The sequence below is a fragment of the Malania oleifera genome, chromosome 1 (genome assembly GCF_029873635.1).
Source record: "Malania oleifera isolate guangnan ecotype guangnan chromosome 1, ASM2987363v1, whole genome shotgun sequence".
In the NCBI taxonomy this organism is placed as follows: domain Eukaryota; kingdom Viridiplantae; phylum Streptophyta; class Magnoliopsida; order Santalales; family Ximeniaceae; genus Malania; species Malania oleifera.
In genome coordinates, this window is record NC_080417.1 from 82294256 (window position 1) to 82366344 (window position 72089).

Sequence of the window (72089 nt, forward strand, 5' to 3'; positions counted from 1 at the left end):
ATATGTTGGAAAACCATGATTTCAAATTACCAAATGGGTGTGGGTTGTTTGGCTATATGAGAATGCATGTATGTGTGATATGTTGAAATGCTAGTAGGAACGCGGTTCCAAATTATTCCACGTACTGAGAGTGTCCGGCTCTATATCCGAGAGCGTATGAAAATCCTGGCCATAGATTGGCAGAGGTCTGGCTCTATATCCGAGGGTGTGAGTCTATTCTGGCAGATTAGGCCGAAGGGTGTGGATCCACCAGTTAGCGTCGGTACGATACCATGGGAGTCGGGGACTAGCCATGTGCCGGTGGCGCCGTATTACGAGGGTTGGCTACGGACCAACGCCGCATGTCGCGGGCCGGCTTCAGGCCGATGGCTGTGACGACACTGAGATTGCTGATCATGTGTGTTGTGTGCGTGTATGCACTATGTAAAATTAGTATTGGAATTTAACTGCATGTATGTTGCATCATGATAACACTCAAATGTCACACACCAATATAACTTGTGTTCTTCCTTAGTGAGAGGTGTCTCACGCCTACTGTATGTACATTTTTACAAGTCCTTCGAGTAACCGGAACTAGCGTCCTGGTGTAGGGAGCGTAGTGGCCAGTGTACTACGGTTAGCGCTTGGGTAAGTGTTAGGACTGTATTTTGATGGGTTGTCATTTGGGATGTGTTGGGCACCCAGTTGTACGTTGTATAATAGAGCATGTTCTGCTCTTGTATAGACTCTGGTATGGTACTGCATATATATATATATATATATATAATGACATTTTTCGCCGCATATTTTCTATTGAGTTTGGATGTGTTTAGGGTGCCCGAGCATCCCATGGGGTCAGACTCTCATCTTTTGTACTCTATCTTTGGATGTTTTATTAAGATACAGGGACAGGTTAGATTACATTTTCACCCCTGAGTCTCATTTCTGAGTTCAGAGCGTGACGGTTTACAACAAAAATAAAACCCTTTTGATATGTGATTAATTAGAAAATAAGAACTTTGGCCACCCTCGTCAAAAAGACGAGTATCTTTTGTTTGAAAAGACAATCCCTCCAAAAACAAGTTAATAAGAGATAAAATGTATTGATTATGTTGATGGCTTAAGGCCTATATAATATTTTTACAAGACTGTTCGTAGCTTTAGTTATTCACTTGTGCCTTCTTATCCCTAAAATATGACAACTTAAGTTTAGCTCAAAGCCTTGACCCTTATCTTCATCATTCAGAATTCTCTTATTTGGATGGTCTTAGGATTCCTCCTTATCTCAAAATTACCTATTTGAATGTAAATTTGACTTTAAGCAAGATAGTGGCCCTTGCCCTAATTCGCTGGCTAACATTATTTGACTAGCCATTTTGCTATATAGCATGGGCAGTACGTGGATAGGTATTTGATACTTTTGACTGCATTGCACCCATAATATCCTTGAAACCCTAGTCTATCACTTTCTTTAGTGTGAGCACTTGTTACAATTGATCCTTGTCCATTATAAATACCATAATCAAACCATAAAATGACTAATACCCTTACTAAATAATATCGCTACGTCGTCACTTTCCTTTCTGTTCAATTTCTTTCTTAGGAGTGCATGAAGATGTCAAACAAATTTGTGAGATTGACTAAACTAACCAATATTGAAATGCCAAAACAGACATGTTATGTGTTACTCTCTGTTGCTAATACTCTCTACTCTTCATGATTTTATAGGGAGAAGAAGTAGAAGGTATTAAATACAATGGTATTTCAGCCCAATAATAGAATTTAGTGAATTATAATTCATCATAGCTGTAGAAATGAAATCAAATTTACTAAATTTGAGTTCACTTTGGTAACTATCTATAACGAGCAATTTTACGAAACTACCACATTTTGGTTAATAAGTTTGTTATGAACATAAAAATATTTTGTAATTAAATAATTTTATTAATAACTATACTATTAAATGTGCATTGTTTTGATAAACTCATACATTAAATTGAGAACAGGACCCACCCCAAGTAGGAATCATAAAGGTTAAAACATTAAAAGATTTCCACCTTGAAGATTGGACCTTGAGTTTAGATTTGCAGCATCAATTTGAATTGCCGAATTCATCTAAATCTATATTCCTATGTAATAAAAGAATTAACTTAGTCTTGGAAACATGGAGTATCTGCTGCCAATCCAACCACAAGACACCGTGCGAGGAAGCGCACATGATGTTCTGGTAGATCCAAGAGGGCATGACAGAATTATGGGAGGGGAGGGGAGGGGAGGGCGAGGAGGAGTAGGGGATGTCGACGACAGTCACTGTTGTGGTTGCTTTCAGTTTGGGTCGGAGATCACGAAGGATGCATGCGATGAATGATTCCTGGGCATGTGATTGTCAATATCATCATCCCGCCCCCACTCAAAATAATTTTAACACCGAAAAGTAAAAGGGGCGGGAGGGACGGAAGGCGCGGGATCCTCAAATTATGGAAGCGGTGGGGCGCATTCCTAAACTCACTTTGAGATTTTCCTTTCATCACATCTCCCACTTTAAGATTTGAGTTATTAATTCTCTCTCTCTCAGTCTCTCTCTCTCTATAAATGTCCTCGTAAAAAAAAAATAGTCAATTTACAATACGACAACCTTCTTTTCTTAACTGTGAAATATTCAAACTCAAACCTTCCCTATAACAAGTGCAAAATAAATAGTTGGGTATTGCATGAGACAAAAGCATTGATGATACCCTTTCCGATCATTTGAAATATGATCACACCTTATGAATCTTTCGCCCACATAAAGTAATGATTCATCGAGTGTGTTTTCAATTAAGTCTCCTTGAATGCTTGGATGGTGCTATGGCAATCTTTTCAAAGGAAGCAATGTGAAATACCAAAGCGATGCACGCATTTTCCTTCTCGTGTCCATCATTTTATTGCCTACTGTGCCCCTTCCCTCGACCCTCGAAAAGAAATTCTTAAATAGTTCTCTCACTGCATTGAAGATTATGAAGCTTTTTTATTGATTGGACCAAAATGGATTGTACTGGATTGGAAATAAATACAATCATGTGTCGTGTTTGAATTACAACACCCCTCGAGTAGACGTGATTTAAGAGACCAAAATACCCTTAATTTGGGCAGACCAAAGCATTCCCTCGTTGTCCCTCTCTCTGCTAGAGCTCTCTTTCTCCTCAACCAAAAGATGTACCATCCTCACTCTGCAATTGGCTCCCAAGGCTGATAAAAAAGTAGAAAACAAGTGGACAAGGTCAGCAACGCCTCCTCCAACAAGAAGGAAGCAAAGAGAAGTACATGACCTACAAAATCTAAATTTTCAAGGCGCTAAAGAAGGTAAATCCTAACATTGGGGTCTCCGACAAGGCCACGGGGATCATGATCAACTTCATCAACATCATCTTTGGGAAGCTCGCACAAGAGGCTTCTAGGCTAGCCAAGCATGATAAGAAGCCCACATCACCTCCTAGGAGATTCTAATTTCTGGGCGATACAATCCCAACAATGAGTAGCTCTTCAATTTTGATGCGGACATGCGATTCATGATTGGTAAAGAACAAGTTGAAGGCAGACACGTGAGTTTTCGGAAACGAGCATACGCAAAAATCAGCAAAGAAGCTAAAGGCAGATATACAACCATCTTTGCGAGGGGCTCTATTCAATTCTGATAAGATACGTGACTCAAGATCAACAGGGAAAAAGCGAAGGCAGATAAGTGCTCTCCTGAACAAGGGGCTCTTCAATTTTGATGCGGATTCAAGATTCAGCTCTCAACCTGCTCCAGCTCACTCACAGTTTAAAGGTTTCAAATTCCAGACGTAACAAAGACAATGGGCATCCTTATTTTTTTTATTAGTCGAGGTTGGTTGACGTAAGGGAACTGACTAGCCTAGCCCTATCCTGCATAAAATGGCTAAGATCCCCTTTTCTTGGCTTAGTCCAGTTCCACCAAACATAGGCCAAGGATCCTAGCCTAGCCTGGCCTAGTCTGGCCTAGCCTAGCCTAGCCCAGCCCAGCCCAGCCTAGCCACACCGCCAAACCAAACGCAATCTTATAGAATAGAATTCCTACTAAATGACATTTTCAACAATTTTATTCTTGAAAATGGGATGCCGATTTTTTAAGAATATTTTTGTTTGATTTATACTATAAAATTATCATAAAATGTACAAAGGATGCCCATATCAATGTGTTGTTGAACATGGAAATTGGCAATTTGACAAGAAAAACTATCATACCCTCAACATAGGCATATAAACAATATATAAATTAAAAAATCTAGGTCTGAACTCTGAAGGCGTTCAACAATCATAGATTAAATAAATCCAACACTAATCCAATTACTCGAAATAATTGGGAACAGTATGATCTCCATTTTTTATCCTCGCCAAATTCTCATAAAATGCATAAACGATGCCTATACTAGTGTGTTGTTAAACATGGAAATTGGCATTTTGACAAGACTATAGTACCCTCAACATATTTATATAAACAATATATGAAGAATAATTTTTTTTTAACCCAAAAATCTAATAAGAATTAAATCCAGGTCTTCAAACATTCAAAAACAATAAATTAAATAAATCCAACACTTGATCCAATGAAACAAAATATTTGGGAATAGTTTGATCTCCAATTTTTAGCCTCATAGCATATTATTATAATATAATAATACATTACCTTCTTTTTTATTGATAATTTATTATTTAAAACACAATAATAGCATGTAACAATACTATATCATATGGCATTGATGCCTACCAACCAAAACTGCGAGGGCAATTTGGTCCCATAAGTAGAACTTCCATAGGAATAAGATTCCCATGAAACACATAAAAGAGTGAAGAGCAAAAGATACTCACCTCCCCTGAAGTTTGACAAAAAGACAAATACCTCGCCCGAGGTTTGTCAAAAATGACACAGATTTCCCTTGAAATTTAAAAAAAGCCACAGATCTTCCCTGAAGTTTAACAAAAAGCCACAGACCTCCCTTAAAAAAATTTATCTTTTTGTAAAATACAAGGAGAGGTTTGTGTCTTTTTAGCAAACCTCAGGGAATGTCCTAAGATTTTTGAAATCTCAGAGGAGGTTCCTAAAATTTTTGAAACCTCGAGAGAGGTCATAGTCTTTTTGTCAAACCTCTAGGGGGTTGGTACCTTTTGCCCAAAAGTGAAAATAAAGTGTTCACATTTTCTAAAATCTTTCATTCCTTGAAATGTAAAGATTCCTAGCAAATTATATTTTCATGCCTAAAGATGTCATGAATATCACATTCTCAAAAATATTTAAAAATAACACTGTTGGGAATGGAAATCAGTAAAAATAAAGAACTTAAAAGAGTAAACCTTCCCTAGCAGCTTGTCCACGTATCACGTGGAAGAGCATACCAGCTTTGAGCAACTCGCCCATGTGCATGTCATGTGAAAGAACATACCTACCATATCAGCTCGTCTAGCAGCTCATCCACATGCATGTCATGTGGAAGAGAAAACCTAATCTAGGAAGCTTATCCACGTGAAAGTTATATGGAAGAGCATACTTGCTCTATGTAGCCGGTCCATGTGCATGTCACGTGGAGAGCAGGTCAATTCGGCCATATTCAAACCAAAACATGGGGGAACCACCTAGTACCATGACCAAGGTAGTTATGACCACGTATAAACCCACACACAGAATGCCTACATGCAAATCATAGGTACACCCTTCCCATGGGAACAAGCCATACGGGTAAATACACATAATCAAACATAGAACTTCTTTCTTTCAATTCATCAAACCTATTCATTGACTTAGGCATCAAATAGATCTATCAAAGCTATTAAGACCTCTCAAGAGCCTGTTTTCATCTTGCAAATCTCAAAAGTGACCATGAATCTTCATCAACTAACCATTGCACCAGCTTTTAAACCTACGAGTCCACAATTTATCATCAACATAATTGAATTTGAACTTGGACACCTGACTAGGAAGTCATATAGCCAAAGAGAGTATACGATACCTTATTATCCACGCAACCAAGTCCCTATCAAGTATACAAACCTCTCCACCTGCTTTATGTGAAGATGCAGAGAGCAAGTCACAAGAACTTGAACCACCTCGGCCCCTGGGCAAATCAGAGGAGTTTGGGCCACCTTGAGGTAGCTTTAGCAAAATTCAACTTCGAACGAACACTAGATGGTTCATTCATCTACTAGTTCCTCTTAGAATATTCTAATTGCCTAAGGAAATTCCCAAGAAAGATAAGCACGTGTATTTGTTGATAGTGGCAGATCAGTGATGGGAATTGCTCGAAAGGGAGAAAGCACTTGTGAATTTCTCCCAAGGAGGCAAGAGAAAGGATGGAAGCAAAGTGAGAAATGAAAAGTGGAGAAGGAATACATAGATGACCTAGATAGATTTGGCAAGAGAAATAGCACCAAAAGCTTCCAAGAAGAGAACGCGTGTAAGGAGAAGGAAGCCTAATAGATGTGCCTTGAGAACCCAAAAGACATCTCACTGATGTCCTTTCCTAGGGAAAATTAAATCCACCTAGAAAAACCATGTGTTGAAATTGGAAGATGTGAAGCTATGCTTAGAAAAACACATCAGTCCTCCCTCGATCTAGTTTACATCCCTAGGTGGAGGACAAAAGGCACAGGTTGGGAATGAAACTCATAAAAAATAAAGAGCTCAAAAGAGCATACCTACCCTAGCATCTCGTCCATGTGCATGTCATATGGGATGAGCAAACCAGCTCTTGGCAGCTCATCCAAGTGCAAACCACATAGAATAGAAAAACTACTCTTGGAAGCTCATCTAAGTGCAGATCAGATAGAAGAGCAGCATACTCTGGAAAGCTCATCCATGTGCAGGTCATGTGGAAGAGAAGACCTAGTCTGAGCGGCTTGTCCAAGAGCAGGACAAGTGGAAGAGTAGACCTGCCCTAGCAGCTTGTCCATGAGCATATCACATAAAAGAATAGACCTGCTTCAATAGCTCCTCCACGTGTGTAGGTGACGTGGAATAGCAAACTTGATCAAGGCATCTTGTCTATGTTTGGGTCACATGGAAGATCAGACTTGCTCTAGGAAACTTGTCCACGTGTAGATCACTAGAAGATCATACGTACTCTAGGAAGCCCATCCACATGTAAGTCATGTGGATAGTAAATCAGCTTGGCTATATTCAAACATAAAAGTGGGAGAACCACCTAACCTATGACAGTGTATAAACCTACACACAAAATAACTATACATGAGTTGTTATTAACCCATAAATAACCACCCACGTCAGGAGAGGAACGCCCACATGTAGATAAAAGGTACAACTTCCTATGAAAGCGAACCATGTAGGTAGGACAAGGCTATAAAAGCAGGAAGAATTCTCCCCTTTAGGGTAACTACACAATCAAACTCAAAACTCTCATTATCTCAAAAGTATTTTCCCTTTTTAATTCTTTAAACCTATTCACTTAGGCATCAGAAACATCTTCTGCAAGCCACTAAGATCTCCCATTAACCTATTTTCATCTTGTAGATCTTAGAAGTGACCATGAATCTTTATCAACCACCCATCTCACTAGAATTGTGACTCTAGTAGGGAGGACTTCAATGATGCTTTGGTAATTAATTTAATCCTTACGAATTATTGAGTGCAAAGAATCCTAGTAGGCAATGGGAGCCTAACTAATATTCTATTTCACATTGGTCTTAGAAGGAATGAAAATCCCACAAGAACAATTGAAACCAATAAAGGCACCTTTGGTCGGTTTTAGGGGAGGAGTTGTCCTACTGTGGGAACCATTCAAACTCCAATGACCATTAGGTTTAACCCTCAGTTAGTAACTAAGATGGTGGATTTCCTAGTCGTGAACAACTTCTTAGTATATAATTTGATTTTGGAACGCCAAGTTTAATGTGATCCAAGCAATCACCTCAACCTACCACCTACTTGTCAAGTTTGCAATAGATCAAGGGGTGGATCAAGTATGAGGACTAAGTATGAGGGATCAAATTGCTGCTCGACAATGTTATTTGATAGCTCTAAAGGAAAAATCAAAAGCAGAAGGGGCCCTAGTGGTGGAAGATTTAGATGTGTGAGATGAAGTGAATCTAAAAGGGATCCCCCATGGAAAAGCTAAAGTTAGTGTTCCCATGGGGAGAAGAATCATATAAGGAGGTGAAAATTGGAAAGGAATTATCGTCTAGGTTAAAGGAACTACCCATTTAGCTACTGAGAGATCTTCAAGATGTATTTGCTTGGACAACAAATGACATGCCAGGAATTGACTCTAGTGTGATCACTCATTGACTTAATGTTAAATAGACCTACCAATCAATTTGTCAAAAGACAATAATCTTTGCATCAAGCAGAGCTAACGCTAAACAAAAGGTGAGGAAATTGCTAGATGTGGGATTCATCCGTAAGGTCAAATACCTAGAGTGGATAGCCAATATGGTTAAGATGAAGAAGTCAACTGGCAAATGGAGCACATGTGTAGACTATACTGATCTAAACAAATCCTGCCCAAAAGATGGCTTCCTATTGCCACAAATATATCAACTAGTCAATTCAACAAGTAGAAACCAACTCATCAACTTCATGGATGCTATCTAATGTTATAATCAAATTATGATGCAGCTAGAATACAAGAAGAAGACTGCCTTAGTAATAGATTGAGGTTTGTATTGTTACCAAATGATGCCTTTTAGACATGAAAAAGCAGGTGCAAGATACCAAAGATTGGTTAACCGCATGTTTGAGGAGCAGCTTAATAAAATGATGGAAGCTTATGTTAATTATATGTTGGTGAAAAGCAAAGTAGTAGATAAGCATCTAGCCGACCTCGGAGCAGCTTTTGTAGTGCTAAGGAAGTAACATATGAAGTTAAACTCCACCAAGTGTGCCTTTGATGTAGACTTAAGAAACTTTTTAGTCATTATGATTACCCAAAGGAGAATAAGGCAAATTAGGAGAAAATCCAAGCATCGCTAAACATGAACTCCCTAAAGATGAAGAGGAACATGCAAAAGCTCATCCAAAAGAGTATCAACTCTTAGCCGATTTATAGCCAGATTAGCAAAAAAATACCCATCATTATTTGAAGCTTTGAGAAATGCAAAAAAAGTTTGGACAGAGAGACAAGTAACGGAAAATGTTGCATGATCTAAAAACATACCTAGGATCCACATCTCTACTAACCAAATCCCAACTAGGAGATGACCTCCTACTATACCTTGTAGCAACCAAATAGGTGGTGAGTTCAATTTTATTGAAAGAAGCAGATGCATGGAAGCCAATCAACTACATAAGAGGAGTCGTTCGAGGTTTCGAGATAAACTATCCCCCTATTGACAAGATAGTGTATGCTATGGTCACCACTACCAAGGAATTACATCCGTACTTCCAAGTGCATCGGCAGCACTGCTCACTGACCAGCCATTCAAGCAAATCCTACACTGACATGAAGCCTATGGAGTATTGAAGTGGTTTAGATAACCTAGTGAATTTGACATCCACTATCAATCATGTTTGGTTATGAAAGCCCAAATTTTACCGAAATTCATAGCGGAGTTCACATACAACAGAACCTACAATGGTGAGCATAACACATGGATCCTGCATATTGACAAATTGTCAAACTCCCAAGGTAGTAAAGCAAGGCTAGTCCTTACCTCTTCGAAAGGAGAAAAGATTTATTGCAATCTGAAGATAAAAATTTAAGTAGTCAACAACGATGAGAGTCAAAGCTTTAATAGTATGTATAAAGCTAGCTATGAAGATAGGGTGAAACACGTGAAAGCACTTAGTGACTTGCAGTTGGTAGTTGCTTAAGTGAAAGCAAATTATGAGGCTAAAGAGAGAAAAGAGCCTTATATGTAGCCAAAGCGAAAAAGAAATTGGCAATGCACTTTCAGAAGTTTGAGTTATGTTGAATAGACCATGAGAACAATCAAGAGGCAGCTGATGCATTGGCCAGGTTAGCATTAATGTAGCAAGAAAAAGGGGAATCCAAAACCCACATAGAGGATTTGCCCCCACCATCTTTCAACCCTGAGAGGTGAATCTTGTAAAAGAGGAACTCAATTGGCTAGACCCCATCATGAACATTCTAAAGGAAGGTCAGATCCCAACCAACTCAAAGGAAGCACAGAGGTTGAGGAAGAAAGTAGCTCAGTATGTATTGATAGATGGCATACTTTAGCATAGATCGTTTATGATTTTAAGGTGCCTCTGACCTACTAAAGTATATTATGTGCTCAAAGAAATTCATGAAGGAACATGCATAGATCATCAGGGAGGAAAGGTTCTCACCCACAAAACTCTGAGGTAGCATGATTATTGGCCAATCATGTAGAATAACACTAAACAATTTGTGTAAAGGTGTGACAGGTGTTAAAGGCGTTCAAACATACCCAAAAAGCCCATCAACGAACTAGTGCCACTCACCAACCTATGGTCATTTTCTCAATAGGAATTAAACCTACTTGGACCACTACTAGTAGCAACACAAGGTAGTATCTAATGGTCACCATTGATTACTTCGCCAAGTGGATAGAGGTAGAGGTGACGACATGAATCATTAAAAAGAACACCACCTTGTCCTTTGGAGAGTAGTTGTCTGTAGATATAGTGTTCCAAGGATTGTTATTGCGAATCATGGAAAGCAATTTAATTGCAAAAAATTCAAAGCATTCTATTTAAAAATGGGAATCAAATTGAGATTCTCATCGGTTGCACACCCACAAAGCAACGAACAGGTGGAGAACATGAAAAAGATCATGTTAAAGGGTTTGAGGACAAGCTTAGAGAAGGCGCAAGGCAAGTAGATCAAAGAGATACCTTTAGTATTATGGGCATATCACACGAGCTTTTGGGTTTGAGGCGGTTGTACCAATGGAGATTGGTATGCCAAGTCATCAGGTCAAAGCTTTCAATGAATAGAATAAAGAGTTGAGATGCACAGACCAAGACTTTTCAGAAAGAACAAGCTCAAATATGAGTAGCCACTTACAAACAACAGGTGGCTCGGAACTATAACTCTAGAGTCATGAAAAGAGGATTCAAGGTGAGGGATTTAGAGTTGCGAAGAACTGATTTTACCATTGGTAAACCAAGAAACAAGAAATTGAGAATGAAGTGATACGGACCATACAAGATCATCGAGGTGATAAAGCCTAGGATCTAAAAATTGTAGAACAATGAATGCTTAATACTTTGGAAGACCTAGAACTCCAACCTCCTCAAGTAGTACTATCCTTAAAGTTTGTGAATAGAAAGTGTGTAAATAACTTAGAATGTAAATATCCAGGTGTTGTGAATACCCATGTTTGTAAAATATTTGTGATTGTAAGATCCTGTGATCAGTTGGTCTTAAGTTTCTCCTTGTACAAGTCTCTTTAAGGCCGACAACAGCCTTCAATGAAAATCAAAAGCTTTTTAGGAAAAAAACTAATTGTATTAATGAGTTGATCAAGAGAACTAGGAAAGACCTTCCAAGTGGGGCCCAAGTTGACCAAGGCCACATGCTAAACCAATAAGGCACAAAGACCTCCTAACTAGGGGCAAGATGACCAAAGTCACCTCATCAAACCAATAAGACACAAAGACCTCCTAACTAGGGAAGTAGGATGACCACAATCACCTAGTCGAGCCAATAAGGCACAAACACCTCTCACGTGGAGATTAGGTTGGTCAAGACCACCATTAAGCCAATAAAGCACAAAGATCTCCTAAGTGGAGGTCAAGTCGACTAAGGCCACTTGTTGAGCCAATAAGGCATAGAGACCTCCCAAGTGGAGGCCAAGTCGACTAGGTCACTTGTTGAAATAAAGCATAAAGACCTTTCAAGTGGAGGCTAGGTCGATTAAAACTACCTATTGAGCCAATAAGGCACACAAACCTCTCAAGTGGAAGCTAGGTCGGCTAAGAACACCGCCTGAGCTAATAAGGCACAAAGACCTCCCAAGTGGAGGCCAAGTCAACCAAGGCAACCAATTGAACAATAAAGCCTTAACAACTCACAAGTAAAGATAGAGATGGAACAATATCTTTAAAGGAATAACAAAGTCAAGAAATCTAAATAAAAGATAAAACAAAGGTGAGCAAAACAAGGTTTAGCATCACATACTATATTTATGTTAAGTCATGAAAGGAAAAGTGAGGTTGATAGCTCTTTTCATTGATCCAATTCAAAATTGCAAAAATGGCCTTAAAAAAAAAAAGAAAGAAGAAAAAAGAAAGGCCTCATTTGTAAATAGGCATAAGGAGAGGAGGTGTTCCTTTTATTCATTCACCTCACTTCCATCTCCATCACCCTCCTCACCACTTTTGTCATAACCAGTCAAGCTCACACCTTCCAAGTTATAAAGAGAAACTTCCTAAGAACTTGTTCTTGGCAATCCCTAAAAGCAGCCTTGTAGGTATTGAAAGCAAACTTGTCATGCACTTCTGATAATCTTCAAAAGGATTCCATTGCCTGCTCATCCTTGGTCAATATCTCCTTTTTCTCCTTCTTAAGCCTCTCCACCTCATTTAAGGTAATAGCCAACTCTCCCTCCACTTTCCTAATGTGCTTGCATAGATCAATGTGCTTGCTAGTTAGATTGTAGTGACAACCTTGGAGGGTTCAAAGCTCTTCTTCTCCCCCCCCCCGGCGCTCGCGTTGACATCTCCCACTTTCCATAACACTCATCCACCTTGTGAAGAGCAATGCTCATTTTCCCCTCAAGAATAGTAGGGAGCATCATCATCTAAAAATAATAATAATAATAATAATAATAATAATAATAATAATAATAATAATAATAATAATAGGAATAGAAAAAAGGGGGAGAAAAGTGACTAGCTCTAAATTTGGAAGGAAATAAAATACAAAATTGCATCTTATAACCTTGATGCATAAACGAACCGACTAGCACCACAGGGAGATTGCCTCTAACTCCTGGCGATCCTTAAAAAGCACAAAGCACTTTAACAATGTGCATGCAAGCACCGGATCATGAAGCGTGAACCACCAAGAGGAACAAGGTAGGAAAGAGTCCTCCGTATACCAAAAGATCTGACTGAAGGTGGTTGGGAAGATGAGGGAGAGAAAAGATCGGCATAAAGATGCTGCCTACATTGGAGACATTTAGGCTCCTAGAGGACTTAGGGCAAACCAAGCTTCTAAAGGGATTGGAGCATACCAAGGAGACTCCTTAGCTCGGTCTAGAGTTGAATCAACAAGTTGACCTGTGGGACTCTTCCTCTTCTTAGATTTAGACCATGCCTTTCTCATCCTTTTGAATTTACTAGGCCAATGCTAGACGGCATCTCTGCATAGGTTTAGGATTAAGTGAAAAAAATAAAAAAAATCAAGTCTAATAGCAATAAAATCTAACTAGTAGGAGTCAACACATAAATACTTAGCTTGCATCAAGAAAGAATGACTTCTTGGAGTAGCTCCTTATGGTAAACAACACAGAGTTACTCTGACATATAAAAGAGAAGCTTAAATATCTTTGTCACGACAAATGAAAGACAAGGGACATCATTTCTAAATGAAACTAGGTACGGATTTTTCCACCTTGTATCTATTGAAAAATCCAAATTCCAAAACACATAGAAGAACTCAGCCTTCCAATCATGAATAGAAGACGAGCCTATGAATATCAAGCCCTTCTTAGGGTGGGGGAAAATAGCACCTCCCTGGTTCTTTATGAGCTTTTCATTATAAAAAAGCTTCGATTAGGTTCAATGTTGGCTCATAAGCTCCTTGCCTAAGGAGTGCAACAAAACCCATCAAGCTCATATCAGAGTTAGCGACAAGTTAACCTAGGGCAAGGCTATAAAAACTAAGTACCTCCACTAGAAAGGGATCCAAGGGGAGCCTTATCGATTCCCCTAACATGGTTTGCATCCCCAGATGGAGGAGAGAGGCCCCTATTGGGAATAGAACTTAATAAAAATAAAGAGCCCAAAAAAGTATACATGCCCTAGCTGCTTGTCTATGTGCAAGAGCACACCTACTTTGGGCAACTCATCCATATCCAAAGTCACATGGAAAAGCAAACCTGCTCTAGGCAACGTATTCACCTATAGGTCGCATGGAATAGAAGACCTACCCTAACAACTCATCCATGTTCATGCCACATGGAAGAGCAAGCCTACTTTAGGTAGCTTGTGTACAAGCAGTTCTAGCTCGTCCACATGTAGATCACATGGAGAGCAGGTTAGCTTAGCCATTTTCAAACAAAAAAGTGGGAGAACCACTTAGTACCCATGACCAAGATAGAAATGGCCACGTGAAAACCCACACACACACACACACACACATGAAATAACTATATACGAGCAATTATTAACTCAAGAATAACTACCCACATCAGCAGAGACCTAGTACCCATGACCAAGATAGTTATGGCCACATGAAAACCCACACACACACACACATGAAATAACTATATATGAGCAATTATTAACTCAAGAATAACTACCCACATCATCAAAGAAATGCCCACTTGCAAATGACAAGTACATCTTCCTATAGTGAGGAACGTGTAAAAGACCAGGCTACAAGAATAGCAATAATTCTCCCCTTCAAAAAAAAAAAAATGCACAATCAAAATGTCAAAATCAGAACTCTCACTAACTCAAAAGTTATTTCCGTTTCAATTCTCTTAACTTATTTATTGACTTAGGTATGTAAGAGATCCTTGAAGGCGACCAAAACCTCCCAAGAATTTATTTTCATATTGCAAATCTTAAAAGTCACCACAAATATTCATAAATCACCCACTCACTAGCTTTTGGAGTGGCAATCGATTATTTGACATCAACAACCACAAACCAAATGTCCTTAGAAATAAAAGAACACAAATTGAGTTACGTTTTCACATCTGTTTTTTAAAATATATATATATATATATACAGAATAAGTGAACAAAAGTTTGATTTAACACATCCTTAACACTTAATTTTCCTTAATTGTTAATCATATTAAAATAAAATTTTATTTTTAATAATATTTGATATCAAGAAAATGCAATGAAAGTAAATTTCTATATTTTTATTTCCTATTGTTTCCACAAATAAACCCTTCATTCAGACAGAACTAAAGCTGCACAAAGAGAAACTTGAATATCTTGATCCCTCTCATTCAACATCCCGTTTTCAGAACAGAATATTGACATAGCATGTTCATGCCAGAGCTACCCTTTCGGCGCAACATTGACCAATGCATTTACATAAATTTATCTCCCCAACTGATATCCTATTCACCTACTATAAATAGAGTAAACAACTGCACAATGTTTCAAACACACAATGCTTAACAAATAAATTAACTTGTCATAATTTGTTCCAAAATTTGAGGATCAACTCCAAAGAGATTATGACTCCGAATGATACAGCATTTTATTACATCCTACTGAAACTATTTCTCACACAACAGTAGGTAGCAGAAACCAAACAGCTAAGCTACAACTTTCCAGGGACTATCACACATAAGTTTGAATACCATATCAATCATTAGAAGCTAAACAATGGATGGCCTGACAGAATTTTGGAATATCAGCCAAACCAACACCATTGTGCAACACAATCATGAACACTGACTCGTACCTCCATACGTTTTGCTCGGATGGTGTGGTTCCCCAAATGAGAATAGAGAATTTCAAGGAAGCTCCACACAGCAGAAAATTTACGAGCCATCATCCAACGTCTCCACATTTGCAGCAGGTTTTGCCTTTCAGATAATGGAAGCAAGCTGAACAAAAGAGGTGACATGGTGGAAGACTTTCTTCAGGATCCAGCACTCCCAAGGCCAGGCACAAATAGGCCACATAATTTAATTACGTCTGAAAAGAAAAACATCTTGTTTAGTGAGACTAAAGAAAGTGAAGCATGATACGCAAACAAACAGAGAAAATAATCAAATCCATAAAACATGTAATGAGAAGTGCCGCAGAAATCATGCCATACAACTCAGCTATATCCTTTTTCATAGAAGCTATCCAGCAAGAGTTAAATAAAAATAGGAATATTTCCAAAATATTAAGATATAACATCTCACTACATTTAAAAAAAAAAATTTACATTTAAAAAAAATAAAATAACATTTTTATTGACTTTTTTACTCCACGGAAACCTTTATTTCTGTCTTGTTAATATCAGATTATGTACATCTTCTGTTCTCTGGTTTTCACAATCATGGAAACTTGAAACAAGATAACAAAGCACTGGTTTCGTTCTCTCAGATTTCTTCTTATTTACTGTCATCACCAATTTCTGCCAGAAAGTAGGTTCTTCATCTTCTAGAACTCAGAACTCCAAGTGACCATAACTTCCAGCACCATTAAGGGGTCAGATGCAAATCATTCCAGCCCAGTTCTTCTTTCTACCAACCCCACTTGCGAAGTTAGTTCAATGGTTTGAAGCTAAATGATAGGCAAAACCCTAGTTCCTGAGACATACTTAACTGGTTCTTTCCTCCTACTTTTACCCTTCAATGACTGCTGTTTAGAAAGATTCTTAAAGTGTTGATTTTTTTAGTGGACTGGTAGTAGATGCATCATGTAACAGGGCAATAAAAAGTGCTTTTGACCTGCTGTGTGAGGGCTCTTTAACTGTTTAACTGCTGGATTTGTGGTGCTGATCCATGCTTTGGAGTTGCCACTGTGCATTTAACTTTGTCGGGTGTTCTAGGTCTTACTTTCTGGGATCAGTTTCTGTTAGAGAAAGCTATACATGTTTTCTTGGAGTTCTTGTATTCCTGCTTCCTGATTTGTGGATTGCTAGTTGCAGGTTTCACATAGTGTAGTAGGCCTATCTCTTGGATTATAATTATTTATTCATGATCTGTTTTTCCATTTTTACACTGTTTTTGGGAAACAAGGATTGGAAATCCGAGTGACTGATTTAGTTGCTTATTTGCTTACTTTCTATGATTTGAATATTCCTATGGTGTATTATATTGGCTGTGTCGGTGATTTTATTTAGCTAAATTTTTGTCCAGGTTTGAGATATTTTGTACAGAAATGGGTTCATCCAGAGTGACCCTTGCATTACAAATTCTAATAATGTTGCAGAGCTCTTTATACAATTCCTTTAAATTAAACAAGCGGAATTATATGTTAAGGGTTGCAACTGTGGAAGTTTCTCCAACAGTGAGTCCCTCTTAATAACATACGAGAAATATGCAGAATGGCTACAAAAGGAATGCACAGGGAATAGTCACACGTCAGTTTTTCATGTAATGTTGCTAAATTCTGCAACACTAGGGAACATCTGAAGGAGTTGTATTCTGGGTAAATAACATGACTCAAATCTATCAAACTTCTCAATCGTACTTTAATAAGAATACCACAAGCTTGGTATAATACCATACTAACATGCAAGATTTTTTGAGTTACTAAGTTCCAGCCTATTTCTGTTGTAGTTACTTTCATGAAGATATTGTAGAAGGAGAACATGAATCAAAAGGTCTGTACTAGTTGGATGCTAGCTCTACTAGTACTGGTTTTCAAGTCTCAACCACATCCAATCCTTTCAAGTGGTATTGTCTATGATCATCCATTATTAGAAAGGTTGCCTGCTTGGTATCATTTATGTTCTTTATTTTCAGTCTGGACAAAAAAAGAAGTGACTTGGACAAAAAGAAACGAAGTGACTTCAACAAATTTTTTTGTCTATAACCCCAAACCAATCAATCGAATATTGATTAATACGTAATCGATTGAACACTGCTTGAAAGCGACCCTTCTGCTCAGAAATGAAATGTTCCTAGAAATTCTTGCTCCCATTGAACCATTTGTATCTATATGCATTAGGATCCTGATTCATGGATCTCTCGGTTCGAGAAATAAAAATAAGAGCATCAAACCATTTCTTCTAACTCTTTCAAATTCAAGAAATGTTGGTTGATCGTATATTTCATTATAGTTCTATGATTCTGAATATCATTTCCTGTTTGATCCCTTTGAATTCCGCATTCGAAGTTGCGTTTCCGTTTTACAATGAAGAAACAGATCATCAAAAATGCATTTGTTTACGTTGCCAATTTTCTATTTCTGTAGACAGTTTTTATCTATTTGCCAAAAAATTGAAAACCAAGTCATATGGTTTTCAATTGTTTAGGCAATCTATTGCCAGAATATTTATCCATAATTACCTTTTTCTGTATCATAAAATTTATTTTATCCATATGTTATTAATTAAAATTAAAATAAAATGATCATATGAATTTAAAATATAATTAAAATAAAAAAATGCCCATAAAATTTCAAAACAATAAAAAATAATAATAAAGTCATTTAAAAAATATTTTTACTATATTTCAATTGTCATATACAGTAAGATTGTTCTTGTAAAGTGAATTTTGAAATATAATAATTAAGTAAAATAACTTTAATAATTTTATTTTTATTATAGTATTTTAAATTTATATTACTTCATAGTTTTATTATTTTAATCATATTTTTGTAATTATTATTTGATTCAAGAACCAAAAAGGCCACTTGTTTAATCAGGTTTTTAATTTATTTTATTTCTAAAAATAACCAAACATGTCGCTGGTTTCGATTTCTAGTTTCTGTTTCTGGTGTTTAGATTTCGTTTTTGCTTTTCGTTTTTATAATTTGATAGTGGTACCAAATGGCCTCTTAAGTTGCTTGTTCTGTCATTAAAATTAGTGTTTCAATCCTAGAATATGATGCATCATGCATGTCAAGTGGGTAAGCACTGTAGCTAGCAAAAACAGTTAGGGAACTGTGTTTATCTGATCAGCATCCAACCACTTAAACTGAATCATATTTAATCGGCATAAATTCAAGGACTAAAATTTTGAGGGTCTCAATTTACAAAAATTTCAATAGAAACATTGATTTTCAAAGAAATTTCAACCTCATTCCAAATAAAAATCACAAATTTATGATAAATTATGGAAATTATGATTGAAACTTTTGGAAATATTAAAATGCAGGATTATGAAGAATTTCGAGGCAAAACCAAAAAAAAATTTAAAAATCTAAATTTTTCTTGTGTTTCTTCGTTTGTAATTTGATTTCTTGAAATTTTGACCAGTACATCCAAATTTTCATCCAAAATCATGCAAATTCCTGAATTTATACCCATGTTGCAAAAGAGGTTGTATGCTGATTTTATTATGAACCCTCCCAAATTTGGAATTTTGACCAAAATCTCATTAAAATTACCAAAATTTAAGAGCATACACACATTAAACAATTCAGGTATGGATTGTAATATTTATATCTGCTGTGTAAATGGATCAAATCAGTTAAAAGATATTTGTTAATCCATAAAACACATTTTTGTGTGTTAGTCATATATCATAACTGTAGTAGAGTAAAAACTATCATTTTGCCCTAAATTCTTAGATGGCTAGGATTATGATTATTGATTGAATATTCCCTCATCTTTCCCAACTTTGCTCTTCATCCAAGGGATCATCCACCCAAAGGCTCGAACACTACCATAGTTAGCAATGACGTTTATAACATTAACAGTAGCCTTACCCATACTCACATTAGCATGCCAATTATGATATCATTAAATTATTAGAAATGTCATCACTTTTCGGACTGATGAATATGAGTTCAATGGCTACCATATATAAATCTGACAACAACAACAACAACAAACCAAGCCTCAAGTCCCACTAGGTGAGGTCAGCTAAATGTTAATAAAATCCAAGCATGACTTTAATTACTATGCTGCTAAATAAATTATCAATCAGATCTATACTATTAGAGTGGAGACTCCCCTTATGGTTTTGCTTTTCTTAATTCTAACATGCTCCTATAACTTCTATTCTTTACTTAAAAAATAAAAAAACAAGAGTGCAACAGCAATAAAAAATGCAGCCAAGTTTTCAAAATAGGAAATAGCTATGGTAGGGGGTAGCAGACAGCGATCTGATGAGAACCAGTATTGACCACCAGGCACAGAGCTCAGGACAGAAGAACAGAATTTAAATTTACCACGAATCTAGGTCTGAACCCTGAAGTCTGCTTTAGGGCCAAAACTCAACACAATTAATCCCTTGGTTCCGATCACTTCAGTTTTTGCAACTGTCCCAAAGGCCCTGGGTTGTAATGGGGGTGATACAGGATGAAGGTGGTTCAGAACCGAATGTTGATGACACTGAGGACGACTTGGATAGTCTTTTTAAAGCTGAGAGTGCTTGCTTCTTGATCAGTCAAGGAAAAAGGATGAAAAAACAGAGAATCAGGTTGGCTTATCTGAACTGTTTGCAGTGGCAAAAGGCATTATTTCTAGACTTTTTCTCAGGAAAGGCAGATATCCTTGAGGGTGAAAGGGAAAGGGGTGATGATAAGAGAGGTCTACCTGGTTTTTCCACTCTTCACTTTTCTGCCCACTTTATGAAAAACACTGCAAGTCCAAACAATGTTTTGACTATGGGGAATGCTTTAAATTTTGGTTCCTGTTCAAATACTTTCTCCCACTACTTGTTTGCCTTCTTTATCTGGTAAAAGCAATTTACCTGTTAATGACCGTTCTATGAGCTCTTTTGATAATCTTACTCTAAACTAAAGTATCTTGGCTACTTCATTGCAAGTTGAATCTACTAATAAGCCTATTTTATGACAAATAGCTCTAATGGAAAATGGGGATGCTGTGTCCACATCCAGTTGGGAACTGGATGAACGTGACTCTCTTCTTGAGGGTATGGGGTTGAAATTTGTTAACCAAGAGATTAGGGTGACAATTTCAACACAAATACTATGTTAGAAAAAGAGAAAAAAAAAAAGTAGAAAAAGAGTAGCAAAAATCATCTTCATCTATCAATTATGGGGGGAAGAAGGGTAGGGGTAGGTAGTACTAAATAGGTTATATGAGGAATTTTTGCTGGAATTTGAGGGATTTAGGTGATACGAATAAGCATTGGGTAGTTAGATAAGTTGTCTTGAGGGTGCATCCTTGCATTGTTTTGTTGCAGGAAACTAAGTATCAACTTTCAACTGGTTGGTAGGAATCTGATTAGGAGTGTTTGGAATGTGTGGTTTAAGGAGTGGACATGGCTTCCCTCTTCTAAGGCTTTTGGAGGACAAATTGTAGAGTGGTATACTATACATGCCTCCTAGGCGACAGTCATGCTGGTTCTTTCACTCTCTGTTTACTGGAATTAGCGTCAGTTCTGGATTTCTTTAACCTTTATGGGCCTTTGATCCTTGTCATGGAAGGATCTTTTTATGCTTTTGGATTTTGTGCTCCTAGATGGATTTTAGGCGAAAATTTTAATGTTGTTAGATTTCCGATGAATTAGGGTGGGTCTAGGCCTCTAGGATATGTCTAGTATGCATATTTTTTATAGTTTTATCAATTTTTGTAAGTTGCCTGACTTCCCATTGTTCAATTGGTCTATTGGTGGAGAACACTCCCTGGCTAGTCTGTCTGTGGTGTGATAGATTCTTGTATAGTACAGAGTACAACAACAGGACTTAAGTACCACCAAGTGGGGTCAGCTTTATGAATTCTTTTTCTGCCAATTCACACGATCAAGGGCATTTTTTCTTGCCTAGCTTAAGAGCTATTAGATCATTTCTCACAACCTCATTCCAAGTTATTTTAAGCCTACGTCTACCCCTTCTACTACCATTAACAATAACCAACTCCCCTTTTCTGAAGCACTACTTTGCCTATTTTTCAAAGGCCAAAACCATCTAAGTCGCCCCCTCTCTTATCTTATCTTCTACCGGTCCTATGCCTGCCTTATTGTGGATATGTTTGTTCCTCAATCTATGCTTTAAAGTTATACCAACCATCCACCTTAGTATACGCATTTATGCAACTTTTACTTTTTGGATATGCGGTTTCTTAATTTTCCAAGATTTTGATCTACATAACATGGCTGGTCTTATAGCCGTCCCATAAAACTTTCCTTCAAATTTTTTGAGGGTATACTACAATCATACAACATGCCTAAAGCACTCCTATTACCTAACCTGCTTTAACTCTAGGTATTACATCTTCGATGTCTCCCTCCACTTGTATGATAGATCTAGGGTATCAAAATCTACTAGTACTAATAATTTCTTGATTATTAATTTTAATCTTATCTCCAATATTCCCTCTTACATGGCTAAAGTTCACATTTCATATATTATGTCTTATTTGTACTTATTGTAAAGCCTCTAGACTCTACAGTTTTTCTCTATGATTCTAACTTATATTCTACCCCACTCCTACTTTCATCAATTAGAACAATATCTTTGCAAACAACATACACCATAGGATCTCATTTTGGATATTCCCAGTAAGTTCATTGATCACTAAAGCAAAAAGGTACGAACTCAATGTAAAACCTTGACATACCCTATTGTGATTGGAAATTCTTTAGACACTCCTCCTTCAATCCTAACATTGGTCGTTACTCTATCATACATATCCTTAATGACATTAGTATATCTACTCCATACTCCCTTCATCTCCAAAACCCATAAAACGACTTCCCTAGGTACTCTTATCATATACCCTTTCTAAAGGTCAATTAAATCCATACACAAAACCCTCTTCTTTTCCCTAAATTTTTCCATTAACCTTCTTAGAAGATGATTTGCTTCTATTGTCGACCTCCCAGGCAAAAAATTGAATTGATTCTATAAGACCCTCGTTTCTAACCTTATTCTTTGTACGATTGTCCTTTCCTATAGTTTCATCGTATGGCTCATAGGTTTGATTCCATAGTAGCTATTCTAGTTTTGAATATCACTTTCGTTTTTGTATAAAGGTTTATTGTGCTTTGCCTCCACTCCTGTGGCATTCTCTTGGTTTTAAATAGTGTTGAAAATATTTGTTAACCAGATAGTTTCAATATCCCCTAAACATCTTCAAGCTTCAATTGGGAAGTTATCCAGTGCATATTTTTTCCTAATTCTCATGGGAGATTCTTGTTAGGCTGGTATCCAGCCATTTTCCTCTTATTCTGAACTCTTCCCAGGTTAGGTGGCATCATAATAATGTCAATCAAAAAATATGTGGATAACCCCATCTGCTTTCCATTCTTTTAGTGTGGGAAGAATTGTTTGGTTGATGGGTGGGAAGGGCTCAGCTTTATGAAGAGATTGAAATTGCTTAAATTAGCTTTGAAGAAATGGAATGTGGAGATTTTGGATGATATGAGGGTTAAGAAGACTAGAATTTTTAAAGAGATAGAGGCTATTGATCATTATAGAGAATTTGGACTTTGTAACTAATGAGTAGGTTTCTACTTTCAAGGACAGTAACTCTCCAAAATGAGTTAAGAGATACTCTTCAAGGGAATGAGTAGGTGACACACAATAAGAATTAAATGGGCTAAAGAGGGGGATTGTGGCACTAAGTTTTTTCTTAGGGTAGTCAATGGTGGATGGAAGAATGTGATTAAAGAATTGGACAGCATAGAGAATGTTATTAGAGATCAGGATGAAATTATGGAGATCACTGGGTTTTATAGGAACCTCTACATGGAGGAAGTTTTGCATGACCTATGATTAAGGGATTGGATTGCTGCCCCATCTCTGGCATCCTACAGGAGGGGTTTGAAGAGGCCTTTTGAGGAGGTGGTGGATAGGAGGCAGTTTTTTACATGGACACAGAAAAGGCTCCTGGACTGAACGGGTTCAATTTTGTTTTTTCCTCATTCCAGCAATGTTAGGACATAAACCTGATTTGATGAAGGTGATTCAGGAGTTTATGCAAAAGAAGTGATTCCTAGCAATACAAATTCCACTTTTATTACATCAGTTGGAAACTTTTAAAAAAAAATTTTCTTAGGAAGAATTTGGGTGCAAGATGGGGGAAGTGGAGAAGGTCGTCTATTACTACTTTTTTCTGTTATTATTAATGACAAAAAATTTATCTCAATCCATGAAAATAAATAATTAGATTTTAAATCAATATAGCAATTCTATGGAGAAACTGTTTCTTTTGAGTTTTCAAAATTTAGGACATAGGAGGGATTACAGGGTTTTACGGGGACCGTACTTAGCTTTGTATAGTGTTCTATTTGGCTAGAGAGGAATTTGAGGATCTTTAGCAATACTTCTCTTTGCCTCTGTTTTCTTTGGGATAAAGTGATATACCTTGCTTCACTTTTGTCTCAATAGGCAAGGCAATTGCAAGAGTTCCTTTTAACTCATGTTCAAAGTGACTAGAGAGTTTTAATAACTGAGATAGCATTTGTGGTCTGCATTATTTTTTCCCTTTTTGGTTTTTTGTCTTTGTGGGAGGGACTTCTTGTGTTCAGTCTTGCATTTTTTTTTTTCTCTAAATAAATTTTTTTTTTTCCTTAGTTCTTAAATATCACAAATCACAATGCAGTGGCTTAAGTGATAGGGATCTTCTAGAGCACATGGCAGAGTTCACATACTTCAGTACAGATCCCCTCCCCTTCTCTCCCCCACCCCCCACAAAAACAAAAAATACACATATGTGTGTATGTGTGTGTATTATATTCGAGTAAAAAAAAGGGAAAGAAAATATCATAATTTAACATCTCTTTCTGTGCGCAGAGAGAAATGGGCAAGACTATGGAAAGACAGTATAGATTTACTCAATTTCAAGTAAGAGTTTACTTTCATTGGATGGATTCATGCAGTAAACATTAGTTCTTTTTTTTTAAGAACAAAAAAAATTGCAGTGGGTGAAATAAAAAAAGGGGACAATGTACACGAAGCACATAGGCTGTGATGTCAAATGATTTACCATTTGCATAATATCACACACAGACACACACAAAACACAAATACATGACTTGCCTACCGCCAAAATATGTATTATAAATGCATATCCAATAATTGGGCATCCGTCTTCCTCAAACATGCCTATTTGTCACAGTCCGACTATTTTCACACCGCTATGAAAGGGCTGCGCGGCGCTAGCTAAAGCACTCTTGTTTAACTAGTCAACCTATCGTTTACTAACATTCATCCACAAAACACTTTCATTAGCATTCAATCAAATGGCAGCGGAAACAGTAAGCATTCATGAAAGTCAGTAAACATTGAAGCAAATGTAATTCATTAACACCACCTCCGTTGACATTGTGTGCTTAGCGAAGGAAGTAGGCTAAACACGTTGACAAAAGCTAGTGAGTTTTACAATGACTGATGAACACTCACCCTCCCCTAAAGAGCTCTAGGTCATTCTCACTCTAGCACTAGGAAACATCAAAGTGACCGAAAAGTCATACTGCCTTATTTGGCATACAAAGACACTAGTAGTAGAAAAATAACCCTACACTAGTATTTACATGATGGAAACTCATCCCAAGCACACGAGACAAGCGGACATAGGCAAGCATAATACCCTAAACAAGCTTAGCCCGTGACACTATGCCTTGGTTACCCCCACCCACCTTAGTGCGCTTTGTTCCTTTAACAAACTGTATTGTCCATTCATCTTTTGAGTCTACGCACTTGGAAAACCTTCATGCAGTGTTTGGGAGCATAGAGTTCAAAACTTAACTTAGATTTTCGGAATTTAACAAAATTCAATACAATTATTACATTATGTCCTATTTTGTACAATACCAGACTTTTCCAAATTCAAAAATCTATGCTCCGAAACACAGCATTAATGATGAAAATTGTATATTTTGTATATTTCTCTAAGATACCATTGGAAATTTTCACTCATCACATTCAGATATCAAAACAGAAATTGCAAAATCCATTCCTTAACAAGTTAATCATTGATCAAAACAAATTATCGACTGAATCTTTCAGTCACTAAATTGCATAACAATGCACAAAATATTATATAATTGAGCATTCAGTTTTGTCTATGGGAACAAGTCAAAGCAGCAGCAGCAGACACAAACTGTTGTACTCAAATTGCATAATGCTGCAGTCTTGCTAAATGTCAATATAAAAATCCAATGCAACTCTCATTCCAATAGTACAATTAACCATACATACCTTCAAGAGCTGAGTGTTCAAGGGATCATATGCGCTAGTAGACACATACGAGATAACTGCAGCTCATGACCTTAGTGATAGAATGATAAGTGGAACCATGTTATCCAAGAGAATGCATGAAAATCAACTGTGATACCAGATGAATGTGTAAGATTCCACACTATAATTTGCAAAATACATCATGGAATGAACAAAATGGTTAAGAATTTTTTAAATACTTTCAGCCAGTATACATAGTCTAATAGAACTTACTGTTCAGACACAACATTGATCTGTGAAGCCTGTCAAGTCGCAAATTCACCTAATCTGGCCAGGAACATATATGTCCTACAAAATAGATGGCACACACCAACAATGCTGAAAGGAGACCAAATACATATATCATGATTTTTTTCACGCCACGTAAAGAAATAATTTATCTCAAATTATTTCATAGTTTGCAGTTTAGAATTATTTTAAAAAAAAAAAAGCACACGCATAAAAGAAGGGCAGCTGTTATATAGAACACCATCAAGGAATAACATTAAGACAAGTGCTCACCACTGCAAGAAAGATAGCTGCCAAGCAACTTCAGGAAATTGCATAAACAAACAAGTCACCTGCAGAACATAGACAGTCAAGAAAATCGAGAAATGCAAAGACAAACCAAAAAGGATTTCAATATACAAAAACTGGCAATGATAAATATTCAAACACAACTATAGAAATGCACTGATAAATGTTCAAACAACACAAAAATAGAATTGCACCAAGAACAGCCCATGAAATAAAAGGACAGCCAGAGCACAAGGCTCTTTCAAAGGTGGGGCTTCAAGAGGGTCAGAAGCAGGCAGACTTACCCCTATGTGTGGAAAGGCTACTTCTGCAGTTTAAACATGTAATAAGCAGGTCACAATGAGGCAACCTTATCAATGGATCAAGGCCCACCCACAAGTAAAGTTCGTGATATCATGCTAGGCTAAAGAATTACCCACCAACCTAGGATTACAAACTAATGAGACTCTAAATAGGAGAAGGGCCAATCGAAAAAGACCACAACCCACTAGGAAAGCAGACTCCCAAGATCTACTGGAACTCAAGATTAATAGCTGCAATATCACTCCACCACTATTTAATCTTAAGCATAGAAACCCCCAAAGATTTGAAGAACAGTAAAAACATTCAACAAAGAATCTCCATAATCACCTAAGAAAAGCATAGTATCATCCGCAAATGGGACACAAAAACCCCCTCTACCTGCTCCCAACCCTTTCACCAGACCACTATCCACAGCCCTTTCAACCATTCTACTTAAAACATCAATCACCAACATCAACAAAAAAGGAGAATAGATCCCCTCATCTAACGCCCCATGTCACTCTAAACCATGATCTAGGTTCATCCACAATAAATAAAAAGAAAGAATTAGACAAGAAACCTTTCATCCAAGACTACCAATGCTCCCCAAACCCCTTCCTAGCAAATATCTTATCTAAAAAATCCCAACCCAACTTACACTATGACAAGCCTTTTCAAAATCCAATTTAAAAATAATCCCTTCTCATTCCTTCTAGAAACCTCCTCCACTACCTTATTAGAACCCAAAATAGCATCTACAATCTGCCTACCCCAAACAAATACACTAGCAATGATCTTATACACACTTTTCACCAAAATAATTGGTCTAAAATTAGCCATCTTAACAAATATATTCCTCTTCAGCACCAAATCAATAAAAGTTGAGGTCATACTCTTGCTCACGATCTCATTCCAATAAAATTCATTAAAAACTTTCAACAAGATCACCCTTACCACATCCAGTAATCTTGAAAAAAAAGAAAAAAAAAAAGTAAAAGAAAATACTAAACCCATCCGGACCTGGAGCCTTATCCCTCTCCATCCCAAATACAATTACTTTCACTTCCTCCTCAAAAGGTCTTTCCATCCAACTCACTTGATTACGAACAGTGGGATTCCAATCCAAACCTTCAATATTGGCCTACAAACATCTTCTTCCATGTGAAGATTCAACCAAAATATAATAATAATAATCTCAACGGCAAACAAATGAGGATTTGACATAAGCTCTCCCACTTAGAAGTCCAATTCCCTAATCAGGCTTTCTCAACTTCCTATTAGCCAACCTATGAAAAAATTTTGAATAGCCTCTTTTCACCCATTTAAATTTTGTCTTTTGCCTCCAACTCCTTATGTCCTTAAAAACCAAATTCTCAAACTCATTTTTCATTGGAACTCATTTAGCCTCCTCACTCTCCGAAGACTAACACTTCCCTTTTTCCTATTTGAAAAGTCCAACTCTCTCTAGCCCTCTTGAACCTAATATCCCCAAAAATCTCCCTATTCCAAATCTTCAAAGACTCATTTAAGATGCTTAGACTTATGGTCCTAAACACTTCCCAACCCCTCTCCAAACCTCACTCCAAGTCTCTCTGACAGATAGGGGTGAACATTCAGTCAGTACGGTGAATTAGGTTAATTAACCGAATTAACCGAAAAAATTCAGTAAAAAAAACTCATTAACCGAACTCAAAGCCAACTGAACCGAATTTTGGCTAAATAGGTTAACTGATTTAATATTAATATATATAAATATAGATTTTTAATATGTATATATATATATATATATAAAATACAAATAATATATATAATATATATATAATACAAATAATATATATAATATATATAAATCAAAATAATATATATAATATATATATCAAATTTTAATATATATATAATATATAAAAAATAAAAAAAATTTAGTATATGTATAATATATAAAATATTTTAATATATAATATATATAATTATATATTATTAATTTAGAATATTCGATTAATTCGGTTAACTGAATCAACCGAACCCAAGAACCGAACCGAAAACTGAAAACCGAAATTCAACGAAAATGAAAACCGAACCAAATAATTTTTTTAACGGAACCAAACGAATTTACTTGGTTAATTTAGTCAATTCAGTTTTAACTAAATTATGCTCACTCCTACTAATAGAAGAGGGAAAGAATCATGATTCATGATCAAGCATTCTCAAAGTGAAAAGGGGAAGGACCCCACTTAACCTTGCCAGATTCCAAGAAGACAAGAAAGTGAAAGCCACAAGTCTAGGCAAAATAGTTCGAAAAAGATTAGAAAACTCATTCTCCCAATCACTACAAAACAAAAATATAACTAACCTAGCCCTCTCACCCCTTCAAAGAAAGAAAGAAAATGCATTGCCCAGGGTTGTTCCCTCAAACCACAATCCCTAATGAACCTGTCAAATTCAGCATACTCATAGTAACCTCCCCACCGACAATCCCTAACCTAGCCCTCTCACCCCTTTCAAACCAAGGAAAAAAAAAGAGCACATTGCCCAAGGGTTGGTCCCTCAAGCCACAATCTCTAATGGACCTATCAAAATTCTACATACTCAAAGTAACCCTCCCTCCCCCTTTTGTTCTCCCTAGAAAACCTAACATTGAAACCACCACCATCAGTCCATCTAGGGAAACAAAATCCAAAAACAGCATATAATTCATCCCCAAAAGAAGACCAAAAAGTGGGTCTAGAACGGCCATAAATAGAAGCGAACGACCATCAGCGCCTCTCTTTTACATCTACCAAGACCAAGAGGGTAAAAAACCAAACAAGGCTATCAATTCTAGAAATGGACCAGATCAAAATGCCCCTAGCCATCCCTTGAGAAGAGAGAGACTCTCACTCCCTACACCTACCCTCCTAAATACTCTTCACTACCCTCCTACCCATGGTTTTAAATAATGACTGCAACCATTTCGTAACAGTTTTTTGGGTTATCAATACCATTACACTCCGCAAAATTAGTGGGAAGAAAAATCACAGCCATAGCGGCCGTTACGGACCGCGACCATCACGTAAAGGCCGCTACGGCTATTATGTAACCGCCACAAGACTGTTATGCCAAAAAATTTATTTTATTTTTCATTTTTTCTTCTCAATTTTCCCCCCTCTTTCATAAATCATTCTCAATATACTATGTGGCAAGAGGGGGAAAATATTATAATGAGGATGACAATTATACAAAATTTACTATTCTTTTTAAATACTCGCAAGAGATGCATTGATTAACAATTTGAAAATACTACCATGTTAGCAAAATATTTTATTTTGATAATTTTAGTTATTTGATATTTATTTTCTATATTTTTCAACTTATATTTTTCAACTTCAACCTTCTTTTTTTCTAGTTACTTTATATTTGTATTATTCGTATGCCTTATGTGTCTAATAGATTAAGGAGTGTATAATGTATTTTGTTTTATTAATTAATTTAACACACATAGAATTTATCACACATAAGAACAATGAGACATTTAAATACGAACACACACGTAATTTTTCTTTCAATGGTGGTTTAAAACAAATGTAAACTTCTTGCCTGTACCAAATAACTTAGCCGATCTAAAGGATCCAAAATACACTAAAACTCTTTCTAAGAATGTTTAAAAGCTTAAAACATGCAAGTATGCTAATATGCACAATGTTGTGCGTGCGTAAAAAAAAATTCACGACCATAACACCCACTTCCCGTTATGTAACATCCACTACTCCAACTTCCCGTTACACCCATTATCGTTACGTTACACTACCCGATACCACGATTTAAAACCATGCTCCTACCCAAAAAAAAATCAACACTCTTCAATTTAGTTTCCTTAAGTAACATTATCTCAAGAGAATTTTAACAAACTCTTCCCAAATCAAACCCCTAAAGTTCCAACTAATTAGCTTCACAATTTAAACCCCCCCCCTTCCCCCCAAAAAAAGCCCAAAAAAAAAAAAGAAAAAAAATTATATCCAAGGCTAGCTTATTTAGTTCTTTTTTTTTGAACCTTCCTCCCCCCCCCCTCGCCCCCATATGTTTTAGGACAAACCCTCAATTTCACCCCATGTCCCATCTCCCCATAGAGTTTTTGCAAGTCTCTTTTGTCTCTCACCCCCCAAAAGGCTAATATCTCCTTCATTAGATTCCTCCCTATGGCGAACAATACTATCTGTATATTTAGATTAATTAGGAGTGGGAAGAATATCTTGTTGAAAATAAGAAGGTCATTGCCAATAGAAGTTCTTTTGCATCATCCCCCACCACCTCTAAAAATAGAATCACTGAGGATATCAATGGGTTTATGCTCAAGAATAGGAACAATGACCAAAGATCCTTTCTCGGTCAACTCTCTAACATTGTAGTCAATGTTCTTCAAATGGCGAACACCAACATGTGCTTATTCAAAGAACTTCGTGGGGCTACCTACCCCACCTCCCTTTTATTCGAACCAAGGAGTTCAAGCCAATATTTTAAAAATTAGAGTATGTGTTTGCAGGCAAGTTTTCCTCTTCAACAATTCCATAGATCATCTAGTAAGTGCCCTTTTTCATATTCACACATACTTCCATTTCATCATCAGAATCAACACACTTTCATTTGCCAAAAAATTCAGAGGAATCTGAGCCATCTCGATGGCAAACAACAGAGAACAAAGGACTTGATGAACAAGAATACTTGTTTCTGACATTGTTGAGTTACTTCACTTCATCCTTGCCTTCAACTTACCTGCGTGGTGCTTGAACTCCTGTGGACCTTCAAACCAGTCTAGATAATACCCCTAGTTCTCTATTCTACTGTGTTTACGGCATCTAAGCATCCTCCTCAATTTCCTAATGGGATTTCTCTTATCAAATTTATACCCACAAAAGACTTAGCCAAATCCAATTTATTTAGATTGCCCAAAACCAAGCCTTCTTGTTTTTGGATGGTCTCTCCTATTATATCATTATAATTGGACTCTGGTAGGCCTAACTTGTATAACACTATCCCTGCAACATAATTGAGACTACAGTTCCTTTTCTTATCAACCCACTAACCACAGTCCACCTCTTAACATTTCATAGGCCCAATACCATGGGATCCATCTATATTAACCCCATTATAATTCAAATTTAAATTAAAGAATCCTCACCTTCCAAATCGTGAAGATGAAGGAACTGATTCCGAAAGATCCATACAATTCAAGATGAAGATCTTTCCAACGGTGTTTGAGTCCTTCACCGAAGGAATTCTAAGTGCATCGACATATAGACTCAAGCTCTTTAACAACCTTACTTCCCTTGATGTTAGTTCAACCACAATACGAGTATCTTAAACCTGACTCACCGATCTTTTGCAATTCATTTGCAATTCTAGTAGTGATGGTAGCTATATACTTCAAAGTTTGAATGAAAAACTTAACTTCAAACTTGACGCTTCCACTCCATCAAAAAAACAAACTGGAGGGGTCCAAGTTTGTTCTATAAATTTCTCCAAACTCCGCCAAGATTTCTTGCCAATAGGCAATAAGTTTGGTCGTGTAAAGAAATGACTAACGGCCAAGTTATCTCTTTTCACCACAAACTTTGACCCAAGTAGGTAATGTCGTCACACGCAAAGGCAATGTATTACCCTTAGCATCTCATTCTTTTGAGTTGCATACTTATGTGCTTACTTCATTAAGCTTTTGGCTTTTGTACATAATAGGTATTCATCATGAAACAAGACTTACCCAAAGGCATAGTCTGATGCATACGTCTATACCTCGAAGGGTTTCATGATGTCAAGAAGAGCAAAAGTATCGGATCTCTCATCATGGCAACCTTCAAATTGTCAAAGGCTCCTGAGCACTTCTTTGTCTAGTTCCACGCTTGACCCTTCTTTAGCAATTCTATCAAAAGAACAAGTCCTCAAATACCCTAACACGAACTTTCTGCAATAGTTGACCAATCCAAGAAAAGAACACAACTCCTTCACTATCGTTGGGATCTTCCAATCTTGAATAGCCTTCACCTTCGCCATATACATCCGAATATAACCTTGCTCGATAACATAACCAAGGAATTTGATGCTTTGCTGAGCGAAAGAGCATCCCTCTTTTCACATAAAGATTGTTCTCCCTCAACCTATTGAACACCTTCCGCGGATGCTCCTTACATTCTTCCAGAGTAGAACTGTAGACAACAATGTCATCCAAGTATACCACAACAAAACGAAAGAGCATCCCTCTTTTCACATAAAGATTGTTCTCCCTCAACCTATTGAACTCCTTCCGCGGATGCTCCTTACATTCTTCCAGAGTAGAACTGTAGACAACAATGTCATCCAAGTATACCACAACAAAATTGTGACATACTCATGAAATACTTGCCTCATCAAGCTGCAAAACATAGCTACGCATTCGTCAACCCAAATGGCATCACCAAGAATTTATATGCCCCATACTGTTTCATATAAGCCATCTTGGGTACATCCCCATCTCATAATAGTCTGGCTACAAATCAAGTTTGGTGAAGTACTTTGCATGACTTAGCTAATCAAACAAATCAACTTTTAGAGGAATGGGATACTTGTGGGCACAGTCACCTTGTTGAGCATGTGATAGTCCACAAACATCCGCATCCTCCCATCATGTTTCCTCTAAAACAACATGAATGCTCCAAACGATGCTTTGGAAGGACGACTATATAACCTACTTCCAATAACTCATCAAGTTGTTTCCTAAAACTCTGCTAGTTCTAGATGTGAAATCCTATATGGCCTTTTAGCAGGCGGCTTTACCCTTGAGAGCAACTCAATTTCATGCTCCACAACCTGTCATGGAGGCAAGTTCAGAGGTAGTTTGTTTGGTTTGACAACTTTATAGTCATCCAACATAGCCTAGATGGCAGTAGGTACCCATTCTTGGCTTACTTCACCTACCACCAGCGTGGCAAGATAATTAAATTCCCCTTAATCCTTTCTTGAGTTGCCTAGAAGAAAGAAATGACTTCTCATTATCTCCATTATTCGCAACGGTTTGCACCATGCAAGGGTGGTCCCCTATTATACAAAGGGAAATGGAAAAAGGCATCGGTACCGCCTTAGTCTCCCTAAAGAATTTCATTCCTAGAATCACTTGGAAATCATCCAATGACATAACTGTGAAATTCGCATGTCTTGCCCACTGTCCAAGCTTTACAATCACTTGCTTGGCTACTCCCAGAGTAGGCAAAGCTGGAAAGTTAACTACTTTCATGCATCCTGAATCTTTATCTAAGGTCAAGTTGAGTCTCTACACTTCTTCTTGTGAAACAAAATTATGCACAGTCCCGGTATCAAAAAATAGCATGGTGCCCTTCCCATTGATCCGTAGATCCACAAACATCAACCCTTTAGCTTGGATATGTTTTATCTCTTTTGTCTGCCCCTCCAACACATCAACTAACCGCATTGCACCCATCCTGGGAGTTTCCTCCTAATCCTCATCGTCTCGCAATACCCACTCCGCAATGAAAGCTTATAAAGCACTGAGAGATGACTTGTGAGGACAATTAGTAACTCTGTGAGCGCCTCAACATAAGAGGCATGTCATCTTACCCTTACCATTGGGTGTGTTGAACGATCGAGATGATAAAATTTCCTCTGAAGTTGATGCCTCGGTGTCGACTCCCCCACTTTTGAGTTTGCCTTTCTTCAAAGACTTTCTATCTTGGTTTCAAAATAACAGCCACAACCGTTATGCAACACCATTACATAACCTTTTTTTGGATTCTTGATACCATTACACACCGCAAAATTGGTGGGAAGAAACATCATGCCCATAGTAGCTGTTACGGACCTTGACCGTGAAGTAAAGGCTGCTACAGCCACCATGTAACCGCTAAAAAACTATTATGGAAAAAAAATTATTTTTTACTTTTTCTTCTCACTTTTGTCCCCCCACTTTTTCATAAATCATTCTCAATATACTATGGGGTGAGAAGGGGAAAACAAATTATAATGATGATGCTAATGATACAAAATTTAATACTTTTTTTAAATAGTCATAAGAGATGCATTAATTAACAATTTCGTATCACTAATATGTTAGGAAAACATTTTATTTTGATAATGTTAGCAATTTAATATTTATGTCCTATATTTTTCAATTTCAACCTTCTTTTCTTTTCTAGTTATTGTATGTTTGTCTTATTCAAATGTCTAATGTGTCTAATAGATTAATAGTGTATAATGTATTTTGTTCTATTAATTAATTTATCACACATAAGAATAATAAAAAAGTATAAATATATACACACATAATTTTTGGTCAATGGTGGTTTGAAACAAATGTAAATTTTTTGCCTTACCAAACAACTTAGTTGAACTAAAGGGTCCAAAATACACCAACTCTCTTTCTAAGAAGGGTCAAAAGCTTAAAACATGCAAATGCACTAATAAGCATAAGGTTGAGTGTGCTTGAAAAAAAATTTCACAGCCGTTACACCAGCTTCCCATTATGTAACATCTGCTACTACCACTTCCCGCTGCACTCGCTATTGTTAGTTACGCCCACACTGTGTACACCACAATCCAAGATTTTTTTAGTCTATAAGCTTGCTATTCTTGAGTTTCTTGTGAGACCCATATTGGACTTCATTTTAACAATTTTACTCATAATTCAATATCTGACAAAAACCACTGATATCTTATATCTTGGAAATCATATAGCAATAAGAACAATAAATTTTTATCCCTAAACTAAACCAAGAAAAAAGATTAATTGAAAGAACCAATGGGTTACCTTGTCCAAGGATCAAAATAGCATTTGTAGCCAGAGGAACAATATCTTGAATCTTTTCACTAGTAAATAATGCCTGAATAGCTAGCACAGAAATAAAACTCGAATGTTAAATTTAAATAGAAAAAAGTTTGCAAAATGAAAGAACTATTGCACAAGTGCAACTGACCATGCTGAGCAAACTGATAAACTAAAACTAAGCTAGAGGAACAATAAGAAAAAATGGATATGCTTATTCCACTTCCTTTTCCCTCCAATAACAATTCTTAAGATATAGTACTCTTTAGCATAGTCAAGTTTATTTTAATTTTAAATAAACCAGCAGTATAATGTTTTACAAATAATTTTTTTCTTAAAAATAAAAAATTTACTTCAATGCATTATTCTGCTTGAACAGCCTTAAAGAAGTATAAAATAATTATACATATCCAAATGCCAGTGTCTTAAAGTGTCAAAGAAGCATCAAAATACATGTATATAATGTCAGACAGACATGGCTACCTCATAGAAGTGTCCATGGTACACAGATTGCAAGAGATCACACAAGAGAAAAGCATTTGCTGTGATTTTGTGACAAGTTTCCAAATGGAAGAATCATACATGAATGTGCCAGAACTAAAACTCTACTAACCTGACAAAATTGGCTAACGCTAAAACACAAGAACAGCATATTTAGCTGCTACATTTAAATATTTTGCAAGATGATACTACAAATACCTGAGATCTGCTTTAACTTTGCCTCATTGTCACTCCTATCATTTTCATCAACTGAACTGTCCATGTCAGATAATGCCATCATGTGCACTGAATGAGATCCATCAGATATCCAAAAAGTTTGAGTTCCTGCAATGAAACATTTGAACAATTATCTCAAGAGATTCCAACAACAAAAAAGTTAACCAAAACTTCATCTGAAAAGTTCACATGATTATCATTCATTAAGAATTTTCCAAGAAAAAAGCATCCTAGTGAGCATGGTCTTAAATTTTGGTAATTTTATGAAACTTTTGGTCGAAATTCGGATTTTGTGAGGGTTTCAAAAGGAAATCAAGACTCAATTTCTTTTTTGCAAAATTTTGGCTAAGCTTATGGGAAATTTATGAAATCTCCAAAAAATTTTAAATCCATATACACAGGTAAAAATTTAGGGAATTTAAATTAAAAATTGAAGAAAATAAGAAAAATTTAAGGGCCTGTTTAGTTTTGGAAAACATTTTCCATTTCCCAACTTTTAGTTTTCCAAAGAAATATAAAAATTTTAGCTTATTTTTAAATTTTTCAAGATTCATATTAAAAAGGTAGAAAATAATGAATTTGTTTAAATGTGCAAAAAAGATTTCATTTTTTACTTTTTAGATTTTTAAAATAATCACAAGAAAGACAACTTATTTTACAATTTTCCAAATTTTATATAAGGTAATATTTGGAATCATGGATTTTGGGGCATAAATTTGGATGTAATTTTATACATAATCTACACAAATTAAAGTCCAAGATCCGAATCTCATGCTCCCATATACAAAGTAAGAGTTGGAAATCTAGGAAAACAATAAAAAAATATTTTCCAACTTTTCTATAGAAATATGGAAAATTTGAAAACAAGGTGGCTTTTTTGTAATTATTTGAAAAATTAGAAATGAAAAATAAAGCTATTTTCACAAGCAAATAGTGCCAAAACTGTTTATATTGGTATTCATTTATTTCATACATATGTTATAAAAATGGAAAATTAGCCAACTTTTTTGTAATTTGTTGGAAAACTAAAATAGAAAATAAAAATTGTTTTCCAAAACTAAACACGCCTTAAAGGGTTTTTTTTTTATTTTGTTTCTCAATTATCCACAATCATCTATTTTAACATTTCTCAAAGTTCATTCATCTATGTTTTTCAAAATTTCTGTTGAAATTTCCAAAAATCGATTTTAGTTGTTGCTAGCGAATTGAACAGTGGGAGTATGGTAGTGAGTAGTAGCAAGCACTTCCCAACAGTAGGAGCAGTAGCACTAGTACTAAAAATAACAGCAATGCATACTCGCGGAGGAATCAGAGAGAACAACCAACTTTCGCACTTTCATGATGTGAGGCAACTGCCTCAATTGACACATTATTTCTGACCCAAAGTTGAGGTTGGAAAGGCACAAGAGGTGTAAATCCCCCACTGAATCCAATATCAGAAACTTATTTGCAGACAAAGCCTGGATGGAAATTGCCCTAGCTGAGAATCGCACCGATGTGGATTTTGAACTTCTATCCTCCTTGCTCTTGATTGCCACAAAATATGCACTGCCTTGGCCAAGGTCTTGCCCAAGTTTCACAGACCTTAGGTTTACTGCAAGTTCAATACACCATCAGCAACCACAGCCAATGACAACATTAATAATTTCAGAGATTTTATCACTAAGAAACACTGAGAACAAGACAATTAACAACTGATGATATACAGATTAAAGATGTTACAGATTTTCTTTGAAAAAGAACTGCAAAGTAATCAACAAATTGTCACCCTACCCTCAGCCAGCTAAAATCATTCGGATCAGAAGAAAATACAATGGGCAGAACCTAATCATAATTTTAATTATAACAATAATTGGTAGTTTGCAATCTGGAAGCATCCTTATGATTTTAACCAAAGAAAAGCACCCTTCTTCAAAGAGTAGAGCACCCATTTCCTGGTCAAAAAGAAATACTTAAGGGCACTTCGTCAGCCACAAACTACAAATAAGAATAACATTTGCAAACAAATTGTCTGGATATAGGTTGTAAAGAAGTTAGAATGCAATTTATTGACTTTAACTAACACTAATCTACACATATAAGATAGAAGATCTTAATAACAATTCACAGAATATACTGCATGTCCTTGAGCCAGGTCATGACCTAAAAGGGCTGAGAAGTTTGAAACATTAACAGATTGTATTTAGATATGGGAGGTGATAGCCAAAATTCGCTAATCTAATCAGAAAGATGAAATTAATCAGACCTTAGTGTCCTAAAAATTCGGCTGTCAGCAGTTAATGTTTCAAAACAAGCATATCCTTTTATATGATTGGATGCAGGTTTTTTTTTTTTTTTTTTTTTTTTTTTTTCGCCCCCCGGGGGTGGGGTGGAGGGGGCGGGGTTTGCCTGGGTAATTCTTCCTCAGCAACTAGGACCAAATTTTACCCCAGTAACTCCCTCCTCGACGTAGAGGCATCAAATGCATGCAAAGTCCAAGTGGGCCCATGACTCCCCCTGTGTTCCATATTTCTCTAAATATCCACATTGATGACTGAATTTTTTAAATTTCCTTTAGATAACCATGGCCCGAATTAAGCTCACGGTATCCTTTTAGTGTTATAGTATCATGCAACTTTTATCTGACTGACATCTGACACACCAGGTCTGTTATAGATGAAATCAATTAAATACAACCCATATACAACCCTCCCCTGATCCCCAACCCAATTTGACCAGGGTTTTCAAAAACAAAAAAATGATCATTCAAATTGCAAGGTAAGAGAGAAAGTTTTCTACCGTGTAAGATATTCACTGAACATCTGTGTCTTTTGTGTTGATTTTATTTGTTTGGCTAAAATCTGAATAAAACCAAAGCAACTTGCTGGCCTCTTAATGTAAGATACCTTGTCAGTTAACCGCTTACTCCAAAAAAAGCCAAAATAAGACAAAAGAAACCAAAACAAAACACAATTCTTTTGCAGCATTAAACTTTTGAACATCCTCCAAACCTGAGTTAGCTCCTACAATCTCAGTCTTAGCAACATTAGTCTCACGCCTAGAAACAGCCTCAAATATTCTGGGTAAAGAAAGGACCTTTTGAATCACAACTGAAACAGGCCTCTAATCAAAAAAGTAGAACAGTATCATCAGCAACTAAAGTTGATAAATAACCACATCATCCATCTCAACCTTCTCCCAAGTCCATAGTCAATAAAGGCATATTGAAACACCAAAAAGGCACAACACACATCAAGGTGCAAGCATGAAGCTTTGCTTGGTTCATGGCAACATGTCACAATCCCACATTGTCCATGCTATCTCAGCCACACATTAATGGTTTAAGCTTCAACCATGTGAGGCAACTCTTATTGGACAAAACCATGAGGCCCAGTGAGTTGAGATCATTAAACAATGCATGAACCTGAGCTAAGGCACACCAGGTGCAAGGTCCTTACTAGGTGCGCCTTTCTACTGTAAAGAAGTTGAATTGATTGTTTGAAACTACATTGTTGTTGGGTATGATGTAATACTTTTATAGACCTGATGCTGATGACTAGATTAGAACCCAACTCATGTGTTGAAAACCTTGAAAAGAAACAAGAGGAGAAAAATGCATATAATTAGTAACTTCACCATCTTTCTTTAATGTCTTCGTCCTTAACCAAAACAATATCATCCTCACTTTTTATACATTTTACCTTTCCTAAGTCCTTACTCTTCATTTCTCTAGCTTTAACAAGTTCAAATATATTTCTTTCCCCTTCTTTTGTATCTAATTTATCATACAAACACTACACCATGTGCAGCAAATTCTAGCCAGCGCCGCCGCCAATGACATCCAGTGATTGAGGAGGTACAGTTGTGCCATCAGCATCTTGTACAAGATCGTTGATGAGCTTCTATACCTATGCGTTGCTGCACTCTCAAAATGAAGAACAGTAAGCTATGGGATTCCAAGAGAAAGGAGACCGAGAAAGAGAGAGTGGGTGATCAGGTTGCAAAGAGATATGATTGTGGAATAAAATAATTTGTGCATGGAGTAATTTGTCTTTAAGAAAGAATTAAGAAATGGAATGTTGATTCCAATAGAGAGCCGATGAAATGCCAATTCCGTTCATAAAAGGAATGCTCATTCCTAAGGAATCCCTATTCCAATATTATCTTGTCTAACCAAACAAAGGAATGGAATTGGGATAGGAATTATGATTCCATTCCTGCATTGATTTCTTCCAATCAAACAAGCTCTAAAAGGAACCTTAACCTTCCAAACCACATGACACAAAGGAAAAAGGACTAGGTGTTGCAGGTTTCAAAAGATAAGAAAGATTTAGAAGAAAAGGAAACTGAAAAATCCCCTTCCAGAAACAAACATCTAATCCAATTTGAGGAACGAAAGAATCCAACACACTCCGCAAAAAAAATAAGCTCATCAACCTTCTTTCATTAAGACTACTATAAAGTGGAAATCCAGAGAAAGAGAGCCCCTCTCTATAAAGAAAAACCTGTGATTTGTGCATTATGAACTCTGGATAAATTTAAATCCTTCCCAACCATGTTCATAACACTCTTCCACCAAACCTCCACATGACTACAAAAAGAACAACCATTAGCTACGTATTTTCAACCTAAAGTGTAGGACCACTTCACTAGATTTGACACAAAGAACAAGACAATGATCTCAAACAGGTGAAAGCAAAATTTCCTAGACAATAATAGGAAAACTCTTCACCCAATAATATTTAAACAGCAAAGTGCGTGAAACAAGTTTCTCACCCGAGGATAACCAAATGGACTATTCATTAGAAAGAGGAATACATCACTAAGACCACAATCTCTAAATTAAAATAAAACTAAAAATTCCCATAGTAGCGGCAAGTGGCAACCTCCCCCATTTTTTCTAAATAGTCTTCATAACATTAAAATTCCTTCCATACATCATTTAGGACTACACAAACCAAAGATACTCACCAATTCATCTGACAAGGATAACCTCAACAACTGAACAGGACAATAATCAATTGTTTTCCACCAATCCCCAGACCTACCACTTCCAGGATAACCAACAAAGAATAAGACCCCTGAACTCAAATCACATGAACTAGCAAATTTAATATCCCAACAAGAAGTATACCCCAGAAACAAAATGCTGTATTTTAAAAGGCAAAGGCGTAAGGCGAGGTGTTACCCCCAGAGAGGGGAGGCAAGACGCTTAGGCATAAGAGTTTTGAGAATTTAATTGTAATATAAATATATATACTAGTAAATTATATGCCTTGTAAATAATATAAAGTTTATTAAATAAATCATGAAATCTATAATATAAGATTCCAACACTTCAAATTCACATAACTCCAGCCATATTTGCCCATGACTTGTAAAGCTACAGCAACATCGCTATCCAAGGAAGGAGTTAGCTTTTGGGTCAGTTAAAAAAAATAATAAATAAACAAACATTGCTTGAGAACTCTTGAAGATCCCACAGAGTTCTCAAAATCCAACCTTCACCCCTCATCTCTCTCAACTCTCCCTTGCTCTACTAACACACATCATCAGAGAAACAAGTATGAAATTGTGAAGATCTCATCGAAATTTTGCAAACCAGATACCAGCATAGGTCATTCATCATCCCAATTGCTTTTAGAACTTAGATTCCGCCACAAGGGATCGAAGAAGCTGACCAAAAAAAGAGGAGGGTTAAGAGAGATTGTCGAACGAACTGCTCTTGTGCAACCATCTGAGAGTGAAAGGTGGGGTGAGGGCAGTTCATCCCTTGATTCCCTTCCCTTTCTGGGTTTCTCGTATAGAATTTACAAACGTGGAGCTTCAAGCCCTTACCTATTTTTTTGATTTTATGTTTCTGTTGTGTGTTCCCATTATGCATATGCCTTTTTTTTCTGGCAAGCCATGAAAGAGCTCCTCACGAACAGAATTTCCTGCTACATTTGAGCAGCAAATTGGGTGTCAAAAGTCCTTTTTTACTTTTGGGTGTACACCTCACGTTAAAAAGCATGGGCCTTCTAGGATTTACGACTTTTAAAATATGCCTTGATGCATTTTTTCTGAAAAACACTCTGAGGTGTACCTCAAGCCATGCATTTAAAAATGCCTTATAAAACAGAAAAAATACCCAGTTTCTTAAGTCACTAGGGATGATTATGCAAAGGGACTTTGGGTTCTCAAGTCACTAAGGGTGAATATGCAAAGACTAGAAGGGTCAATGAGTTGAAACGAGGAGGCCTATCTCTCGAAGGAAGAGGCATCTGGGTCTCGATCAACCTGCATCTCAAAGGTAAGAGGAGGCTCCTGCACCTAGAGAAGGGTTTCCAAGGAGTTAAAAATCAGGCTCTTTGAATCCCTGAGAGCAAGAACAGCAAAAAGTGGAGAAGCCTTTCGAAGCCCTAATCAAGCCTTCAGCTGAACATGACAGAGATGTCCTAATCAGATGCACAGAATGTGAATCACTGAACCTTATACGACACGAGAAGCAACCAATAAAGCAGAACTGGGTCTCGACACAATCGGAAAAGTGATCATTTGCAGAAGCTGTCAGTAAGTTGCTGATGATGAGGAAAGATTCGGGAAGGAGCGAATCCCTAACTTTCAGGTGTAGAATTTTTACTTCCCCTCCAGTTCAGATTTAAAATTTGTTACCAACTCTAATTCTGAGCTCAGAAGAGGGCGGTCTGGGCTTGATATTAGCAGGCCATCCAAAATAGTTACAAAATGTGTCATCAAAGAAAAAGGGGGGAAATGGGCTCAGTCCAGTTCAAAAGGTCAACGAGCCTCCCCCAAAATTAACAGAATTGGGCTCATTAACTCAGAGCCCAGCAAGAGTTAGAATTAACGAAGGTGAGGAAAGTGAGGGCGACAATTTGACTGAGCTCAGGCAACTTTTAACCAAAGCCAGTTCAAATGAAGGCAGATCCTGCAAAAATCTTCAGAAGAAAATGCAACTGAAGGGGAATAATGATCTTTTCGAACATTCAACATCAAAGCCGGGGAAGAGAAGGTTGTTTTAGCTGAGCTCTTAAGCACAGATTGCTTTTGAAAAGGGACACAAACGACAATCAGGAAATTGACTATACACAGAAGTTAGATGTTCGTAATCTTCCAGAAGATGATCCGTAGCAGCAAGGAAGCGGAGAATGGCTTTGATAAGGACTCTCAGCTTCCATTATCACTTGATATTGAAGGAGCACTTGAGGAAGGGAGTCATTATGACAAAGACTGCTCAGATTCAGAAGACGACATGAGCAGTTTCTGTACATGATCAAGGGTAGATGGTTCTACACTTCATTTTAAGCAGCCGCACTTTTATTTTTACAAATGTTTAAATGAAACTTTGAGCTGAAATTAGGGATTTGACTTGTTTAAAGTGAAGTCCATGCATTTTAGGAGTTTTCTGATGTTATAAATTAAAACTTGCAAGGATGATGTAAGACATGTGATGTAGGACAAGAAGCCAGGCAATGGGCAGACCCTTGTTGGAGACTCAATTGGAAGAAGAATTGGGTCAAGGGATTGTTGAGTTTAATCAATAATTTATTTGAGTGTTTAGTTTAATTAGTATATGATTATGAGTATTTGGGAGTTTGTTTGTAATATTTGTGTATTTTATGGGTGTGTTTGTAATTTCATGTAGCGTTAGGGGCATATGTGTAATTTTGTGTTATTGGTTTACTTAAAAATAGCATGAAAAGCTGAAAGCCATGTAGGTCTATGCCATTGATCAATTTGAATTGAAGTGAATGAGAGTTCTTTTCCCAAAAGAGGATCTCCTTCTTTCCCCATCTCTTCTTCTTCCCTCTTCTTCTTCTTCTTTCCCTTCCCTTCTGTCCTCAATTTCTTCTAAATTCTCCTTGGCAGCAGATCCTTGATTCCTGCATCAACATATTACTTCTTATGGTTATTATTATTTGTAATCTGCTATTTCTGTGTCTAGAATTATAATTAAGATGAAGTTTGTGATTAAAATAGAAACAAGACTATTTCAAGACAGTGTTACCTGTTGCATTTTGAGTAATGGAATTACAACATAATTTCCAAGTATGATATTGTGGATTGAAATTGATAAACATTGAAAACAATCTTGGATACAATGTAAACTTGAATTTCTACAATAGAGGAGGTAGGAAAGAATTTGAAGACTATTTCTTGGACAGTGTTATGTATTATGATTTATCATTGATAGTTTTCTTCAAACATTTACAGTTGAATCCATCTTCTTTGAAGTTTGAAATGTATGACAGAATTTTGGCTGGAATGGATAATTGAGCTTCTATGTAAAAGTTGGATTCTTGTAAAGTATTGCGCATTATAACTTATCATTGATAGTTTTCTTCAAACATTGAAGTTGAATGCATAATCTTTTGAAGTTTGTAATACTCTGCTGAGCTCAGATCAAAAGCATTAATTAAAGGTACACTAGAAGTATCCACTGAGATTGGTTTGCTCGCCCCAAATTTCTACGTTCAGATAGTTCAGAGAACAAAGGAAACATGTGAAGGATTTTCTTCAAACATTGACAGTTGAAAATCCATATTATTTGACATTTGAGATACTACTTGAGCTCAGATCAAAACCATTAATTAAGAGTACGTTAGAATTATCCACTGATACTGATTTGCTCACCCCAAATTTCTACATTCAGATACTCTGGAGAACAAAGGTAGCATGTGAAGAGATCCTGAGGAAGATAGTTTGTCTACACATGTATATGACTGTGAATTTATTGAAGAATGGAAGAATAGTTGTAATATGTAGTTACTATGCAATAGATAAGTGTAATATGGCAATGAGATGAGATAGACAGTACATAAAATGGTGAAGCTTCAATGCAATTAAACTTGGAGAATGGGAATTTTTTGTAAATGGAAGTATCCCTTTTATTGTGTAATCAAGCTAAAGATTGGAAGGTTGGAACTAAGTGGTTTCTTAAAAATGAATCTTGTCCCCCCCCCCCCCAAAAAAAAATCAACTCCATTGGTCTTTAACTTCTTAAATTGAATTTAAAAACTAAACTTTTGAAGCTGTTCATTTCCCAATCAAAAATTTTATAAACAATTTTTTGAACTAGTAGGCAAAGGATTAAAATTGTATTCCATCCACCCTTGAAGCCTCATGTCTCTGTTGGATTTATCTCAGACATGGACACAGCCGGTCATGCTTCAGGTTAGGGATGCGACAGATTACATGTAAAAGTGCTTCTGAAAGAACCTATTAAAATTCCAGATTTTGTTTTTTCGATGGAGAGAGGTGGGACAACCGCACTTATGATACAAAAATGATGGGAGGTTAAAATCATTTCCATAAAATGTGTGACAGCTTATTCTTCATTTACTTTTGAAAAAGACAGCTCGAGTCCCAAGATGATATGGCATGGTTAAAAAGGATTTTTTGCAGCTGTCCATAAGCTGCTAGGAGAAGAGATAAATTCAAAAAAAAAAAAAAGATGTCAACAAAACGAAAAATTTGTCGACATCTTTTATATCCAGAAAAATGTGTGACAGCTTATTCTTCATTTATTTTTTGAAAAAGACAGATCAAATCCCAAGATGATATGGCATGGTTAAAAAGGATTTTTGCAGCTGTCCATAAGCAGCTAGGAGATTAGATAATTCAAAAAAAAAGGCAATTTTAAAAAGTAACAGTTTTCTATTCAAAAAATTAATAATAAAAATGGAATTTAATAGAGCCCAGTTAGATGTTCACAATATAGCAATTCAATAATTAAAAATATATATATTTTATGTCATTATTTGCTTATTTTTCAAGCCAAGAGAAGCTATTAAACTTTCTGTAAACCCAGGGCCCCTCCATCCCGCCCCCCTATCTCCCCAATTTCCACACCCAATTTTTCTTTTTCTCCAGTCCCAAAATAGCTAAACTCCCTGGTATATCTATTCTAATTAAGAATTCATTGTCATCAGCCGTCCAATGGTCCAACTCTGAAAATCTAAATCTACAATAAATTTGCCATCAAGTGGGCAGTATCATTTAAAAATCTCGGCCTTAATCAGAATATAATAATTAGATTTCTACTCCTAGGACAAAAGGTAAAATAATGTTGCTAAAATTTGAGCTTTTTCAAACAACTTCAACACCTCCAATAAACTGGCACCCCCTTTCCCTCATAACATGCATTCTAGGATTGCAATATTCTTAAGTCACTTGAAAATACTAATTATGATATGATTACTCGGCTGCATGGACATGTCTTGCAAGAAAAGGATACCTTTCAAACAACTTGACCAGGATATCATTTAGAATCAGTGTCTAAATGACTAAATTCAAAACATATTCTGAACACCCTCCAAAGAACATATTCCAAAATACCTATGTCCAGTTCACAGACTTCCATCCATGTAACCTATGGCAATTCAGAATGATTTTTTGCACTGGAACTTGGCATTTTTAAACAAGTTTCAAACTTTTGTGGCTACTCTGACATGCAGTAATAAGTAATCTCTGTAACAGAAAAAAATTGACCACACTTTCGCAAATTATACAATGTATTACTTCACAAATCAAGCTAATAAAAACATTTGTAATGAAGTTTAAGAATAGTAGGATGCAGTCCTATGCGTCCATATTCTGAGACTGCCTAACCAACAAATAGGGATAAGAATTGAATGCCTGCATCTGGACATATCACTCATTGCAGAACCAGAAATGCTTTCAAATAGAGAAACTAGTTTTTGATACATGAAATTATGCACAGCTGATAAATTATCAATTAAAAAATGGACAATGATAAACCTAAAAAGCTATAGCAAATAAGTACACATGTAATATCTTTTTAAAATATATGCAATCATTGAACTGAACAACAGGGGGATCTAGTGCCTAAACTCTTTTTCTTTTCCCTTTTGTTTGTTTCTTTTTTTTTCTTTTTTTCTTTTTTTCTTTTTTTTTCCTTTTTTGTTTTTAGCAGAACCCCAAACTCCTGTCTTATGAAATTGAGTCAATCCACAAGCTTTCTATTTTGCATCACTTCTCTCTCTCTCTCTTTTTCAAAATAACCAATTTCTCATTTCGGCAGCATATTCCATGTTTATAACCCTCAAGAACAGATAAATATTAAATTTTTACCATTTCAAATATTCAAATGAAACCGACCAAGTTGTGTACCCAAACAGTTGTGGAGGATGTAAGCGCACCTTTCTCCCTAAGTGTCTTTAGTTAGTTTCTGAACTACCCAAAAAAAATTAAAATTAAAATTAAAAAAACTCAGCCCTTTAAGATGGAAAAATGTCTAAATATTTGGATATGCATTTGATCTGACAGCATTCCATTAAGTAATAAAAAATGTTCAGATACATCCTACGGTCATGCTCACCTCAAACCCATAAGTAAAAACACTTGTCGATAATGTTCTAAAAAGCAAAGGTATAAGGCAAGGCATTTTAATCATTAAGAGGCAAGGCATCAGCCTTTGAGAATTTTATTTTTAGAAAAAAAATATGTAATAAATTACATATATTTCTAAATAGGGGAAAATTAAGAAAATTACAAGTAAATGTAAAAAAAAAGAAAAGAATCAAATATAACTTCAAAGGTACTTGTTGGCTATTAAAGAAATGCTAACTTGTATACATTAAGTAAATCATAGTTGTCAAATCCAGAATTAAATCATGAATCAACATTCCAAAATTGGGATTTGGGAATCGAGAATTGAATCAAATCTTAAGATTCAATACAAATTTCCAAAACCAATTCAAAATGGCATGCATATATTGATATACAAGCAACAAGCAAAATAGTAAAGTACATTTCAATTTTGACAATAAAAAAACTGTATTTCATGTTTATGCTTTCCCTAAACAAATGAAAAATAAGGGAGTAAGTCGAGAAACATGAATAAAAAATGAACCTTAGGCCGTTTAAGGGAAGAAATCAAGAAAATATAATAAAAAACTGTACTTTTGGTGTTTATCAACAACTAAAAACATAATGTTTCAAGCATATTCTTTCTTGAAATAAAAAAAAAAAAAAATTAACCTAAAAAAATAATAAGAATTGAACAAACCACTGAAAAAAAAAATTGAATTTTAAAAATACAATGAACATGAGTACACCACATTATCCGATGAGGATTCTGCCCCTTCATCTCAAGGAGCGAACACTCCAAAAGTGAAAAATGGTATTTTTCTCCTCTTTTTTAGCACAAAACTGGCCTAGATAAGGAATGGAAGGTCATAGTGTATCAAAAAAAGAAATTTTAAAAAATATTGTTGTTTTGGGGGATTTAAACTAGTTGGATCTGACAGGGTATGATAGGTACAGAATCGAGTGAATTGATATATTTAGATCAATTCATTAAATTCACAAGGTGAATCAATAGTTTCGGCAATGAGTCAATTATTTTTAGATTCGCTAGTAAGATTTGAATTGATTTGGTGTGGAATTGATATGAATCGTATGAATCGAATCATGAATCATAAGATTTTAACAATTGTGAACTAAATCATGACAAGATATAGCTATAACATTACCAAGTTCAAATTATTTTTAAGATTTGAAACGCAACTCTCAACTATTTTGTAAACCCATATTATGACATTTCTTTCATATAAACAATTTGATAGAATTTTCTAGCCAAATCTAACATGAGATTCCCACACAATTAAAATGGCACAAAATATGTGCCTTTGGTACAAATGTGTAAGCCTTATTGTGTAATGTGTAGGTTGTTTGGGATTTGATAATTTCAATTGAGCCTTAAGATGTTTTAGGCCTGCCACGTCCTGATGTGCAAACTTCAAGGCGGGCCTTGATTGATCCTTTTAAAACATCGTTCAACACTATGAAAACAAAATCTTGAACAACCAATCATCTAAGGGAAGTAGTCCATATTTTTCTGATTGCATTTTATGTGATTTGTTTACCTAACCATTTCCTTAAAAACTAAGAGCACCAACCGACACATAACACGAACATTACACGATACAGATTCAACAATGTGACAGCTTTCAAATAGTAAGGATATAACACAACAGGGATTCTCTCTTCTCTTTCTTAATAACTTCTTTGCTATTAAAAAAAAAAAACAGGGATGCATCAATTATTTACTTTCTAAAATACGTATTTGGGCATATTTAGTATTGGTTTTTTTCCTCTTATAGATAAAATATTGTGGTAAAGTAAATTTACAGTGAATTCATCGAACTATACGCATTATTCATATATATTCAACAAACAAATTTCACTTACATTTTTTGCCCATATTTATTTCTTAATCTGACACTCCACATCTATAAAGTACCACAATATTTATAATATTTTCATAAATTATCATCAATTATGAAAAATTACCTAACAGAAAAAACAGAAAATGAAAAAGGGGAAGAACTATACAAAACATTGACTCAAGAACATGCAGTAATCTAACAAAAAAAAACAAAAAACAAAATAAAAACTCAAGATATATGGGGTCTTAAAATATGTTAAGAGCCATGTCCAAAAAAATGTGTGAGGCTGTGTAGGAAAATTAAATTAATTAATTTAATTTTAGACTGGATAAGCATTAACCATGTTGGATACGAACATTTTTTAGGTTTTTAGAGTCTCAGGGCTTCCTAGCCTAAAAACTATTTAAAAAACTGATTCCTTCAAAAGAACATCACTGGAAGGCTCAGAATTGAAAAGGACATACAGACTTAGTGCCCAGAACAGTATAACAGTACTCTCCAGATTAACCAACAGACAAGAATTACTTGTCTTTCCATATTTATGAATCCATTTCTGTTCGCAAATAAAAAATAAAAACAAATGCAAGGCAACAGAAGGAATGTGCATGCTTACCAGAAACACTATGCACATCAACATTTCCTTCCAAGTAACCATTAAAAGAGGTCTTGGTTTTCCCTCCTACACATATTCTTTCACCACCATCTGCACAGCTCGAGTCCACTCCCAAACTACTCAAAGGATCATGGCCTTCACCATTTGCCCGAATCAGCCCATTTGGCAGACGCAATGTCTCACCATGCTTCACATTCTCCGCATCAGGCTTCAAAGTCTTATTTTCTCGGCGTTGTTTGCTAACCCGTCCCTTCACAAGGGACCTCAAGGGTAAAACCCTGACCCCATTCGCCTCGCCCAGGATCAAAAACCCAAATGAAATGCTAATAGAACAAACGGGCACAGTACACTCAATCACAGCACATTTCATCATCCTCAAGACCACCCCACCATCATCATCATCCCCCGCCATTTTCACGGCAAAAACCCAAATCTTCGATTTTGAAACTGAATACATCGCAAAGTAATTAACCGACCCGGCAAGCTTAACTGAAATCCCGTGACTAACATTCACAACAACCCCTAATTTATCGTGAAATCGAATCTCCTTCTGGGAACAAAGAACACGAGCTTTCGCGAACACTTGGGGCTTGCGAAGGACCCAGAACCGGAGGAGCACGGCGGCGCCACCATCGTGTGGCCCGGCGGCAATGAAGACTGCACAGGGGTTGGTAATAGAATTAGGGTTTTGGGAGCGGAGGAGGAGGAAGGAGGCGGAGGAGGAAGGAGGGGGGATGAAGATAGGGAGGGGCGGAAGAGGAGGGAGAGAGAGAGGAGAGAGGAAGGGATAGAGTGAGAAGGAGGAGTCAGAGTGCATGAGGGCTAGGGAGAGAGAATGGGGTTCGAAGAGAACAGAGGATATGCGAGGAGAGGAGAGAGAGGAGTGGGGTAGAATGAGCTTGGAGGCCTGCATAACCATTAGGGCCGCCGCCAGCACCGCCACCGGCACCACCTCATGCGTCTCTGCTTACAGCCCCCGCCGGATTGAGAGGAGGTTCATTGTGCTTGGCGTTTGTCGTCTGGTCGTCGTTTGAGGGAGGAAGACCAAATTAATAATGATTAAAACCCATCTATGCCCAAACTCCCATTGGCTACGAATGTAAGTTGGTTGAAAATGTCAAAATGGTCGTCCAAGAAGCATTTTAGAACTTGCCTTTCCCCTTGTTGGAATTAGGTTGTTGAGTTTTTTCCCCTAATATCGTTTTTTTAAAAATATATATTAAATAATACCCCTTTCTGAAAAATATTTTCCAAAATGACTCTAACGTAATCTCGCTACCCCAAGTAGCGAGATTTGGTTGTCACGCATCTCTGCGAGAATAGGTCTGGCATTTAAATCTTACTACTCCAAGTAGCGAAATTTACTTAAATCTTGTTATTCCGAGTAGCGAGATTTTCTGTGTTGTACACCTAATTTTGTTTTCTGAATTATTTGAGTGAAGAATTAATTATTAATTTAAATTTTCACTTATATTTTAATTTAGTTAAATCTCGCTACTCCAAGTAGCAAAATTTCTTGTACACCAGGTTTTCATTATTAATTAAATTATTTTCTGAATTATTTGAGGGAAGAATCAATTATTAATTAAAATTTTCACTTATAATTTACAGTTTGGAATTTAGTTAAAAATATTTTTTTATCAAAAAAATTAATATAACAGTCATACACTATAAATATACATTAATTATATTTAATTAAATAGGGAAATCTTTATATATTTTATTAAGTAGGAAATATTTAAATATTAACATGTTCCATTTGTTGTCGCTATCGCTAGCACAAAAAGAGTCGATGATCCATCAATTTATCATACTATTCCTTTTGATGGAGTTAAGATTTTAATTTCCGCATTTCTGGCATTTCGTATTTTGTGTTGGTTCCTTTATTTTCCTCTCTCTCTCTCTCTCTATTTCTGTTCCACCATTTTTTTCTTATAAATTCTAACGTTATTTTTATTTTGCTGATATGGGGGTCTCGATTTTTTCTGTTAAGGGTTAATCGTTTTTTTTTTTTTTAATTAGAATGATGAAGAGTAGAGAATAAAATGTTGATCATGAGGATAACTAAAAGATTGGGATATGCCTCCATTAATTTGGATTGTTAAAGGATTGGGATCATGGCTACCTCCATTATTTTGTCTCTCCATGTGTCAACTAATATATTACTCATTAGTCATTACTATAATTAATTTTGTTCCTAGGGAGCAGTCAAGTTATGGGATGACCGTCTATATGGCTTATAGGATGAACAGCTTGCTTGGCTAACCAGGTAAGGAAACCGCTTATATGGCTTATAGGATGAACAGCTTGGCTAACCAGGTAAAGACTCTGACCTCTAAAGAAGATGAGACATGTGAGGATGATAAATTTAAGCAAACTTCAAAGAAAAAAGTGTACAATGGTAGCAATAAGAACAATATCGTTTCTATGGAAAAAGGACATCTTGGGTTTCTTAAAGTTAACATGGATGGATTGTCAATAGGGAGGAAAGTGGATATAAATGCTTCTTCTATATATGCTACTTTAGCCCAAGCACGAGAGGACATGTTGGATAATCCAACCACAGGCATCACTTCCATTCGTGAGTGTAATCTTTCTTTTTTATATTTTTTATAAGTAATGTATAATTTACTTATTTTCTATAAATTCGATCTTAAATGTTTTGATGTGAAACTATTGTTAAATCATTGTTGCACCTCAATCTAATGACTAACTTTTAGAACCAAGTGGTTTAAGATGACATAAACATTTTGATAATCAAGGTCAAATTAGTAGGACTAGGACAGTAATGAGTTGCATAGATAATTCCTTTCTAGTTTTAAAATGTAATTATGATTGTGTAACTAGGTTTGAGTGGAGAGAGTGAGCAATCAAGAAAGGCCACCAAGCTTTTAAAAGGATCATCCGAATTTGTGCTCACTTATGAAGATAAGGAGGGGGACTTGATGCTCGTATGAGATGTTCCTTGGGAGTATGCACCTTTCATTTCGTTTTAAATGATTATACTAGTGCAATATATTTATACTAATGTATATATGTTTTTGTGAATGAGTCTTTGTGTGTATATATGCACATATTTATGACTGATGTCTGCATATGCACTACTAAGCCCTAAATGGCATCCCATCAAATGACAAGACTAGCCTTGTGGAAGAGTAATTTGTAACGACCTGCTTAATTTCCATTTTTTTTTTATACAATGACATTTTACATACTCTGATACCATGACATTAACTTAAGCAGCAAGAAGCATAAATCATATAAACATAACCATAAATCATTTTATACAACACCAGAGTTCTGAAATGTTTCCCAAAATATACAAACATAATGGTATCCCCAAAAACACCCTTAACTAGCTAGGGTTATACAAAAATACTTCCACAATACTCACTTCGCTAACAAGGCACTACTGAAGCCCCTCTATCTGCGAGCCTAGTCTGCGAGCCTACCTGGATCACCTGAAAAATGATTCAACACTGGGATGAGCCAACGCTTAGTAAGACGAAATATGCTATTACTAGTGTGTAATGAGCCACAATATTATGAAAATTTGTTTTTATATAATCATGTATGATTGAAAATGAAAGTACAGTACAAGTAATAAGATACCCCACCCTTTCCAGGTTGCTTAACATAACAGTATTGTAGATTATTATTCAAAATAATTCTAGTATACATAGGTATGTCCCCTATTTCTATAAACCTGTATATATGTAATAGTAACTGAGAATTTTCTCTGTGGATAACCATGTGTCATGATTAACCCCTCATGACAGGATTGTGCGGCCCATAGGCGGGATTTACCCTGACTGGCCAACTAGGAATAAATCACTATACTCCATCGGTCTGATCTGCCCACCTCAACCCATATCTGATGGGGAGTCTGTCCACGTCAAGGGTATAGGTGATCGACCTACTACCACGTATTATCTAAATAGGTGGTTGCACTCATAACATAACATAATATTTGTAGCAACGGTACCGTGCTCTGCCGTATGGTCCAACAGGGTCTGGTACTATATTGTATATCTCTATATATACAACTATCTGATTTACCATGATTCTGAAATAACCATAATAACCATGATATTGCATAAACTGTACTGTAATTCATATATCGTAATACTGAGATCTGTATAATCATAACATTAAAGCTGCATAATCATAATACTGAATTTCGTATAATCATGGTACTGAGAAATCTGTATAATCATAGTACTAAAATTCATATAATCATGGTACTGAAATACGTAAAATCATGGTACTAAAATACGTAAAACGTATCTCCATACTAGATTCATATCCTCAAGCCACACCATACGTTAATACATAATTTCCATAATTTAATAAATGGTATAATATTTTAAAATTTCCTAGCATAGCATATTTCTCTTACCTATTTACTGAAAAGCTCCTATGGTACACTAGCCTAACACCCGCAGGGCCTCCTACATAACACCCTAAAAACAACATTTGCCAGAATAAAATATCAGTATTTTTGTGCCTACATCATTTCCTATTACTGTCAGAAAGCCAAAAACTGACTAAAAGACTTTACCTTGAATTTGGGATGAAATCCAACTCCGTTCACCAACGATCTGCTCCGGCAAACTTGTAGAGAACTTCACCAAGAGCGTTGTGATGGCTTCAGATCATCGATCCGGTGACTGGCGGGGCCGAAATCGAAGAGAGAAGGGAGAGTGTTCGTGAGAGAGAGAGAGAGAGAGAGCGACGTGAGAAATGAATAAAAATCCAATTTTCCACTATTTATAGGGGCAAATTCGTCAACGAATCCTTCAGTAAATTCGTTGACGAATCCCTGTATTCGTCGACGAAATTCAGAGTAGCCCAATCTATCTCTCGGTATTTTCTCATCGACAAATTCCTAAAGACCTTCGTCGATGAAACCCTGTATTCGTCGATGAAGCTTGACAATTATCCTGAAATTATTATAATTATTATTATCTCCAAAGTGCAACTTCGTCAACGAACGCGGAGCGTTCATCAACGAAGTCTACGGCCTCCTTATGTTCATGTTTCCATTTTCCTCCCTCTTTATTATTAAAATAATATTATTCTTCGGGTCACTACATAGTTGGTCTATTTCGAGCAACATTTTAAGGTGTAGAAGTAGTAGCTCCACTATTAGTAACGTAATATTAAACATTTTGGACCATGCTTTTAAGGCCTATTTCATTCAAGTTCCTAGGTACTTTGGACAGGCAAAGGCCTATGTCGTTGGAAAAGACAATATTGTCTTTGGAAATTTAGATGGTAAACATATGTTTGTTGGTTTGTGTATATGATGTTTATCAACACAGTGAAGAGGCTTAGAATCATGAAGACATCGGAAGCTAATGGACTTGTTATCTAAGATTATTAATTATGAAGACATCAAAGTTTGGAAACGCCTAGATGATACGAAATTATATGTTAACTAATTTACTTAACACAATTATAAAAATCAAGAAAATGTCAAACAAATAGAGGAAAACACTTTAATACCTATAAACAAAAATAAAGAATATATTTACAATTGTACTAATTACTCTGCAATTATGTTTATGACTCATGGAATGGAACTGTGGTAAAAGTTAATCGAACCAATATGTTCACAATGTTACATTCACAAGTTTCGTATACATTCAACCTATCAAAACAATATACTAATTTCGGCAGAGTCTTGTTTACAAATTGAGCATATTTATCTTCGCACCTGTGCAAAGAAAACATTCTTCAAATTTAATGGAACCAGTATGTTCACAACGTTACATTTACAAGATTCGTATACATTCAACCTATCAAAACACTATACTAATTTCGGTAGAGTCCTATTTACAAATTGAGCATATCCATCCATGCAACTCTGCAAAGAAAACATTCTTCAAATTTAATGGAACCAGTATGTTCACAACGTTACATTCACAAGATTCGTATACATTCAACCTATTAAAATACTATACTAATTTCGGCAAAGTCCTGTTTATAAATTGAGCATATCCATCCATGCACCTGTGCAAAGAAAACATTCTTCAAATTTAATGGAACCAGTATGTTCACAACGTTACATTCATAAGATTCATATACATTCAACCTATCAAAATACTATACTAATTTCTGCAGAGTCCTGTTTACAAATTGAGCATATCCATCCACGCACCTGTGCAAAGAAAACATTCTTCAAATACAATTGATACCAGTATGTTCACAACATTACATTCACAAGTTTCGTATACATTCAACCTATCAAAACACTATACTAATTTCGGTAGAGTCCTATTTACAAATCGAGCATATCCATCTTCGCACCTATGCAAAGAAAACATTCTTCAAATTTAATGGAACCAATATGTTTACAATGTTACATTCACAAGATTCGTATACATTCAACCTATCAAAACACTATACTAATTTCGGCAGAGTCATATTTACAAATTGAGCATATCCATCCACGCACCTGTGCAAAGAAAACATTCTTCAAATTTAATGGAACCAGTATGTTCACAACGTTACAATCGTAAGATTCGTATACATTCAACCTATCAAAATACTATACTAATTTCGGTAGAGTCCTGTTTACAAATTGAGCATATCCATCCACGCACCTGTGCAAAGAAAACATTCTTCAAATACAATTGATACCAGTATGTTCACAATATTACATTCACAAGTTTCATATACATTTAACCTATCAAAACACTATACTAATTTCGGTAGAGTCCTATTTACAAATTGAGCATATCCATCCACGCACCTATGCAAAGAAAACATTATTCAAATTTAATGGAACCAGTATGTTCACAACATTACATTTACAAGATTCGTATACATTCAACCTATCAAAACACTATACTAATTTCGGTAGAGTCCTGTTTACAAATTGAGCATATCCATCCACGCACCTCTACAAAGAAAACATTCTTCAAATTTAATGGAACCAGTATGTTCACAACGTTACATTCACAAGATTTGTATACATTCAACCTATCAAAATACTATACTAATTTCTGCAGAGTTCTGTTTACAAATTGAGCATATCCATCCACGCACCTATGCAAAGAAAACATTCTTCAAATGAACAAATTAACATGCTTGGCACTTTACATATGGGTCCTCTATAGATTCAGAATTAAGAACAAATACATTATGTACAAATGATATATTCTAAACAAATACATGATGTACAAATGAAGTAATGAATAAATACATTATGTACAAATGAAGTAATGAATAACTACATTATGTACAAATGAAGTAATGAACAAATACATTATGTACAAATGAAGTTGTAAACATAAATATGATGTACAAATGAACATATACATGATGTACAAATGAAAGAATGAACATATATATGTTGTAGACACTACAAAAAATAAGGTTATTAGTGACGGTTCAAAACCGTCACTAATAATCACAATAGTCGCTATATCTGCCGTTACTAATACTTATTAGTGACGAATTTTTTAAATCGTCACTAATAATAGAGTATTAGTAACGGTTTAAAACCGTCACTAAAAAACCTAAGTCTATCACCATAAATTCTACACCGGCTCCATAAAAAATCGTTACTAAAACCATAGTATTAGTTTTAAATTCGTCGCTAATGCTCTATTATTAGTGACGGTTTGAAAACCGTCACCAATGCTCTATTATTAGTGACGATTTGAAAATCGTCACTAATGCTCTATTATTAGTGACGGTTTGAAAATCGCCACTATTGCTCACAAGCAACTATTAGTGACGGTTTTCAAAACGTCACTAATACTATAAAACCGTCACTATTGCTCACAAGCAACTATTAGTGACGGTTTGAAAACCTTCACTAAAACTCTTTAAAAAAAAAAGGCAATTATTAGTGACGATTTTAAAACCTTCGCTAATACTTAAATTGGACAATTAGTAGTAACGGTTTTAAAATTGTCACTAATAATTTTAAATTAATTTTTTTCCAATTATTAATTTCTGTAAAAGTCTGTAATTACATTTTCGTATACGTAACATTAAACTATAATTGCTAAAAAATTCATAAATTATTCAAAATTCAAATTCAAATTTAAATAAAAATACAAATATATTATACAAATTCAAATTCAAATTCAAATATATTATACAAATTCAAATTTAAATACAAATACATTATACAAATTTGACAGTGAGAGACCATGGCAGCATGGGCAGCTATGACTTGCTGCAACATCATCCTCGAGGGCGAAGTTCTCAAATAATAAGGCTCAATCTGTAATCTAGGGCCCAACTTCAGAACCTTGACCTTGATGGTGATGGAGCAGACGACGAGGTCATGGAGGGTGATGAAGGACAATGAGATCTCAGATGATAGAGAAGGACGACGAGGATGTGGATGGTGGTGGCTGCATCAACGATTCTTTATCTAGTTTACTCAGAGTTTCTTTTCAAAATTGATTTAAAATGCGACAAGTCTGCTCATGTAGACAAAATGAATTTTAGCCTTTCATCTGATAGATTGTCGCTTATAGTTAAGGTATGATTTAAATATTAATTTTATTTCTCTTGAATCTTGATACCCTTCTTGTGGATACAATATTAATGACCGCAAGAAGGGCATCAAGATTCAAGCGAAATAAAACTAATATTTAAATCATACCTTAACTATAAGCGACAACCTATAAGATGAAAGGCTAAAATTCATTTTGTCTACATGGGCAGGCTTATCGCATTTCAAATCAATTTTGAAAGGAAACTCCGGGTAAACTAGAAAAATAATCGTTGATGTAGCCACCACCATCCACCCCACTATAAGAGTACCTGAACGTCCCGATTCTTACCTCCATGTCCATCATAAACTCCAAAGAATAAAGTGGAAGCATCCGGAACAGGATATGTAGCATGCTAGCAAATCAAACATTCATAGTCGATAACAAAACATTCATACTATTAGTTAAGACCTTTAACATGAAAGTTCGAAGTCTCAAGTCATAATCAGGATATCCCTTTTAGGATAACAAGAAAAAAAAATTAATATAATTAATGTAGGAACTATGTTGTAGGTAGCCTATTTATGCATTAGTTTGCATATTTGTAAACCTTAGCATGGATTAGTTCATCTATGTACAAGGAATCAACCCTTTAGTTAGACAATTTCTCACACTTATTCATAAGTAGGCCTGATTTTTTAGGCAACTATTTTAGAAACTGGTTTAAAAATGCTTTACCTATACCTCGTTCATCTTAAAAAAATAAAATAAAAATAATAAATAATATTATTTTAGGGTGCCCGAAGTTTGACCTCTATAAAGGAAATGTCCCTAAGCTTAGTAACGCGCTACAAAATTTAACAACCAACTCCCTTTTTGACCATTATTTTTCTTTATCTTAAATGTCGTTAATAAATATGCTTATTAAAGTATTGTAACACTTAAAGCTATATATTCACTTGATAGTCATTTAATTTTTGTCTCATTAAATCACGACAATAGTTGAAATGGTCAGACTCCTTAAGTTACTTTTCGGATTATCCATTGTTTGTGATAACTTCATTAAAAGAAGATTGTCATAATCCAATAATAATTATTTATATTACAAATGATATCGATACTCTCAGAATAAATATATTAACAATTATCTGGAGTATCTATTAAAACTTGAAAATGTAAAGACCTACAGACTTGTGACATCACAAGCTCTGACTTTTAACATTACTCATTCAAACCAGTTTTACAAACTAGACGCACTAGAGAAACAATCGCCCTAAGTGCATTATACTTTGAAACCGAATTGACATTTTCAAGGATGTTGCTTCAATTATAAGGACTTTCTTTTTTACTCGTACCTCTCAAGTTCAAATTTTTCAAGACATTTATACCAAATTAGGTGTTCTAGTCAAATTATTTGAAAGCCTTATTTTCAAATTAAAGGGGGAGGGGGAACGAGGCAATTTATGTCAGATATTGATTACCTAGTGCAATTCTTAGACAAAAAATTGTATGCCTGCCATTAGCTGCCTAGTGCAATTCTCTAGCTCCTCGAAGCATGGAATCAATTGTCAAGTGTGAACTATGTGAAAAATATAGAATTTGCATTGGCCACAGACTTTAGTAATCAATAATGAAGTAATGTTTTTTGGTGAAAATTTGTTCATTAAGGCATTTTAGGACCATCGTCTTGAGGTCAACCTTGATTGTGCCTTTTAAAACACTATATTGGGGAGGCCAAATTTTAAGTGCTACCATTATCTTCAATAATACCATCAAATAACTCAAGCAATTCACAGTGCTAAAGTCATCATTATAAGAAAGAGGCAAAACACAGTAAAACCAAGAAAACAATTGTCGAATAAGTTTTAACCACATATCCTTCTGTTTTTATTGCTGGCTCAATTATAATAGCTGACGAATTTTAGAGATACAACATATCATATGGTCATGGGTCATGGTTTGACTAGAAGAACATAATGTCATTATGCCACAAGGCATAAGATCATATGATAAATTAGGGGCAATAATCAGAAGTTCAACCAAGCAAGTAACTTGATCATCACTAGACTAATGAGGAAAAGTTGAGACTTCTCTTTTGCCAGTGTCTCATTATCATTCTCATTGCCTCCACACTAAATATAGAAACTTCAATACAAAGAACCGAAAATATCATGGCCATACGATATTGCTTAGCTGTATCGCAAAATAAACAAGTCAATGTACCTTAACTGCTAGTTCTCCAATTGCCCAACATGCATTATTTGCTATGGAAACAGTTTCTTTGATCTTAGGAATGTTCTGTAAAGGCCACATATATTATAAATGACAACCGAACAAATGTAATTCCAAATACATGAACTAACTTTGCTCACCAGCTACTTGGCTGCAGCATCAAGAAATTCAGACAAACGAGGGAGCAAATGAACAGGGCAAACCTGAAGAAAGTCACCAAAATTCAATAATATGCATGAAAAATGAATTAGACATAAAATTGCCCAAATGTTAAATACAAAAGCTTCCAAGGACGACTACTGGCCATGTGACCTATTGATATTTAGCCAAATCTTCATTGAAAGACCTGTTGAGAACGAACCAATCTTACCTAAAATGCAAAATATTCCAGATTGTGGACTGAAATGGATCATGGTGCAACACACACTATAAACTGTGGTCCGTTAGGAGTATAAAAATAAGTTAGGGCACATGTATATTTAAGAGAGGATGTTGAAGTGTTCCTAAATCTAAAATACATTTTCTTTTGTGAAATAGATAGATAATGATTGAAAATAAAATTATAACGTGATAATGCTCTTTTTTACTAATAAAAACGTCATATTGAAAATATTGATTTGAAATGTCAGATCACTACATTTAAAGTTCCTGAGCAAAACACCACCAGTCTCATCATACCAATTTTCAGTAGACTAGGGTGTTAGCATTTTCCAGTAACAATGGTATGAACCATTAAATTCCTAGTCCATACTCAAAAGTAGAAACAGAAACCCATCCTATGAGTTGTAGTTCTATTTTTATCCAAAAATTACTTGGTGATTTATTTTTTACTTACTCTAGCAAGGTCCCCTAGAAGAGAAAATGCACTTTGCCGAACATCAGATGCATCATTCATGCAACATTGCAGAAGAAGGTCTCTTAAACTACTTTGTGAAACCTACAAAAGAAATATTGACATGTATGAGCAAGCAAGCCATTGTACAAGCAATATATAATTCCTAAGTACAAGCCATATGCTTAACTAATCTTGAGTATAAAGAATATCCACATCCCATGCAAACTCCTTCAAGTTGGAATATCTAGTGGACAGATTACTATAACCCAAACTAAATTATTTCCTTAATGAAGTGAATCAGGATGCAATAAGAATTTAAAAAGGAAACAAAAACCACAAAAAGAGGGAGGACTTATAAATCACATAGTTGTCCAGTAACTCTAAGTTAATAATCTTCCTAATTGGATAGCAGCAAAAAGAAGAAAAGCAAAAAGAAAATAAGTCCTCCAACATGGAAATAATCCCTTCAACCACAAAGGCATTTTGCACATAATCCCTTTGTATTATTGAAGCCTCCATGTCAAAAATAGTACACAATGACTTAGCATTATTTACAAATGATATCGATACTCTCAGAATAAATATATTAACAATTATCTGGAGTATCTATTAAAACTTGAAAATGTAAAGATCTACGGACTTGTGGCATCACAAGCTCTGACTTTTAACATTACTCATTCAAACTAGTTTTACAAACTAGACGCACTAGAGAAACAATCGCCCTAAGTGCATTATTAGTGACAGTTTGGGAGAAATGAAAGCTAAGCATTTTATATCATTATCAATTCAAAATCCAATATTGAGTTCAAGGTTATAACAGTAAGAACATACAACCTAAAACCATTATCATTATTATTACTATCATTTTCTTCATGTTGGGATGCAAGGGCAGGAGAGGGACATAAAGAGAATCCTATAAATTTCTGGTAGCCAAATTCTAAACCAGATTGGGTTCCAACTCCAATTACCCATTTCCCCTACATACTATTGTTATATTACAGCCAGAATATTATCTTATTGACATATAACACGGAAATTGAAGTTAAATTTTAACTTCAAAAAATCTCAAACTACATTTTTTGCAGTTTCAGAATGACTATTAAATTGAATGAATTTTGACTAATCAATGCTACAGTTCCAAACTTCACCTGAACATCAACACACATAACTTGTAGCACCTAGACATCACTAAATTGAAGAAACCACCGCCGAGAGAACGTCGTTTGAACAAAGCCCCAACACTCCCAAAGTCCCAAAACCCTCAAATCAGTTGCTGAATCGCCCAAATTGATCGATTTCTAGAGCACAAATACAACTCAAAATAGCAAAGAAAAGCCTTAATCACTGCACCCAAAACGCACTGCTTCCAATTGGATTCCCCAGGAGCTTGTCTCCGCAAAGAGAATCTAAAAAGAGATAAACAAGTAAATAAATAAAGCAGAGGATACAAATTGAGAAAAGTTAGGGTTAGGGTTTGATGGTACCGTTGGAGTTGGCGCTCGGCACCGAAGCCCCGCTCACTATGGTGGAGTTCTCAGTAGCTACACAGAGAGCAAAGAGAGTGAGAGGGGGGGCGGCGACCCCCAACGTACATAGAGAGAGAGAGAGAGAGAGAGAGAGAGAGAGAGAGAGAGAGAGAGAGAGAGAGAGAGGTAGGAGTTAGCTCGCGGGGGTCCTGGGATCGGTGCGGTCCAATTGATGTGTAGACCGCCAGATTAGGCTGTGTGGATTGAGTGTCGGGAGGACTGAGCTGCGTCCATGGAGGATCGAGGAGGGAGGAGAGGGAGGGAGGAGCAGAATGAAAGTTGGGGAAAGAAGAGACTGCAGGAGGGAGAAGGAGGCGGGAGGAGAAAGAAGAAATTTGGGGAAAGTGTGGTTTAAGATTTCGAGCATCAGTGACAGTTTCAAAACCCTCACTAATACCCCCTTATTAGTGACGGTTCTCCCAAACAGTCACTAATACCCTTAACTATTCTTTTTTTAAAAAAATTTTATATAAAAAAACTAGTAGTGACTGTTTCAAAACTGTCATTAATAAGGGGTATTAGTGACGGTTCTTCCAAACCGTCACTAATACCCTTAACTATTTATTTTTTAAAATTTTTTAAATAAAAGCACTATTAGTGATGGTTTCAAAACTGTCACTAATACCCCCTTATTAGTAATGGTTCTTCCAAACCGTTACTAATACCCTTAACTATTTATTTTTAAAATTTTTTTAAATAAAAACGCTATTAGTGATGGTTTCAAAACTGTCATTAATACCCCCTTATTAGTGATGGTTCTTCCAAACCATCACTAATACCCTTAACTATTTATTTTTAATTTTTTTAAAATAAAAACACTATTAGTGACCGTTTCAAAACTGTCACTAATACCCCCTTATTTGTGACGGTTCTCCCAAACTATCACTAATACCCTTAACTATTTCTTTTTAAAATTTTTTTAAATAAAAACACTATTAGTGACGGTTTCAAAACCGTCCTTAATACCTCATTATTAGTGACGGTTCTCTCAAACCGTCATTAATACCTTTAACTATTTCTTTTTTAAAATTTTTTATATGAAAAAACTAGTAGTGATGGTTCTCCCAAACCATCACTAATACCCTTAACTATTTCTTTTTTAATATTTTTTAAATAAAACACTAGTAGTGACGATTTCAAAACCGTCACTAATACCCTAGAATCGTCACTAATATTTTCCTGAAAAAATTTTTGCGCGGAAATTGTTTGCTGCGCTGTTTTTAGTGACGAAAGTATTACTGCCGGTTTTAAAACTGTCACTAATACTGTCACTAATAATGTCGTATTAGTGATGGCTGCTAAAACTGTCACTAATACTTAGACTATCAGTGACGATTCTTAGAAATCATCACTAATACCAACTTTTAGTGACGAAATTGAATTCGTCACTAATACTTTCGTCACTAAAAACTAGTTTTTTTATGGTGAGAAGTGAAATAATACAACGATCATCGCCTACTCGGTGCCGCAGGCGCAGGGAGGTCGTCTCCGGTGTCGGGGTGGCTGCCATCTGCCTCTGCCCTCACCTGGCTGCTCGTTCGTGTCTGGCGTCTAGTCACTTCGATGTGCTGCATGTCTGTTGTCTCCACCCATAGGTACTAGATAATCTATCTCTAGGTGAAGCAGACGGGGAGCTATGTCGTATGTAATATCTGGACAAGTACGAGGTGGCAACCCGGGTGCGTCCACCTCCTCCGCATCGAGAGGGTTGTCTAGTAGGTACGACATCGACGGGGTTGCGGCAGAGTCAAATCGATAATCCGCAGGTCTACTGGAGGGTCCAGCAATATCAATGGCTGTCGATGGGGCATATGGTGCGGACGACTTGAATACGTACTCCTTATGTACAATGGGCGGTGAGAAGGCCGGACTTGATGGACGACTGGAGGTAGCTGCTCAACCACCTTGTACTGGAGCGGCTCGACCACCTTGTGGTGCTGGGGCCCGGCGTGGGGTAGGGATCCGTCACCCGTCCTCGTAGACAATGTCCAAACCAGCTCTTGTTAAATCGCTCACAGCGGGGTCTGATAATAGGATGTCGACCTGGTGTAATACGTCAGCCTGCAGCATACAAAAGTAGTGGTTACGACATTGAACTGTTAATGTAAACGGTAACAAATTAGGTATGCGTTCGAGTATTCGTACGAGGCTCATGTAGACCGCTATGGTCCTATCTACAAAGCAAAGTGTGATTGACCCATACCACATGTAATACGGATCCTCCAAACCCATCGGGTTATTGGCCTCCACTCCCTGTACGATGTAGTCCCGCCTATGTCCCCACATACTCATGTACATCACGTGCTCGGCAGCCCATTCCGTGTTCCCCTGACCGCGACCATCAATCTTGTGCAGGTCATCCCCATGTACATCGATCCCCAAAGTAGAGAAGTGGTCCGGGATGCCTTGTCGAAAGCCAAACTGGCGCATCACTTGGTCTGGGAGATGCCACTCAATAATATGAAAACATATGAGTGGCACTCGGGCAACCCAGAGGTCAGACCCAACTACATAGTCAGTTAGTAGGTCGGCTAAAATGTCATCCGTGTATGGTGCCCATACAAACTGCGCGTAAACATATGGTAAATGTAAGAGGTGGGTAGGGATATCTGCAAAGAATGCAAAATACGGTCAATATGCATGACCAAGACTACCTCATGCTCCCGGTGCATTTCCAGCTCGAATCTATACCAGGGCAGCGTATGTTGTGCAACATCAGGCGCCAACAACTGATCCCTCCACCTGTACAAAATAAAATGTAAGTGAAAAATATGTAACGACTAGTACATACTACGACTCAATATTCGTAGCATTTATACAAGAAATGGATTGTAAGTAGAGTTACTAACCTCCATGCGAGTGGAGCTGGGTCAATCGGGTGTCCGTCCTCGTCCCTCTGAATAAGATGCCGGAGACCATGGCGTGTAGGAGCTAACGATGTGAATCTCTCTCACGCCCAAACTTGCAATAAGTCTGGAGGCACCACTCCTAACAATCTCTCGGACATACGGCGGAGTGCTCCCCCCTAACCGGTGCCTCCATCCTATACTGGTCCAACAGTACGACCAGTGATGGGCAACCCATCAATTGGCAGCCCAAACAACACCGCGACATCTTGCAGGGTGATAGTCGCCTCCCTGTGCGGCAAGTGGAACGTGTGTGTCTCCAGTCTCCATCGCTCCACCAATGCAGTCACGAGATGCCAATCCAACTGGATATAACCAATCTGATATCTCCCATAAAAGCCCACGTCCCGTATCCAATCAACAATGTGAGGGTCCGCGCCTATCCTCTTGTGTACGCTTTAACTGCCCCCTCGGCAATATAACACATCAGCATGCGAATCGGCCCACACCCGACTGGACCAGTGACGATCACCCATAGTCAGTACATTAGGATCAGACGACCCTAGATTGATCCTGCAAACAAGACAGCATAGTTTAAGCATCAACATAAAAATCATTAAAATTGAGTATCTGTCACGGCTGCTTTGTAGGGTGGAACTGAATGGAAATCTCAGGTTTTATCCTAGATGTGTACAACTGAAAATATCCCACCTAGCTTTTTTTCTCAAGATGCACTATTCCCCTTTGATGAACAGAGTGACTGAATTGCTCAAAGGCAACCGATAGCATGGAAGGAGATGTGTTCACCGAAAAAGGAAGGCAGCATGGGGATTTTAGATTTGGAATCTAGGAATAATGCTCTTCTTACCCTAGCCCAAGATCATGAATCTTGGTCTAAATGGATGCGGCTAAATTATTTTAAAGACTTAGCGTTTCGGGATGTAGAGTCTAAGCATGATGCTTCCCAATTGTGGAAAAAAAAATAGTTGATCTTCATAATCGCCTTGTTTAGAAGGAGGAAGTAGTATGGCAGCTGAAAACTTGTTGAAATTATGGGGCTACAAGTAGGCAAATTTCTTCATCTATTGCATATGGAACGTGTGTGAATCAAATAGATAGAAGTAGTATGACACAAAGATGTTTGGAAATGTGGTAGTATTCCTAAGCACCTATAATCTTATGGTTGACGTGTGGCAGCACCCATAATCATTCTTTTGCCCCTCTTATGGCAATTAAATGTGTAGGACACGTCATTTAACCTATAAGTAATAGGTCAGTGCGAAGGTCCAGCTGCATCCCCAGGTTGTGTCCTTCTCGGACATCTTGTGCGGTTATGTCCTTTTTGACGACATATGCTACACGTGATATTTTTCCTACCTTCCTGGGCGTCCATCTCGTTGTGTACACGTGAGCTCCTAGGCCGACCTTTATGTAGAACATATGTAGGATTTGCCTGCAAATTCGACAATGAGGAAGCTGGCCAATATGCCACATGCATAATTAGATGAAAATCCGTAGCATATGTCGCATAGTGCTCAACAGTGCTCCAATATGGCTCAACATACTGGCTTGCATTTAGCCGTGTCTCGGCACAGGCCGGGAGAAGGTGAGAGCAGGGATAGTGTAAAGATTGCCACTTCTCGCAGGAGCATTCGCGCCCTTGGATGCTCAAAGTTTGGACATTATTTCCTTTATGGGGTCCCAACTGCGCAGTCGTGATGCTAAAAGTACCCCTAGACTGGTTAAACGTCGTGACTTGATGTCCGATCTCCTTTAGCTTCCTTTTTTCCATTGTTAGCAATATATGTGGAGTCAACATATTTCCTCCAGATATTGCGTTATGAGCAGCCTCCCGTCGGCTATTGAAATAATGTGTAACGCGATAAAATGTTAGTTGCACAAGGTCCGTTATGGGAAGGCTACGAGCGCCTTTTAGGATGGCGTTGAAACATTCAACTGGGTTAGTGGTCATGTTCCCATACCTCTTTCCACCGTCATGGCACTGAGTCCACATATGAGGAAGAATCTGATCAAAGAACGACTTGGCTGGCTCTCCACCCTCATTGAATATCCTCTCCATCCACTTGTCAAATTTTCTCACCTGATGCTCCCTTCCCGCTTGCTCAGCCATTCGCTTCATATTGACACTCTGCACTTTCGTATTAAAGTTGCTCACCACATGTCGAAGGTAGAATCGGTGGTGCGCACATGGTGGTTGCCAATCAGAATTGCGCTGAACTGCAGTAATAATCCCTGAATGCCGATTTGATGTGAGGCAAATGTCATCCCTATCAGTAATGGAACGCAGACAACACAGAAACCACTTCCATGTGTCGAGGCTTTCCTCTTGCACAATAGCGAATGCAAGGGAAAATATTTGCCTATTTGCATCCGGGCACGTCAAGAGTTTTCCCATGTACTTACCGTACAAGTGTGTCCCATCTACACATATAATGGGAGGGCAGTGACAAAAACCCTAAATAGATGTTGCGAATGACCAAAATACATATACAAATGTTGCGCTGTTCTGGCTACCTGGAACAGGAGTCGACCTCCACCTGACTATAGTCCCAAGATTGTACGCACGCATCGCTTCCATCCACTTTGATAACGTTTCATAGGATTTCTCTCAATCACCTAATACTTGGGCTATTGCCTTCTGTTTGCCCAACCAAACCTTCTTATAAGAGATTGAATACCCGAATCGATGATCTATGAACTCCTTTAATGTAGCGATCGACGTCGACGCATCTCCCCTTATCATATTCACTATCTCCCAAGCAATGAGGGACGACGTGATTTGGTTATGGTCTTGCGACAAAAGTTCATTCAGACACGTGTGCGGACCACCATATTGGGTGATTTCGAATAAACAGTGTATCATCCGATACATGGCACACAATCTCCATGCGTAATCGTGGTCCTTACACCTAGCAACCCATAAATCAAGGGTAGATCGCACGACATGGAAGTCGTGGTGGGTGCGAGCGTGATATATTTGCATTGCGGCGATCAGCTGATCCTTTGATCCAAAGAGCATCCCCTTACTTAACTGAGAGAATTCATCCCAATGAGTCACGCGTATAGGAAGCTCATCCACCGCAGTTAAATCTGCAGCATCAAGGTCAATAAGACCGTACATCGGAGGCTCGCCCATGAATTGGGTATCAAACGTTGCGTCGTCCGTGTCACAGTGGGGTAAGTTCACATCATCGGGGACATCATTTAACCCTTCACCCATTTCCTACTCGTGCATGTCTTCATCTTCAAGATGAACATCGTTCATAATGTTCATGCCCTCGTCCAATGCATCGTTCGCAATGACGAATAACGATGTTGGTCCCGCACTCGGGACATCTTCGCAACCTCCCTTTTACAGAAACGTGACAGGAACAGGTGCTTTGTACGCCGACGGCTCGAATGAAAATCCTGGATGTTTGTTAAAATCGACCATAGACATAGCACGAACCTCCGCACTAATATCAAGGTGATGTGTTTGTTCGGTGTCTTCACCGACTTTATCCAATTGCTCCGCAGGCGCATCTGGCTACCTAACTGCGATTACACCCATTTGAGGAATGGTCTCGACATACAATTGCACTGTTAAATATGTCTCACTGACGCAGTGTGCGTCCAATACAATGCGCAGCCCATAATCATCAGATATGGGAACAGGCTCGTAGAAGGCTGTATTATTTAACCCTCGCAAAGGGTATCTTGCGGTCACCCATAATGCATATTGATCTCGATCAATATGCAAATATTTATATATCTTCGTATATAATTTATTAATTTACACTTAGTGCCAATTCGAATAGGTCAAACTGGCGGACTACTATACCTAACACCATCTAATCCAGTTATGATGTTCCCCCTATATATAATAATACCGTCACCAGAGCACTGCTTGAGCTTCCTTCCATTTAGATCGGCGATCGGGAAAAAAAAAAAACCTACGTAAAACAAAATTATATGTATAAGTGATATGTGTTTCTTATAGCTTAATGAAATAAATTCTTTAAGTTTGTTTCACCTTTCGAACTGATTATAACAATACTTAAATGATTAATCACCTATTCACTTTTTTCAATATTATTAAAATATCCAAATGAATTTAACAATAAATGACAAGGAACATATAAACAGAACAAGTCATTCACATGTTTTTGCGTGTTTGTATTCTCTTAGTTTGACACATGCTTCCGTTTGTATGCCCTTTCTAAAATAAGTTCACCACTTGTTGATTAACTTTTCATGCTCCATAAGACTCTAATATGAGCTTTGTTAAGAAGAATAACACCTAAAATAAGATCAATTTTATGTAGATGTCTTTTAAAGGAGGCAACCTACTAAATCTTTCGGCTTAACATCTTGAAATTGCGTTAAGATATCTTCCAACCTATTATGAACTATGAAGATAAATCCCTTTCTTTTAGCTATTAATGAGTACACAATTGCACTTCCTTTAAATATTTTGGACAAAGTTAAAATGTCATTGCCCTCTTTCTTTGGTATTTGAAAACTGCCACCTCCTTGGTAAAATTTTCCATTAATTAAACGAAATATATTTACTTTAGGAGATTTTTGAGTTAAATTCTTCTAAATACTAATTTATTTAAAACCTACTTTAGATTTTGAAGCAAACTTTTTCCACATGAGAACAAATAGATGAATTGAAAGTCTAATGATTAAATGAACTCTAGAGTTTAGAGCCAACTTTCCCACCTATAAACTAAATAGATGTATACAAGTCTAATGAATCAATGAACTTAGAGTTTGGACCTAACTTTCCCACCAAGAAAATAAATAGATGAATTAAAAGTCTATGAATAAACAAACTCTAGAGTTTGGAGCTAACTTCAATTTCCACCAAGAAAGCAAATAGATTAATTGAAAAGTCTAATGAATAAACTCTTAAAACATTAATGTCTATTGATTTTCCCCATATGACATATACTTAGGATTTTTCCAAAATGGTACTTCAACTTAGAATCCAAAGAACTGTGAAAATGGTGCTCTTAAGCAATTTTACCAAAGAAAGATTAATTGTTGTTTAATAATTTTCTAATTTAAATTCCAAAACACAAACTGAAAATAGGTTAAAAAAATTTGCTTCAAACCAGATTTAGTGCTCATCAATAAGTTTGATCTTTAAAAAAAAAAAAAATTTATAGATTCATTGCACCTTGGTAAACTCTTAATTATATATATAATTAGATAGGTTGATTAACAAAGTTATTCATGAGCTTCATGAGCCATGCTGCAGTGAAGGAGAATACCAAAGCCTCTAGTTTGCAGCAATGGGGTCTAAACACCAAACCTACAAACACAAAGACAACCAGATTTGCTTCAGAACCAGAGGAAGAACAAATCAACATGAAATCCGACGAGTCCATCAAACACAAAGAATGACAATTTCGGCTCCACAGGAGGATTATCTGAATTTTGTTTATTAAAAATTGTTGAAGCGATGGAGGATGTGTCTCGAAACGTTCTTTGGTTGTATTCATACCAGATTTCCCAGAAAATGGCTATTAAGATGGAAAATTTAGGTGTTCGGAGTTTGCCTTTAAGTTTGGAGTAGCCGTACCCTGTTTAAAAGAGCTTGTACCTACATAGGCATTGTCCAAAACAAAATAAAGAGTTAAAAGAACATGTCCCATATATCTTTGCTAAAGGAGTAGTGCTGCATATATCATATGGTTTAATTAATTCTTCATTATTGGGGTCTAACTTTTAAGATGGGACATGCCGCAAGCCAAATCAAATAAAACTTGTCAAAGAAAATTTATTATACTTAAGTTGTAGAAAATGAAACAAGTTCTATATGATGCTATATAACATGTGCTGCTATTTTATTTTTTGACTAGATTAATTAGGCCTACGCTTATAAGCCTAGAATCTAATTAGATTTTTTGCCTCTTGTTCAAAATTTTTAATGTTAAATAATTACATAGTTGACCCATCTATTATGAACAATAAATGAAGAATAATCAAAATTTTCAGCAAAAAAAAAATTCACCTATGAATATTTATCAAATTAAATTTAAGTTGTGTATTTTGCATTATAAGATTCCCAAATACATAGGATATCCATAACATTTTTTTGCACCAATAAGGAAAAGCTCTAATAAACATTTAAAAAAGAGCACAATTGACCTATCTATTATGAATAATATATAAATAAAA

The 72089-nt window shown here is 36.4% G+C and overlaps 2 protein-coding genes across 2 annotated transcripts; one reads left to right on the forward strand and one right to left on the reverse strand.

Annotated features, from left to right (window-relative positions):
• Positions 1–15256: 15256 nt before the first annotated feature.
• LOC131165664 (uncharacterized) lies at positions 15257–51118 on the reverse strand. The gene is made up of 8 exons (XM_058124042.1): positions 50003–51118; positions 37515–37811; positions 36200–36325; positions 35486–35566; positions 26425–26483; positions 26137–26211; positions 25885–26011; positions 15257–15804 (listed from the first exon to the last, which is right to left on the reverse strand). Exons 1-5 carry the CDS (start codon positions 50919–50921, stop codon positions 26455–26457), a joined length of 1452 nt encoding a protein of 483 aa, XP_057980025.1. The 5' UTR covers positions 50922–51118; the 3' UTR covers positions 15257–15804; positions 25885–26011; positions 26137–26211; positions 26425–26454.
• Positions 51119–52288: 1170 nt separating this feature from the next.
• On the forward strand, positions 52289–52959 carry LOC131145779 (auxin-responsive protein IAA13-like). The gene is made up of 2 exons (XM_058094989.1): positions 52289–52589; positions 52850–52959. The coding sequence occupies exons 1-2, from the start codon at positions 52289–52291 to the stop codon at positions 52957–52959; spliced, it is 411 nt and encodes a 136-aa protein (XP_057950972.1).
• Positions 52960–72089: the final 19130 nt, after the last annotated feature.

Coding starts and splice junctions, on each gene's coding strand:
- LOC131165664 (XM_058124042.1), bottom strand. CDS start 50,921: ATGGTTATGCAGGCCTCCAAGCTCATTCTACCCCACTCCTCTCTCTCC. Junction 36,326..37,514: donor TCTCTCTGATTCCTCCGCGA/GTATGCATTGCT, acceptor GTTTCATTGCAG/GAACTCAAACTTTTTGGATA. Junction 35,567..36,199: donor AAAGTTAAAGCAGATCTCAG/GTATTTGTAGTA, acceptor TTTCTGTGCTAG/CTATTCAGGCATTATTTACT.
- LOC131145779 (XM_058094989.1), top strand. CDS start 52,289: ATGGCTTATAGGATGAACAGCTTGGCTAACCAGGTAAAGACTCTGACC. Junction 52,590..52,849: donor CATCACTTCCATTCGTGAGT/GTAATCTTTCTT, acceptor TTGTGTAACTAG/GTTTGAGTGGAGAGAGTGAG.